The sequence below is a fragment of the Vigna unguiculata genome, chromosome 4 (genome assembly GCF_037176805.1).
Source record: "Vigna unguiculata cultivar grain cowpea cultivar isolate G323 ecotype 2 chromosome 4, ASM3717680v1, whole genome shotgun sequence".
NCBI classification, from domain to species: Eukaryota; Viridiplantae; Streptophyta; class Magnoliopsida; order Fabales; family Fabaceae; genus Vigna; species Vigna unguiculata.
This window is the reverse complement of record NC_140795.1, coordinates 31,405,507-31,477,595: the sequence shown is the minus strand read 5'-3', so window position 1 is coordinate 31,477,595 and position 72,089 is coordinate 31,405,507. Positions and strand designations below refer to the sequence as shown.

Here is a 72,089-nt window from a genome sequence, read left to right as displayed (position 1 = left end):
CTGGTTTTTCCTCATATATAGTGACTTACTTTGCATATTTATTTTAACTTTGCATATTTATGTTATGCTTACTATTGGATTTTTGTTTTTCTATACAGTCACTAGCTAATTGTATAACTTATTTATAGCATGCAGAAAAATACTTTTGTGTCAATAAACAATTAAAACATATTGATATTAATACTACCATAAAGAACTATTTTAAAACTATTTTTTAGTTCATTGATATGGCAACACCTTTTATAAAGCATTTTATATTTGATTCTAAATCATTTATTACTTTTATATTCTACTGCGAAGCATTTTTTTTCCTCTTATTTTTCCTCTAAGATTCCTATTAAAGGGCTCTTTTTATCTAACTAACTTTTAGCTATAAAAGCTACCTTACAATTGTATTATTGTTTTCCTTTTTAAAATCATAATGAAAATAATTAAAGTATCTAGAGAGTGTGATAACTAAGCTATTATAATATGCTTTTATTTGCATGGTTTTGTGATCAGGAGTGGCTTATTACTGTAATTAAAATATCTCATTATAACACTAATAAATTACAATTTCGTTCCACAGTTTGTACATTCTTGGGTTACTCATCTTGTCATAAAGGTTATAAGTGTTTTGACACTAGAGATGGCAAATAAACTCGTTCCCGTGGTACCTTCATTCTTCGTCGAGTGGTAGAGTGTAGAAGCGACTGAGATGCTTGAACTTCTCGGCGTACTCAATCACAGATTTGCCCCCCTGAGTTAACTGGAGGAACTCTACCTCCTTGGCATACCTAACACTGTCGGGGAAATACTCTGAGAGGAACTTCCCCCTGAAAGCTTCCCACATGAGCATGCATATCCATCAATGCTCCACCTCACCTGTGAGCATGTATACAACAAATGATAGACGGTTCTCAGCCGGGCACATCTTCGCATCGAAGATCCTCTCTATATCCTTCAGCCACTGATTTGCTGCATTTGGGCTGAATCTACCGTCGAATTTCACCAGATGATGTTTCAGAAAAATCTCTAGGCTCCATTCCCTAACTGCCGGTCGTGGCTCAGGACCAAACATAGGGGCAACCGCCCTGTTCTCCTCCAGCTGGTGGAGTGCCTCCATATGCTGCCGATGAGCATCCTCAGCAGCAACTCTTGTAGCCTCCATCTGCTACATCACCAACTACTGCTGCTTGAGCGACGCTGCCTGTCGCTTTATAGATGCCTCGTGCTACTACATCGTAGCTGTGCTTTACTGCGTCATAGTAGCTACCATCGCCTCTATTGCTCTGACGATATCGGGTGCGTCTCCTTGAGATGATTGGGAGGTCCTACGATGAGGTGCCATAGCTCACTGGCACAAGGAAATTACTTGGTTAGGCTTGATAAGATATAAATTTAACTAAGAATACTCAGAAAGACACAGAGAAAGCTAGGCGGACATCCAAGTCCACAGACCTAAGGAACGACCGCTCTGATACCATAAATGTAACACCCCATTTAATTTAATATGCGAAATTAAAGGAAGCGTCACAATAAAGATAACATAATAGCGCAGTCCTGGAGTTTAAGACTCAACTCCTTACAACCCAAGGCACACCACGATGCCCAAAAGAAATCTGGATAAAAAGTTTACAAACAGAATATAGATCCAAGGACAAACAAGTACATGGGCCATAGCCCTAAAGAAAAAGCCCATAAAGAAACTAAAGTCTAGTCCACGTGGACTAAGCGGCAGGACCATCACCTCCTTGTTGTTCATGGGTGTTCCTCGCATCTGCTCACACCAACAAGTTGATGATCATCGCAAAAGACAGTACCACACAACAAAAGACACAACAATAAAAGTAGGGTAAGCTAGAGCACAAAAGATTTCATCTATACAATCAAATATATATATATATATATATATATATATATATATATATATATATATATATATATATATATATATATATATATTCACCATCCTACATACACGAATTAACCAAGCATGTTATGACTTTGCAGACAATACACTAAGACACGACTCGACTCATCCAGATATATATAACCTGGTCGGATTCAGCAGATGCTTGCACTTGTGGTGGATACCTCTGCTCACCCCCGAGTTGTGTGTTATAAGTGTTACAATGAATCAATTTCCCTCACCACAAGGTTAGCTCTTAATGAATTTCAGGCCTCCTACTACTCTCACCACAAGAATCAGTCCACTCTTACCTTGAATCCTTACCAAGCGATACAGATGGGGCACCACCATGGACACCCACTAACAGGGGCCATGGAATTACGTCCCGACCACTAGAGCATGACCCGGAAATCCCACCTAGGGATTTCCAAGGAATTACGCACTGACATGGACCAAGCATACCAGATAAATCGATAAAGATTATTGCACATTTATATATACATCACATACCATCTATTAATAATTCACCCTTATTCATCTCTTTCTTAGTGGTTCCATACTCAACCATTTCTCTCCAACCATAGTTATGAATTTTCAGATCATGCCAATACCATGCCACTTTAACACTAACCATCTCATTTAGTTCACATGCCAAGTTTCCACCATATCCATCATTCACTATTCATGAATCATGTCACGCATACATAGCAATTCATTATAGATTTCTCATCATAATCATACCCAAACAAATACCAATCATCCAAGGGCAACAACGCAACCAAACAGCGCACTGCCTCGCCCAGCCCCTCGCTCAGGCTGAAGGGTCTCGCTCAGGCGAGCCCCCTTCGCCTAGGCGAGGGCTCGAAAAGGGGAACAATAGCCTCACGCAGGATCTCGCTTAAGCGCCTGAGCGACCGCTCGCGTGAAACATCTTGGGCGAGCCTCTGTTGATCTCGCCTAAGCGAGACAAGCTCGCTTGGGCAAGAAAACCAGAGCTCACCACTGTTCTCTCGTGCATTAACACTCAACAGATCGCCAATGGCTCAAAATTATCATACCCAAGTTCATATCAGCATACCAAACATATTTAAACAGAAAAACAGAGGCGCAAACAGTATCAGTCAAAAGAAAAGGCGAACCCTAGCTTCTCGTACCTGGAAAACAAGCTAGCGGAATGCTCCGACACGCACACAGTGTGTAAGACCCGGGAAAAAAATTAAATAATTAATTAAGTAATTATTGGATAAATGTGGGTAAAGAGAACCTTAAGGTAATAAATGCGGAGTGTATGACGTGGAAAAGTATTAGCTCAAGTGGTTGAGAGTACTTTGATTGTGTGAGAGGACTTGGGTTCGAGCCCTATGTATGTTATTTTTGTGTGTTATTAAATTAATATTATTAAATTAATATTATTTTTGTGGGTTCCCGCCAGGCGACGCATCAGAGGTGAGGATGTTCTGGTGACGTTGCTGAAAAATGCGTTATGGAGGGTTACGGGGGAAAATTCTTGAGGATTTGGGGTAATAGTCAGTAAATTTCTTTCTTTGGAATTGAGTGAATATTCCCACATGTGGGGGGCTAAGGATTAAGTTGCAGAATGACTTAAGGGTAAATGAAATCTGAGAAGATAAATGTACCATATACCTTGTATTGCGATAAGTGGTGAGCATACTAATTATACCAGAGGGCGTGTTCTTATATTGATTTATGCAATGTATATTGAAATGTGATGATTAAGACTTGGGTTTAGATAATTGTACATATTTCATTTTGGTTTGATGCATGTATTGTAATGCTATGAATGTATGCGTGCTGAAATATTGTGTAAATGGGAGTCTATTAAGACCTGTAAAAAGGACCAATAAGCAGTAGCATTACGTTACTGGTATAGCGCCTGGCGGTGCGGGGTGTACCGCCTGGCGGTAGAGTGAAAACCAGTGGCAGTGGTCACTGTTAGCGCTAGGCGCCTGGCGGCAGGGTGGTCTCCGCCAGGCGGTGACGGAGAATTACGGGTCCTGTCTGGGCCACAGCGCCTGGCGGTGGGAGTGTGACTACCGGGCAGTTTTCGGTCAGTATCCGCTTAGCGGTGTCTAGGCGGTACCAGGTGGTTTGCATGGCTGTATAATTGTCTTCTTTTGCTTGATTAGTGGACTTGAAGGACTAAGTACGCTTCTTTTGTGCTTGGGCTTGATGGACTAAGTTCAATAGGGGTCTAGGATGTGTTTGAGTGGTTGAACGCATGATGGGCATGAAACTAGTTGAGTTCCCGTCGGCTACTATTGGGCGAGGAGTCCTTAGTATGGTGATTGCATGCGTTGGGCGCACGATGGGCAAGGAACTGTGATGTTCCCGTCGGCTACTATTGGGCGAGGAGTCTATAGTATGGTGATTGCGTGCGTACCAGGGTCCAAGTTGAGTGAGCTTGGATGTGTTACTACAGGCGAGGAGTCTGTAGGGTTGGACTATAAGCAGGATTGGCTCGTAGGGTTGGACCACGAAAGATAGTTTCGTGGAGGCATAGTGAAAATCCCAGGACCTAGTTTCATGCATGTGACTCAGGAAGGAATCTGAGATCAGGGGTGGATAATTTGTAATTAACATATACTAGTAAATTTTTATTGGGATGGGTATCCTATTTAATTTGTTTAATATGCATAGCTCACTCTATTTGTGTGTGTGTGGCGATGATCGGATTATTTATTATTCGAGAGCAGATGTTTTGATAGGTGAGCCAGGAGACGCTTGAGATTGGAGAGTGGGATCATGTTATGGGCTTTTGAAGATTTGAATTTTGATGTACTTATGTTTTGGAACATTAGCCATGTTTGGCTTTTATGAGTTGTAATGTTTTTGAATTGCGAACCGGTACAATGTTTTGACTTGGCGACTTTAATTTTCCCGCGTTTTGGGAACATGCATATATAAATGAGGAATAATTTTTATATTATCGTATTAAATTTCATTTAGTTAACTGTTTATGATATTTTCAAGGTAATATTCCTTAGGGATGTTACACAGTGAGCACGATTGTCCTTAGGGTGGTCAACGAGCTGAAACGAACAGTAGAACAGAGAAAAAGGACGAGTCATTACCAAACCCTAACGGTAAATAATGAACATAGGCCATGAAAAGAGGAAACACAAGCTGAGGAGTGACTTACGTGGAGTAGGAGCTGGGTTTGAGTTAGCTCGAAGAAGGCTTAGAGCAAACCCTAGCATAGCGTTCTGTGAGAGACGTAAAGGTGACGGCTGATGTTTTTTCTGAAAGAGTGAAAGTGGAACATTAGGGCAGACTAGGATTCAACTTTATCCTTTGGGGCAGCCCTTTTGTTTAAAGGCAGAAAAAGAATAGCGCCTTACAATACCCGTCCCCGCCATATCTTTGTCATCGTTTAAATTATTAAAATATTCATAATTAATTAAGTAATCCTACACACACACACACACACACACATATATATATATATATATATATATATATATATTCAATTTTTTATTTCTTCTAATTATTTGGTTTGTTAGGAAACTCATTCGCATCTCCAATATATTTTTCATCTTATCATAACATTTATGTAATTATGTTCAAATGATGTATGTCAATTAAAATTTTATGTCTCATATTTGAATATTTCTACTATTTTTTAATATTTTTATTTATTATATATTTTTCTTTCACATGAGTATGTTTAATAGTCTCAATTTAAGTGTTTAATAGCATAAACCTTTCATTTACTACGTAATATAAAAAAATTACTTATTTTTATTAATTTTTGTTTCAGTTGAATAACTCTTTTGTTTCGCTAAAACAATTATTTCTCAACCATTGAGTATATATGTTGATATTTGAAAAGTTTTCTTAGATGTTTAAGGTATTTTCATCTTATCATACCCTTAATTATACATTTGTTTTTCTTTGTGCAATTTCTTTCAATAGTTTCTCAAATTGTTTCTAAGACACATATTTGTTAATTTTTTTATATTTTTTTTTAATGTTTATTTCCATCATGTATAATACTATTTCAATACATTTTATTTAATTATTTTTTATTTTCTAACTCATTATATCAATCATAATGTAATTTTTTCACTATAATTGTATAAATAACTTTTATTTAGTACAATATCAAAATTTAATATAATTGCCATGAATATTTTTTTATCACCATCTAACATATATTAGAGTTCAAAAAATACAATATTTATGTCAAAATTTTATTATTATGTTTATTATTTGTTATTTGCGTCATTTTGATTAAGTGATGTATTATCATTTTTATTAGTGTATAAAAAAGAGATTCATTAGAATTTAAAAAATTGAAGTAAGTAAACATTTAAAATATATTTTAATTTGAATATTTGTTTTCCCTTAAATGTTTTCAAAAATATTTTTAAATTTTATCAACTAGATTTCATAAATGTTTGTAGTTTGCAAATTTAATAAATGTTTTGGTTCTCATGAAATTTTATTTGGTATTCTAATCTAAAATGTAAACAATTATAATTTATTTCAAATATTTGATATCGAAGAAACAATCATCCTCCTAATATTGAATATTTGATAATAATATGTTTCATTTACCGTAATTTTTTATTATTTTATAAAATAATTAAATTTTATATTGAAGTAGTAAGGAAACGAGTACGAGTATGGGTACAAGATTATACCCGTTACCCGGTGGGGATGGGGATGGGGATGGAATAAAAGTTTGATACCCGTTGGGTTTGGGTATGGGGATGGGGATGAATTTTTTTACAGGGATGGATATGGGATAGCAAAACTGGTCCCCGCCCCGTTGCCATCTCTACTTGACAGTCATGGCAAAATCTTTATCTCTAAAGATGTTGTTTTTTATGAACACACTTTTCCATTTTCTACTTAAGCACAATCTCCTATTCTCACTACTTTTCCTTCTCGCATTGTTCCTCTTGACAGACGAGTCTGTCGTTTCAGTTCTACAATAGTGATTACTCCTGCAGTTTGAAAAGGTTCAGTTCCCGATTCTCCCTCTTTGTTTAAACCCATTGATGATAATTTGTTTAAATCCTAGATATTTTGAGCATTGAAATTGAATTTATTGAGGGGAAAGGATTTAGGTATTTTAATGTTCGAATGTTCTGAAAATTTACTCAATGTATGTTTGGTTGAATTGATAAGGTTGCTGATTAGATGAGTACTGATGATTGAGATGCTTTGTATTCACGATTAGTCTCTCTTTAATGCATTGGATTGGTATTCTGGATTTGGTTTGAACCTCAATTTTGAAGGATGTAGTTTCAATGTTTTGGTTTGGGATTGAAAATTGATGTGAGGGGGGTGATGCTATGAAATTAGATCTATTTTGGTCACTGAAATTCAAAATTATTAGTAATTATAGTGGAAATTATGTAATTGTATTTGAATATTCGAGTGTTATTGATTAATTGTTAATCGTTGAGGTCTATTGGAATTGTAACGGAAACTAGATCTATTTGAGGTTGTATATTTAGTTCATAATGATGCATTTGTGGTTTCGGGTTGATGGAATGAAATTTTATTTTTGATTTCCTTTATAAAGTTTTATTTTATCTTTTAATTGAACCTGTTAGATCATACTATGTTCCCATGTTTGGTGCACGTAAAAATTTACTTTAATGTTGGATGTTTGAATCGTTTGGATTCTCCTATTTTTAGGATTATTCATTTGTTTCAATGGTTGCAAATTTGAGGATGAGTGTAACATCCCTACTGGAAATTACTTGATTAAAATAAATCAATATATAAATAAGAATAAATAAATTTAAACGTTGCACTTTATTACTCCCAAAATACGGGAAAATTTAACACAATAATAATATTGCCATAAATTTAAATAAAACTAAATAGTATTTTTATTACAATTTCCAAAATCTAACAAAACAATGAAAACCCTAAGAATTTCCTAGCTCAAAATCCTCAATATAGCCCTCTCTTCGTCTCAGGTGTTAGCAGCATCACTTGTATCATCAACTGCTCTCGTGTAAAGAATTACACGATCATCGCCAAGCACAAACAGAAAGGGTGAGCTCAATAGAATATAAGAAACATATCAATTAAATAATACAAATACACCCAATTATATTCTCATAGTTAGACCCTAATCACATCCTTAATACCCCTAAGGCTTTTAAACCTCCAATTTAATCAACAAAGTTAGCTATGGACTCAGGATTCATGATGCTCACACGAACCTGCCCGCTCGTGGTCTTGCCTCTACGAACCTCCCCGCTCGTAATCCTACTCTACGAACCTGCCCGCCCGTAGTCTAACACCTGTGATCCACCAGCTACGTACCTCTCCGCACGCTGCATCTCTCAACTGTGAGCACGGAACATACGAACCTACCTCGCTCGTATCCCCACAAGAGAGTTATTGAGTATGAACCTTCCCGCTCATGGCCCTAATCACATGTCAATCACCATCCATGAACCTACCCGCTCATGGAATAACATCTCTTGATCCACGTTCGCATCCATGCGTACAACCAATACCCACAAACTGCACTAAACTCGCTTGGGCTAGAAGCCTTAGCTTAAGCGACCAGGCCTGTCTCGCTCAAGCTAAGCTTCCTCGCCTGAGCGAGCGTGCTACCATGGTTTCCGTGCGAAGACTCGCTTAGGCGAGCTCGTCTCGCCTGGGCGAGATCTCCCTTCGCTTAACACAACATCACTCGCCTAGGCAGCAAGACATCAGAACACACACTCCTCAGTTGCGATTTCTCGCTTAGGCGAGTACCTCTCGCCTGAGCGAGGTACTCTATCGCTTAAACCATGGGCTCCTCGCTTGAGTGAGACCCTCGAGCACAACCTCACCACTACGCGATTTCTCGCCTAGGCGAGCTACTCTCGCCTGAGCGAGATGTGCAGACACTATCCAAAATTTTGTTTATGCTATTCTCGCCTAGGCGAGCCTAGTTAGCTTGAGCGAGAATAGAAAATATTCTCCTTGTCATGCGCGTAGAAACCTATCCCCAAAAGGCCAAAACCCCATTCAACTATGCCAAGCAATACATCACAGGATACAACATTATGTGCATGATTTAGACACCAAATTAATCACCCAAAATGCGAAATCAGACCTTAAACACCAACAGTACAAAAAATCCCATAATTTCCATACACTCTCATAAGGGTTTTATCACAATACATCAAAACAATCAAAACCCCAAATCCACACCATAACATGCATGAAATTTCATGGCAGAGATACTTTTATTCATGTATATTTCAGAATTAGGCGAGATTATTAACAATCAGAGATAGTCATGCATATTATTAAAATTAATAATAAATCAAATAACACATAATTGACATACATAAGACTTGAACCCAAGTCCTCTCACACAAGTAAAGTACTCTCACCCACTTGAGCTAGTACTTTTCCACATCACAACAACTAACATTAAATGCCATAAAGGCTTCTACTACCCGCATTTATTAAATAATTAATTTTTCCCGGGTCTTACAATGAAAAGTTATGCTGAGGGGATGCTATTCCACTTTGTGAATACTAAGTATAAAATGAATAGGTTTCAAGTAAAAAATGATTGAATATACTTACAATCTATTAAAGTGTAGTTTATGGATCGTAATTGTTTGAAGAAATCTACATGGGATACTCAATTTTGTTTTGGTTTCGAATATGTTTGATTTTTCCCTTATAAAGATGATGAAGATGTTCTATATGAAGCTTTTTCTGAAGCTTTGTTGATAAGTCCCTACACAATTTGGAGAAGGATAAGTAGTCTCGCGTGAGTGAGAAAGAAGAAAAGGACCATGCATTGCCGAATACACGATGTTGGATTGCGTTTTAGGAATTCTAGAAAAATTTGTTCCAAGTGACCTTACAAGACTCATTTTTTTTTTAATTTCAACATGGTCACTATGTATGGAAGTTGACATGGATTTACAAATTGTTATGATTAGAAGTTTTATACCTCGATGTTAATTAAGCGGTAATTAATGAGTTGATAATCAATAAACTTGCACCTGTTTATTTTATTCATTAGAAGCAAAAGGTAAAATGAGAAAATTAATGTTGGCATTTGTAAATAAAGTCTTTTTAGTGAAAAATTAGAATTATTTAAGTTATTTAAGGAATCTTTAAATTATTTTATATTTTTATAAATTATTTAATTAATTTGTTATCAACATATCAAATACTTTGATCCATTGCGATTTCAATTTTTTTATTTTAAGTACTAATTTTGATAATTTAATTTTAAGTATTAATATTAGTAAAATAAATAAATCATTTATAGGTTGTTTTGTAATTAAAAAATATTTTTAAACAAAATTATATATTTTTAAAATTTTATTATTAATTTTATTTGTGATTTTATTTTGTAATTGTAATTAACAAAACAATATCCGTGAGGGATTAACTACAAATTAGTGACATCAGAATTACAATAAATTAACTACGAATTAGCGACAACAAAATTGTGACAAATTAGCTACCGATTAGCGATAATAAAATTGCGACAAATTAGTTATGGATTAGTGACAACAAAATTGCAATAAATTAGCTACAAATTTATGAGAGCAAAGTTGCGAGAAAATAGCTACGAATTAGTGAGAGCAAAATTGCAACAACTTAGCTACAGATTAACGAGAGAAACTTGCGACAAATTAGCTACGGATTAGCGAGAGAAAAGTTAGGACAAATTAGCTACGAATTAGCTATTGATTAGCTAGAAATTCTAAAACTTTATAACTTCATTTTAGTGAGGGATTAACGAGGAATTTGAGACGAATTAGCTACGGAATAGCGAGAGATTATATCCCTCTCTAATTAGCTACTACATTTAGCCACAGAACATTTCCTAGCAATTTCATAGTTAATCTGTAGCAAAAGTTGGTAGCGAGGGATTAGCTATGGATTAGCTAAGAAATTTTTTGTAGCTACTATATAATTTTTTTGGAAAGAAATTTTGTATTTTGCTAGAGAAATTAGTGAGGGAAATTTTTTGTAGCTAATTCCTCACTAATTTGCCAGGGAATAGCGAAAAAATAAAATTATAGTTAATTCGTAGCAAAATAGCTACAAATTTACCAAAACATATATTTGTAGTTAATCTCTCACTAATTTGCAAAAAAATAGCGAATGGATAAAATTGTAACTGATTCATAGCAAAATAGCTACAAATTTACCATAACATATATTTGTAGCTAATATCTAGCTAATTTGTGAGAAAATAGGAATTTTATTTTTACTTTTTAATTAATAAAATAAAATATTATTAGTTACCTTTGTAACTATCTTTTACACACGGAAATATTATAAATTTAAAAGAAATAATTATTATTTTTAATAATTTTTAATTTAAACATCAATTTTTTTAAATTTAAACATGTTAAAATTATTATTAATTTAAATATTCTAAAATTAATTTTAATTTAAACATTTAAAATTATTATTTTTAAATATAATTGTATACATTGAAATATAAAATTTCAATATCAATATCAATAAATAAATTAAAACATATTATCATATAAAAATGTAAAAAAATTTCATGATATTCAAGCTATAATAAATATATAGCAATATAACAAAGGTTTTAATTAAAATAAACAATAATATATAAACATTACTTTTAATAAAAGAATTATAAGTTTAAGAAAGACAATTTTATAAATTTTTTAAAATTTTGCTATTTTTTTATTTAGATTTGGCTATTTAGGAAAAGTATATTAATTAGTTCACTAAAAAATTGTAGAAAAAAAATTATGCTCGATCATTAAACACTTGGCGAGGGAAAAAAATGTTTCCTTTCATCTTTATGTACGATCTCAACATTTATTTCGTTACTATTCAGTCTTCTTCTAGTCTTTCTCTTTATCAACGGTTTCCTCTTTCTCCATTGTTAAGATTTGCTCTAAATTTGATAGTCTCTTTCATTCTCCATCGTTTATTGCGCTTTTGGAATCTCAACCTCTCACGTTGTGTTGCTTTTGAAATGCTACATTCCTCGGCGTTGGTTTTCTTCTCTTCCCGTCACGGTCGTTCACCGTTTGAGAAGCCCCCACACCACATGCCGCTGCTGTGCGAAGGAGGTGCCGCCCCAACGTAACCACCGATTCCTCGTCCACCGGTATTTCCCCAACTTGGCAGCGCATGAAGGCTTCACACTCCAATTTCTCTCTGTTTTCTTTTTCTTCCTTTTCCCAATTTCCGCGATTTCAAACCAATCCTTATCCTTAGGTCAGTTTCCATTGCATTAGTTTTTTTCGTCATGTTGATTTCTCCGTTTACTTTTTCCGTATTTCTTCTTTAGTGTTTGCATGTTGTAGGGCTTTACTTTCATTTCATCATTACCAAAACTAACCCTAAAAAGAAATAGCTCCTCAACAGAACTTCTTCATGCTTTTCTTCTTCTCTTGAAAGGTTTACTTTGTTGTTATAGGATGTAAACTTGTATTTTTGTAACTTTAATTTCTTTGATGATTGATGGGATGCATATCACTAGCCTGGCTTTGGTTTGTAAGTTTAGCATCAGATGCAAATTATATTTAATCATTGTTTATTTTAATGACATTTTAGGTGTTTCATTAGTGTTTTAGCTTTACAATTTTAAAAATTATTTAGTTGGAGGTTGCAAAGCTTCACAAATCATGGGGTTGGTGGAAGGGAATAAAATGGATAGGTGCTCATCAATTATCAACCTGGTTCTCCAATATATTGGCAAGACACTCAGGCTAACTGGCTTTCTCTAACACTCAAGAACAACCTAGCTTTCTCTAGCTTCCTGGTTACCTACCTAGCTCTTGATACCACTTTGTTAGGAGAAAGAGGCTCTTAGATGAAAAACTTATTCACTGTTTTTGGTTGTTCTTATTCATGTCATCAACAATACAATTTATAGACTCACAATTTTCGTTCGTTGTACTCCCAACGGCTATAAACGACTAGTACATTAACTACCCAACGACTAGTACATTAACTATCCAATGGCTAATACATTAACCACCCAACGACTATAAACGACTAGTATACTAACTACCAACAACGCCTATAACAAACTTTATTCTATTTAAGTTTACCGAACAGGGTCATCTTGTAGCATTATAGAGTTATGCATTAATAATTTTTTTCCTAATGGAAAACGGAAAAAAAAAAGGGAAGAGTAAGGAAACAACATGCACACCTAAACAACTTGTACCATCCATGAAACTCTCATGTTATAGCAACACTCCCTCTCAACTAATTCGGGGAAGTTGAAAATCATTAATCCTACAAATTCTACATCCTCCTCTACTTAATGTAAATATGGGAATGTGGAGTTGTAAAGTTTCAGGGTAATTCTGCTCGTGAAGGGAGATCAGACAAATATTTCAATTGCTTGCAATGCTGTAAGTTTAAATAATATAGTTCGAAAAGAACCTTGAGATCGGGAAGTGTAGTAAAATTGTTTCCCTTCAAAATTAACTTTTCTAAGAAACATAACTTTTCAATGGCATCAAGGATTTGAAATAAGTTACATAAACCTAGATACGCAAACAAGGGAGAGAAGGAGAGGACAAAAACAAAAGACTAACGAGCTCTCTTTGTGCTATGGAATACAACAAATCTAAAGGTAATGAAAAACATTTTCTTTTATGAAAGAGGATATGGACTTGGCATGACTAAGAACTTCATCTAAAGAAAGCCTCTTCTAAAGCTTTGTGTTCCAAGGTGGTTCTTCTAAAATTTCATTATTGTACAATTTTAAACAGTCAACTCAAATATTCAAGAGAACTTAGGCCCAATATGGTATTAGGTAAGCTTATTCAACGATAGCCACCTTAGTAGTACATTGTAAGATGTATGTGGGTATTGATTACCCCTCTAGAAGGTGGTTTGTTGTCTTGTCAATCCTGTCATCTATCGTCTTGTCTTAGTGGTTTCTCTCTTCTTTCATATTTGTCTCTATCCCTTCTTTTGTCTCTCTTGTCGTCATACTTGCGATACTTTACCTTTGATGCTTCTTCATCTTCTCTTTTAACAAAATTCCTAAGATGCGTAACCCTTATCAATTCTTCTACCTTGTCTTTGAGGGTCATGCATTCGTCGGTTGTGTGGTCGTTATTGTGGTGGTACCTACAATACTTGTTCATGTCAGCATTAGGTAGGCTTTGAAATTTTCTTCGCAACGGGATGAGGTCAACTTGTAGAGCTTCCTCCAAGATGTGTGATCTAGGGGTGTTGATGGGTGCATAGTGAGTATCACACAAGTTTACGTTCTCATGGGTGGACATTGCTCTTGGGAACGAGTGCCTGGTCGACCTCCTTCTTCTCAGTTGGTGTAGTATCAACTTTGACGTATCCTTGTACTTCCTCATGTCTTCCACTTGCATGAACTTGGCGGCCCGCTATCTAAAATCATTCAATATTGGCTTGAAGGTTCATGCACAACTCATCAACAAATGGCCCTACTTGTAGGTCATTAATCATGTAGTGCAATATGATTTCAGGGTTCAGACCTTTTCACCATGAGAGCAACCATGCCAAATATTTCAATAAAGGCTTTCAAGGACTCTCTGTGTTCTTGCCTTATGTTGAGGAGAGAGAAGGAGGTGACATCATGTTAGCAACTCAATTTAAAGTGAGTCTGAAGGATGAAGTCTGTGTATCAAAACAATCAATGGTGGAAGGTTGACGATCCAATATAGAGTTGGTATTCGTAAAGTGGAAGAAAATGTCTGACAAATTTCTTCCAAGTTCAAATCCCAAATCTGTCAAACTATTAAATTTATCTTATTCAAAAGTAAATATTTCTAAATGCTTTTCATAAAAACTTATCAAAATCTTTCCTTCGAGCTCCTCTCAACTATGCTTCTCCACTAACATTTGCATCAACATTTGTTCCCGTATAACATACACAGTGGCGGATCTTAACCGCAAGTTTTGGAGGGTCCAAATAGTATAATTCTTTCATCATTAAATTATTGGATCATTAGTATAATGTTTTAAAAATTGGTTCCTCTAACTGAATAATTTGATCTTTAGTTTAATGTTGTGAAAAATATAATATATCTTCTTTTCATCTTCACGAATGATTTCACTTTTATCATTTTTGAATAATGAATATATTCTTTTATTCTTCATCAATATACCTATTTTTAAAATAATATTAAAAATAATTTATCATACCTTACTAAAAAAATTGAGAAGTGTAAATATTAAAGAAAAAATATAGTATAGTTAAGTAACAATTAAAAATCGGTTATGAAAAAACACATAATACATTGTTTTTTCTTTTATATTCATAAAAAATGAATATACCAAAGGCTCATGAGATAAAAAAAAAACAATGTTAGCTATTAAATTAATATTTCATTATCAAGTAAAATAAAAGAGAATTACTTTTCTTTTCTTCAAAAAAGAAATAAGACAAATGAGAAATGAGAGAAAAAATAATTACTTTTTTCTTAAAAAATAAAATATGAGAGTGAGAGATAAGTACAATTTTTGTAAAACTAACAAGACAACAAGAAATGACATAAAACATATCTTAATAAATATTTGGTTTAATTATTCTTTTTTTATTATTTTTTATGTCAAATATTTTAAGTTGGTCTTCCAATTTTGTTTAGTTTCAATTTGGTTCTGAATTTTGAAAAAATGATGCGATTTAGTTATTTTCATTAAATTTCTTGAAACAAATCAATGTTTTTTCATTAAACTTAAAGTTGCAAATAAAGATAGTTTTTTTTGTTGGTGTAATTAACATATTAAGTTGGTCTTCCAATTTTGTTTAGTTTCAATTTGGTTCTGAATTTTGAAAAAATGATGCGATTTAGTTATTTTCATTAAATTTCTTGAAACAAATCAATGTTTTTTCATTAAACTTAAAGTTGCAAATAAAGATAGTTTTTTTTGTTGGTGTAATTAACATACTCTCACTATCAATCTTGATGAAATCCTTGATCCGCTTTAACAAATTTAATGAGAATAACCAAATTACATCAATTTTTCAAAAGTCATAACCAAATTGAGACTAGAAAAAACTTGAGAACCAACTTGATATTTTTAGATGAAAATAGTGACGAAAAGATTAATTAAACCTAAATATTTTTATTCTTTATATATTAAATTTTATGTTTTATTATCTATTAACATTAATTGGTTGTATTTTATAAAAGAAATAAAAAGTTTTCATCCATTTATAAAATATACTACTTATAATTTAAAAAATTTTAAAATATATATATTTAAAAAAAAATTCAAAAATCTTTGGGGGGCCATGGCCCCTCCCAGCTCCTTCTATGCTCCGCCATTGAACATACATGTTATACGATCATCATAAAAAAACAAACAACATACAAAAGCAACGGTGAGTTAACCAAATAAAACATCATAAAATAATATCTTACCCACATATAACTCACCTTGCATTATCACAACATATGCATAAACTCAACCAAGATAACAACCCATCACATGTTCCCAAAACCAAAACATGCAATCATCAACATATTATCACTAAGTAATATCAAACAATATTACATTCTCTTATAACCCACTATTCAACCTCTCATGCGCAATAACGTCTCTTGGAAAAGGACTTCCCCCTGCTTTCCATACATTAACAATCAACAACTCTACCCACTCAACAACTCTTGGAAAAGGCCTTCCCCCTACTTTCCATACATTAACAATCAACAACTGTACACATATACATATTATATCATATCACATAATTAGTTATACATCAACTCATCATGTCGAAACATCCAATATACTGTAACCAAGGACCTATCACAATTTATCACAACAAAAGTATCAACACAATACAACAAGAAAAACAACAACCGTGTGTGGCATATATCTCGAACTACATAACTCCAAACGAAGATCAAAATGGTCAAAATTAATTACAACATGTCACTAATAAACTATCAAAATTTCATCTTAATTCAATGGTTAACAAACCGAGAAACTCAATTTTACAAAGCCTATGCGGACCACAAAAATACACACTCGCCACAACATGAAAAATAGCGTCATGCAATAGTTCATGACAAGTTTCTTAAACTATTAACCTTCAAATGAAGATCACAATTATTAAACTGAAGAAAACCATCTTACTGATCAAGTATCAAAATTTTAGCTCAATCCAACAGTTGACGAATCAAGAAACTCATTTTTCCAAAATAGCATAAACCACAAAAAATACACACTCTCCAGAATATGAAAAACAACATGAAGACTTCACAACTTATGCACAAAGTACCTATTTAACATACCAAGCATCCAAAGCATGCACTAAATGAATTACCAACCACAATTACATTTGTAGTGAATTGCAATATTTGGTTTGATTTGATTAGTTAGCCAATTAAAATCCCATGTCCACGACCTTCCAACAATTAGATCATGCTCTAAGGCGTACCCCAAGACAAGCATTAAGCACAAACCAAATCAATGGAAATCATAAACACCTATAGATCAGCTGCAAAATAGAAAGTACAATAAAATAAAATAAAATACATAACAAAATCTAAAAGAGATATAAACGGTACAAGAGAAATTGAAATTATCGACAGCCATAATTTGTCGAGAAAGGCCAAAATCTGTCGGTAATTGAGTTTTACTGACGATAAAAAATCTGTCAGTAAACACTTCTTGGTAATAATTTACCAACAGATGTTCTAGACCCTCTGTAATTATCGACAAAATGATACTTTGATGAAAATTGATAGTAATTACCGACGAACGTGTCTTTCAGTAATTACCGATGGACAAGTCCGTCGGAAAAGTCATTACTTCATGTCATGACTTTACCAATAATTATATCAATCGGTAATGTCAAGGAACGAAGTTGTGGTATTTTCGACGGATCTATTCATCAATAATCCGTCAATGAGTCAACATTTTTTTGGTCCATTTATTTGTTTTAGAAACCTACTATACCTGCATACAAAAAACTCTAAAACAAACTACAACAACCTTCCATTATGTCAAATATTCTATCATATCAAACTCTACGTCGGTAAACTACACACACACACGAACACCCACACACACACACACACGCATACACACACACATGCACACACACACATACACAGACACACACTCATGCACGCACACACACACACACACACACACACATATATATATATATATATATTGTATGATACCAAAGACATAACATACATACCAAATAATATGATAACATACTAATATCCATCAAATAAGGCATACATAAGCACGATACCGAATAACAACATAATTAAAAACAAGTTTATAAGTACATGCTGGAAGTTTATTAACTACATGATAATTTAATAATCTTCATAAGACGAAACCTCATATCTGACTTGGGCAAGGCTAGTATTAAATTCTTCTTATAAGTAAAAAATGAACAATTATTATTATCTGATGGTATATATTTAAGTTTAAGAGTAAATAATATTAAACACTAAAAGAGGCTTACATGTGTCTTCCTAGACTTCTCATCCACATATTGGCTAGTACCCTTTCGGATATGTGTCTACTGAAAGACTTCATTAAGAAACACATGTTTTCCCAGCTCACGTGCATGAAGCAAAATAAAGGTTGAAAATTTGATTTGAATGCAAATTTAAAAAAAGCAAGGGCAATTATGAATAATAGAAACAGTTAATGTATATACCATACGAATGGCCATTACGATTTGGATCCATCTGTGTGAAGCGTCCCACCTGTTTCAGAAGCCCTATTTTTTTCTTGCAATACATTTACTACGATAGGTTGGAGAATTCTAATGTTTTAGCAGCCTGGTCCACACATCATTAGGAATCCATTATGCTCTTTCTCTAGCAATTCTAACTTTTCTAAAAAACTTAGATAGACGATGAGAAACTTTTGTGTTGAAATTTTTCTTAACATCATTCTCATGCTCTGGTGTCCACTGAACTTTCCTCTACAACAAGAAAAATAAAACATTACAAATATAATAGTTAACATCATAATTTACATGTATAATAAGTTAGAACACATTAGCTTGAAATATTTCCAGAAATGATCCTTGTCCTTTTCAAGTATTGCTCCCTATGATAGCCAAGGATGAAAAAATTGTTGCTTGATTGTCTTTGTGATAACTTGTGAAGCAACTCTAGGTTTACAAAGTATCCACTCTTACACTTTCAAATTATGTAAAAACCACACAAAAGACTCTTGAATCAGACAAGAGTCACACCAGCACAGCAAGAACCCTCTTGCAGACCTAGAAAACCACTAGGCACACACACAAAGCTTGAGAAAGATCAAACCTCAGTGGTAGCACAGCGTAGCCTACCACAAACCACTTTCTCCAAGCTTTAAACCAAGCCAAAAGCTCCAAAAGTTGATCCAAGATCAATCTTCAACTGCTACAAACTGTATGATCACGAAGGAGAGATTTTCCACGAGTTTCCAGAGCAATTTCATGTTCAAAACTGATCAACAAACCTCTCTTTCAAAAATCACAGCTTTTATAGTCAAACTGTTACGAAATTCAACAGGTTGATTTCTAAATCAATCGGTTGATTTCATTTGACTTAAATGGAATCAGTCGATTAAAAAATAAATCAACTGATTGAATTTGTTGCAATTTAAGACTACTGTAATCAACCTTTTAACTTGTTGAAAAACCATTCAACAGACTGAAAGAGACATTTTAACCTGTTGAAAAACCATTCAACAGATTAAAAGACACACCTAAGACCAAATACATCTAATTAATGCTACAAGGTCTACAATATGAATTACAAACTTCGACACTTTCTTAATGATGTAACTATGTGGAAAGCACACGTTCCAGCCTTGATCAACATGAATACCACGAAATCTCCTTTCCTTCACCAATGTAGGCTTCATTCCAATGGTAATGGCTTCAAGATAGTTCCAAAGGGCTTCATTAAATCTTTATCAAATCTTCAAGAAGCATACCACCTTGGCTTCTCATGTTAAGAATTGAAAGAAACCAATGCATGCAAATCAGCCAAATACTCATGTTATTATGCAGAGTTGACTTTTTCAATCAGAGTTGGCCAGACAATTGACAACGATTGACTTTTTGCAATTAAGCTCCAAATGTTATGGCATTTGTGGGAAAAGCTAGGGGACATCTACCTACATTGTTGCTAAACTTAAAAGAGTTGGCAATTGATAAAGGACTACATCCAAACTCTAGTTTTAATTTGTACTTACCTGACTGACTAGTCTAGTTGTACTTTGTAATTAAGTCCTAGCAAAACACAATAGAAAATACCCAAGAGCAATAGAGTTTTTAGCCACTGCCACATATAGATGTTTATGTGGGGTGGTGCAGTGCTTTCATCTATTTGCCATAATTGTTATCCACCATTGTTCTTTTGAGTGGCCATGTATTTAAGGTGCAAGAATCTTGAATAAATTAATGGAAGGGTCATTATCTTAAGGAGGTGGGCCTACGTTAGTTTCTTATATTCTTAGTGCAACCTCCGTTTTTTCTTCTTAACAACTTTTGGAGTGCAACGTTTCTACTTTGTATTATTTATGAAAACTTTTTGCATGGTTTCTCATCTATCAAGTGTAGTCCTTTGAAAGCAATAACATGCATAAACGGGTTTAAGTTGCAGTCACAAACCTTGATATTTTTATGCTTTGGGGTAGAGAATACATGCAACATAGTTTCTATCACATGTATTAGTTTTCTTTATTCATGCTTTTGGGTGCAGTCTTACAACACATTTCTTTAGGTCTTTCTTTGCCCTCATGTGTGGTTATTAAATCTGAATCTTTCACATGTGTAGCTAATGAATTTAGAGTTAAATTTGAGCTTTCAATTGGTTTCCCTTAGGTCAAACTTATTTGTGCAGTGGTTTTTGTGTAATTATTTGAAAGTGTATGTGGATTATAGTTGTAGTTTCAAGGACAGAAGAGAGTTCTACTATAAGTCTAAGAAGGGTGTAAATATTATTTTAGGAAACATATAAAAGGTCAAAGAAGATAGATCATCTTAAAAAATGATTTGAAAATAGAAAGCAAAATGAAATAATGGGCTAACATACAACTTTTTTCTAAACTTTGCTAAACAAAATGGGTTGGACTGAATTAGTAAATTAGATTTATTTGAAGTACATATATTTGACTCCAATATAGTTTAACAATGGTGGAGGAAATTATAAGTGGAACTCAGATTTGATCATGATAGTTGAGTACCAATTATACACTTTCATTCTAAACTGAAATGTTTTGGGGTGGGGAACACTTTAATTGAATTAACATTTGATTTAAGTTTTCTCGTGCATGGAACTAATTGAAAGTGTATGTTATTTGACCAATGGTTTCTTTGGAGGGTGACTTAAGTAGAATAAAAAAACTCATCCTTAGCTGAAGTTAACTCGAAAGGACAAATAAGTGTAGATATATAAAAGGTTAGAGAAGGTAGATTATATATATATATATATATATATATATATATATATATATATATATATATATATATATATATATAAAAGTTGAACAATACAAGGAAGAAAAAAACCCAAAAAATTGTTAAAGTTCTAGGTCAAAAGTAGTGTCATAATATAGTATATGGTTTGACTCAACAAAAAGCGAAGTATTATGCATCATGATATCATGAATAGTAGAAAAATCAAAGTCATTGTGTTAATCAATAGTTGAATAACAAGTATTATCTCAAAATTTTTCAACTAAGCTTCAAGACTTTCTTGCTGTTTTCCCAAGCAACAATAATAGATAACAACTTTTGGGCTCTATTAACATATGACAAAAACTCCTATTAGTTAAGAAAAAACTAAACATAAAAACACAAGCCATAAAAACGATATTGAAATGAACACTTTAAATTTGTAGAAATATTCCCTGTATGACATATTCATAGGTTCTCAATTTTTCTTTTCTTTTTGCATTGTTAATTGGTTTTACTTTTATGCTTGTAATGGTAAAGTGCAAAAATGAAATTAAAATAAAGGCTCACTTATTCTCTGTTTTGGATTTTTCACTTTCTTACCATGACTTCACATTAAACAACCTTTTTCCTTTCTCTATTTTTCCAAGAGCAATATTTGTTCACCATAGAATTTCACCAGCCGTTTGTTAATGAAGATACATGTTATCATCTCTAATTAGCATACTTGAAAAAGAGATTTCTTAATCTGAACCTAGAAATATGTTAAACTATGCTCAAATCTGAAAACTGCACTATACTACCAAAGGAAAAAATATAGGAACATCCTAGACTAGTTAAAAATGATAAAAACAAGATACTTTTTCTTCTACTCCAAATGAAACTACTACAAAGAAGAATACATAGAGGGTTTAAGTTTGACTGCATAGTTGACTTTTTCTTTTGAAGCTCAACTGCAAGTTCTAGATTTTGGAGATCTTAAGAGAGATATCATGGGAAGTGTTGAAGGCAAAAACAATCATTGAAGTGCACTTAATTGCTGCCACTCGTGTCACTAACTAGTTTAGATATAATAGAATAACATACGTAACTTTAGAATTAGAGTTTATTAGAGTTAGCATAGAACTCAAATTTATAAGGTGGTTTTAGTTTATCTTTCTTGGATCGAATAATTACACATTAGTTCTAGTACTTTATAGTATTCATAGCAATTAGGACTTTAGTTTGGTGACTTAGTGTTGGTAGCTTAGTGTTGGTAGCCTAGTTTCATTAGGAGAGTGAGTCTAATAAATAGATTCCTTGCATTGTTAACATCATAATAGTTTAACTACATTGCATTAGAAGTGGTGTTATTCAATTAGAGTGTTAGTTAATTAGAATTTATTTGTTAGAGTTGTTTTGGATTTTTAGTAAAACTAGTCTATTCAAATAGCTTGGTTTAGATGTTTTCATTTAATTAGAGTGACTAATTTGTGTGGCTTTTATTGATTGAGTTAAATTGAATAAAAAGAGGAGTCAAGAAGAGTTGAATGGAGCTTGATCAAGAGCCAACTACAACAGAATAACAACCTTGTGCATAAAAGACCAATCATAACTAAATCTACTAGATATCACTAATTTCTCATTCCATTCATATCATATCAATCATAACAAAATATATGAAACCATTAAATGATACAGATGAAACACTCTAATTAAGATATTGCATAAGCCCAATAACTATACATAAGATCAAAAATATAAATGCAACAATAAATAAGGTTTTCACCATTAGGTCTCCTCGAAACTCTACTTCTTCTACAGCTTCCCTAGTAGCTGCCTCCTCAATAGTTTTGTCAGTCTCCCAAACTTTATTTTAATGGAAAAATGATATCACAATAATAAGAAATTAGAAGTCCATGTAGAGGTTTTTCAAAAAGCAATGCACTAATGATCTCAACCAAATTATATTACACAACACTACAAAACTACGTAGCACAATCATTTTAATCAGACGACTAAGTTGCAATCAATTTATTGTATAAATGGTAAATTATTTCAAAATTGCACTGATAATTAAAAAACATTTATGTGTCTTTGGGAGAGAAGAAGATGGGGAATGTGATTCGAATGAGTGCCACTACAACCGCACCAGTAACAAGGAAAATGGTTTTATCACCAGAGGTATCTCCAATAGCCCAAACAATAACCGTCCAAGATCTACTCTTGATCCTCTAAATCGAATGCCAAGATCATATGTGAGGCCATAAACGAATGGGTAGCTTGAGTGAGGCCACAAACTAATGCAAGGAGTTTCAGACTTCGTTGGAATCAGAACACCCTTTAATAACGACACCGTCACGAAAGCAACACCAAGGAAAGCTCACGACAAAAGGCTGAGTCATGACAGCGTCAACCTGCACTTGTGGCAATAACCTTTCAATCCCCTTTAATAGCACCGTAATGGCAGGGCGAGCAGCATAATGGCGGCATCATCAAAGTTCAACATGGGCGTCAATGGTTTTCTAATTGGAGGAGAAAGAGAAAGAGGGCCACGAGGGAGATTAGAAAAGGGGGTCACGGGGGGAGAAAGTAGGGGTGGAAGGTGCGAAGGGAATCTGAAATTATTTTCAATCACATTCAACTAATTTACTGACAGATTAATCCATCGGGAACATTGGTCTAACATTATCAATGGATAATTCTGTCGGAAACTTTCTTGTGTTTCATTACCGTCAGATATTTCTGTTGGTAAATTTCTCGTACGATATTACTGAGGGATATATGCGTCGATAAATTTAACAAAAAACCCGTCTATAAATTCATCAGTAATTTCAAATTATTGACGTATGTTATTTCGTCGGGACATTTTCGTTAGTAAATTGCGAATTTCTTGTAGTGAAATGGTCAAATTGCCTTGTGTTTTGAACACAAGTCTCAAACAACGATGCCAAAACCTTCTTACTGGATTGACAAGTGTACCAAATCGTACAAGTAATAAACTAGAAAGTCCAAGTATCGTTTCCCAAGAGACTTGTGAAACATTTGGCAACTCTTGCAATTCATAACTCTATTAGACAATAAATTCCACAAAAACAAAAACAAAACTCTTTTCAAACATATGGTGTGCAACAATATATGATAAAGACTTCATTGGATTAGATTTCATGATCCAATTCAAAGCAAAAACACCAAACAATGTTCTTCTAATTCCTACTTTAGCATTCACACCTTATATAACAAGCCCTAATGTCTTAGTGACAAGTCTAAACTTCAAGAATAAAAACCTTAATGCCTTAGCAATTTTTAATATAAATTTGCATTAATGGTCAAAATTCTGATGTTACTAATGACCAATGATGTACTCTATGTCTAGATGCGCAATCCATTAGTTGTCTACTTTAGTCTAAGTTCTAATATTGTGTCCAATAATTAGAGACCCACAACTATGCAATCAATAATTATCATGCAGTTAAAATAAGAATAGAGCACAAGAGTGATGAAATAGAATTATATTAAATAGTGAAATTCACAAAGAGTTAAGAAAGCATTACACCCAACCCCATGAATAAGGGAGTTAGCTACTCCTTAACATTTCAAATACTAGAATAATGGTGAGGATGAATACCTTTGGCCTTTAAAATGTGTCTCTACCTTCTTTCCCTTTACCCTAAAAGGGTTTTTCCCCAAAAGAGGTTTCTTTTCTGTCTGAAGGGTTGTTGTTTTCGACCTCTGCCAAGCCTCTTATTTATAAATTTTTCAAATTTGATTAGGTCTGCAACTTTGTACTTGATTTTGTAATTGAATATCTTGAATATATCTTTTAATATTCGGAGATACCATATCTTTGATATCTTCTTTAAATATTCTAATTTGTAAGTGAAGTAACCAACTTGGTGAATAACTGATTTTTTTATATATTCTTTTAATAATCAATAATCTCCATTTATTTTGTTGATAATCTTCTTAAATCTTTGAGATTTTCAATTATGTACAAAATATAAACCAAATATTTATTTTTCTAAATTTATTAAATAAAATCTAATATATCTGAAAAGATAATAATAAAGTAACAAAAAAAGATAAAAAAACAAACAAAAAATAAAACATGGTAATGCAAATTATCAATGCTCTTGCCCTATACAACACAAGTTAGGTTCGATTAGGTTGAATAAGTTTGATCAAATTAATGTTGATAGATTTATTTGTGTACTTGTGAGAACTTCAAATGTGAGAATAATGGAGTTTGTTACCAATGTAGTTATGGATCCAAGGTGGATGAATGCACGTTGTCTCAGTGAAAACTATAAAAAAAGGTTGATATGTTTTTGCAATATGCTCAAGAACATATGAGACCTATAACGGGACATACTATTGTCCTTGTGTTCGTTGTTGGAATAAAAAACATCAGGATTTCGGCGAAATAGATGATCACTTATTCGTCTACGATATAGTCAAGAGTTATACCATTTGGACTTGGCATGGAGAAGTATTAGACAACCCTGCTACGTCACAAACAACAAAATATGTTGAAGAATGAATGAATGATCCTTTAGAGGATATGGTACGTGATGTTGGTGAAGAAAATTTTGGAAGAGCTCATGTGTATGATCCTTTAAAGGAAGAATTGTACCTAGGACTTGGTTGACATGGGCATCCGTTTTGAGTTACATCCATAATTAGTTAGAAGACGCACGTACATACCACCAACTTGTCATACTCTTTCTAAAAAAGAAAAATAAAGTTTCTATCATTGTTTAAGTGTGAAAGTGCCACAAGGTTACTGATGAAGGTCGTACCTAAAAAAATAAAATAGTTTAAATATAGTACTAAGGAGCTATCCCAAGGTCATCTCTCAATGAAGAATGTTTTCAATCAAATGTCTCTGATGTTACACAGAGGATTGGCAGATTCAGAAATGTAACACAGAGTGAAAAAAATAATTTTCAATTTTTATAAAATAATAGCGAAAATAGCGTTGATTCCTTGATTCAAATGAAAATCCACCAATCACAGGTCTCGAAACTAATTAGTTTTGTCAACTCTCATGAACTGTGAATTTCAGCAACTAAGCGAAGATTAAAAACAAGTTCAATATGCAATTAAGCAAAGCACACTTCAATCAATCTGTAAAAGTGTCATTAAGCATGAACACAACCCCAAAACAAAATGACTCATTCTACAAATTAAGCATAAACAAAATACTTCATCCATTAAAAACAAAAACAAAATCTGAATTAAGAGTAAGACAGAAACCCATCAAACAAAACATTAACCTCAAGGTTTCAATTCATTCTCTGCAAGTAATCAACAAATACAATTAGTTCTCCATGAAATTCGAATTAGATCTCAACCCAAAACGAAATACAATCATTAAAATATAAGAAAATGTTGCACAAATGTAAACCAACAACAAAGCATGAAATGAAAACATGAAGGAAGCAAGAAAGATGAAAACCCAAGGTTGAATGCTTTTTCAATGTGAAAACGAAATTGGTAAAGCTTCAAAGAGTGCAGAAATTAAAAAATCCCCAAGCGGGTGCTGGTTCAAGATGTAGAAAATGTGGAAATGAAGTATCTCCTTAATGTGTTTTCAATGGTGCTCCTAAAACGTGAAAAATAATTGCTGGATATGAATGCCAATGTTTTTGCACCTAAAACCCTACAATTCGTGGTCACATCAATTCTACCACTCATAATTATACAAATTTCACTACAGGCTTAAGAATTATAAAAATGTCACTCTAGGCCTAAAATATTGGCCCAATGACGTGGACAAGTGAATTGACATGACACAGATGTGGCAATGATGTGGGAATGATGTGACAACTCTCTTCATCTTAAGATTAGTGTCCAAGCTCCAAAATTGCTTCACACATAATACTTAAAAATAATTACAAACAAAAATTAAACAAAATAATCCCAAATTAATCAAAATTAAGAACAATGGCCCAATAAAGTCCAATAAAAGAAAATACTTTAAAGATAGACAATTAAGCACTAAACATCCATTAAGATGGGCACAAAAAAGATAGTAGAATAGAGGAAAATAATGACTCATCTGTTACTCTTCAAATATTAAGAGTCTTATGTCTATACAAGATTTGAAGTTAGTTGGTTTAAAGTCCCACGATTGTCATGCGATTATGCAACAATTTTTGCTAGTAGCTATTTGTGCCATCTTGCCTACTTTAGCTAGAAATCTTATAACACGTTTGAGTTTGTTCTTCAATATCATTTCCAAGAAATTTATTAATCCTGAAGTGTTAGATTATTTGGAAAATGAGGCAATCACAATATTGTGTCAATTGGAAATATATTTTATGACGTCTTTTTTTGATATCATGGGGCATTTGATTGTGCATTTGGTTAGAGAAATTCGATTATATGGCCCGATATTTCCCGTTGTCATTCTTTGATATCATGGTGTGCATTTGATTTTGCATTTGGTTAGAGAAGTTTGGTTATGTGGCCTGATTTTTTTCCATGGTTAGAAATAAACAATTGAATCGAGAACAACTTGATGAACTTCCTAAACGAGTTCGAGTAAGCACGAAAGGCTCGTGTTGTTATTGAACATGCCTTTCAGTATGAATTATATGTTGATGGAAATCCCCTACATGTCATTGCAACTAGACAACAAATGGAAGGAGAGTTAACAATCCATGGTGTTCCTATACAGTCGGACTACACATGTGTGGTGGTGGATGAAGTTAGAGATCTAAATGCATACCTATGCCAACTACGTAGGTTCAATTTGTAGGAGAGGCTTTTGGCACATTTGTGGCTAGGCCTAGAAATCTAATCTTGTTATACGTTGGACAACAACAACTAATACATTTTATTATTTAATAAAACTTTTCTGTAATTTATAAATTGATTAACTAAATTTTTGAAAATCCAACAAGAAACCAATTTTAGAAAAAAAAAATTAGTTACTATAGTGACCAATTTATATACTAATTTAGAAAATTAAAAATTATTTTTTACTAAAATTGTCCATGTTATAAATAAAAAATTATAATTGGTCACTAATTAATTAGAGACTAATTTAGAAACTAATTCATTTTGGTAGCCATAATCTAGGTAGCTACATTTTGGTTACTAATTTCCTTTGGTAGCCAAAATCATGTAGCTATTTTTAAAGACCAATTCAATGATCCATTATAATTTTTTTAAATGGTAGCTAATTTTGGTCACTAATTTCCTTTAGCTTACCCACGAGTTGTTTCTTCTGTTTTTTTTTATGTGTGTATTCAAATAATTAATATAATTATAATTATTTAAGTAAATAATTTATTTAAATAATTATATTGAAGAGTTATAAGTACGTATAAAAAATAATATTTAAATAGGGAGTTTGAAAATATGATATTAATTAAAAATATTAATAAAGACTTAAATAACTAATAATTCGTATTTTTTATCAATAAAGTAATTAAAAATAATATTATTATTTTAATATTAATTTTTTATGTTAAAGTAATGAATGATATAAAGTAAAACCAATAATACCAATACAAATAATAGCATTAGATTATACTAAATATAATACTATTAATAATAATACCAAAATTAATCTATAACAATATATAAAAAGAATTCCCTCTTTCGTGTCCATATTTCCAAATACCAATTTTACCATTTAAAATATAATTATTTATTAAACTTTTGAAAATTGATCCTTATTTTTATAAACCTTTTTAAAAAATCGTTTATCTTTGCTTCTTCTCTTTCTTTCTATTTATCAACAATTATTCTCTCATCTTTTCTGATATATTTCATTTTACTTTTAATAAATATAATTTTATTTTATATATTAACTTAAAAACGATACATTATCATCACCTACTAATATAATATCACACATATTTAAAAAATACATACACATAGGTGCGACAGCGCATATGTGTACCCTAGTAATAATAATAATAATAATAATAATAATAATACAAATAATCTATAAAATATAATTATTATATCTATAACAATATATAAAGAGGATTCTCTCTTTTGTGTCCACATTTCTAAATACCAATTTTATCCTTTAAAATATAATTTATTAAATTTTTGAAAATTGACCGTTATTTTTACAAACTTTTTTTATAAAATCGTCTATTTTTGCTTTTCTCTTTTTTTCTATTTATCAACCGCTATTCTATCATCTTTTCTGATATATTTCACTCTATTTTTAATAAATATAATTTTATTTATATATTAACTTAATAACATTACATTATCATCACCTACTACTATAATATCACGTATATTTAAAAAATGCATACACGGTATATTTAAAAAATGCATACACACAAGCGCGACAATGCTTGTTTGTATGCTAGTTGATATATAAAGAGGATTCTCTCTTTTCTATTCACATTTTATAATTTTAATTTTACCCTTTACAATATAATTATTTTTAAATTTTTAAAAATTAAACATTACTTTTACATGTTTTTTATAAAATTGTCTATTTTCTCTCGTTCTTTTTTTCCTTTTCATCAATAATTATGATTTCATCTTTCTTCCATTTATTTCACTTTACTTTTAGTAAATATTTTGTATATTAATTAATAACATTATAATATCATCACCTTCTAATATAATATTATACATATTTAAAAAATGTGTACACACAAAAATGACAACACTTATGTTTACGCTAGTAATAATAATACAAATAACAATAATATTAGAATGTGCTCCTCCATGTTGCAGTGCACATCAAAATAAGATGAAACTCAGGAAATAAAGATAAAATATATGTACACAATAAAAATAAAATGTAGGAATATTGTGAAGTATGATCTCTTACAAAATAAAAGTAACATATGAAGTTGATGTTAAAATTTGTAAATAAAATTACGTGCAAATATGGATAACTTAAATTGAAAGATATTGATATATGAAATCAAATAAAAATGAAATTAAACTTAAAATATTCTAAACAAAAGTAACGTGCAGATAATCAAAATGTAAATATATTGTGAAATATAATATCTATTATAAAAGTTAGAGTAACAAGAAATTAAGATTAAAATCTTTGAACAGAAATACATGTAGTTATTGTTAACAACATAAATACTGAGCTTATTTATTAATGTGTATGTAGAGTTTTTTTTTTTTGTCGTTTAAAATGACAAATATTAAGGTTTAGAAAATACTTTTTTGATAGGAATTTGTTTGTGTTAAATTATTGAATTGACATAATATTTGATTAGTAATACATAATAAAATAATATGGTTATATAATTAAAACTCACAATCAAAGTTTTGAGTTATTTATTATATTAAAATAAAATATGTACATACTAATAATATCATTATTAAAGTAAAATACCGATATATTTGTAATAATAATAATAATAATAGTAATTGTATGGCCCATTAAATTCTTTATGCTTTTCTGCTCTAAATTAAAAGGGCTGCCTCTTGTGAGTTGGGTCTAGGACAGGCCCATTGGGAGCCAAACACCCTAATCTGACCTAATCCCATCATTCCATGTCCTTTCCAGAAAACAAGAGATCACTACTACTTTCTTGAGCAGCCGCGAGCCTCTGCTAGGATTTTTGCTCTCACTATTACGTTGAGCTAGGAGGACCCGTTGTTCCAAGTAAGTTAACCTCCCAACTGTTCTTTCCTTATTCTAGCTTTGTTGTCAGAGTTTCAACCGAAGTGCCCTTATTGATCTCGTTTCCACTATGTTCCTCTAATCTCTAGTTCATTAAGATATACTCGTAGCTGCTGTGCTCGCTAAATCTGGGTTGGAGTCTTGTACTAGCTTATTTCAGGTAAGGGAAGCAAGGATTCATGTTTTAATTTGCTCTTTGCCTGTTTTTGGTTATGTATCATGTTTTGCTGATAGTGTATTGCTTATAATGCTATGAAAATGCGTTGGGTGTTGTGGTGAATGAGTCCTTGGTTGAACACGTGTGGAACAGTGGGAGAGAACTGATATTCTCGCCCAAGCGAGCTCGTCTCGCCTAAGCGAGAATAGTAGGAACTCGCCCAGTTTTTCTGCTTGAGCGCTCGCCCAGGCGAGGAGTTGTGTTTTTGAGCGACGAACTGTCTCGCTCATGCGAGACAGCCTCGCTTAAACAAGAGCTCGCGAAATTCTCCAAGGCCACTGTTGCAGTCTCGCCTAAGCGAGAGTCTGCAGCTTAAGCGAGAGCACTTCTCTCGCTTGAGCGAGGACTCTTAGCTTGAGCAAGACCTCGTTTGGGTTCTTGCTATGTTTCGTTTCATGAATGTTGTTGGTTGTTTGATTGGTTGGTTCATTGAGTTATTATATGAAGGGGGTGGATATGCATGTCCTATGTATGTTATGGGTGGGAACAAATGAATTTTTAATGAGCTTGGCATGAGATATGATTGATGGTTGGTCATTCATACTAAATGACATGTTAATGGTATGCATAGGAACTCCATGATTGGTTTATAATGTTTGAGTAAGGTTTGGGTAGGACGTAATTCCATGACCCTTGTAGCGGGGCTTGTGGTGGTGCCTCATCTTATGGACATAATTTTGTGGGTCCTTCTAGGGAGAGTCCACGGTGGTGCCTCGGCTATTGGACCTAATTCCATGAACCTCAAGGTGAGAGTTCACGATGGTTCCTCGAGATCAGGACGTAATGCCACGAGGGTAACGTGGTGGTGCCTCAAGGCCAGGACGTAACTCCATGAAGGCCACGTGGTGGTGCCTCTTGTAAGGGTGTAATTCCGCAAAGGTCTCGTGGTGACGCCTCACTGCTAGGACATAATTCCACTGTCTCGTGGTGGTGCCTCATTAAGGGTACCCTGATAGTTTATTATTGGAGCTCTAATTGGTTTGGTATATCATGTGTGATTTCCCAGTACTTATGCTTGAATATGTAAATGTTTGTTGAGTGTACGATGTGAATACTTTTTCACTAGCTTACCCTTTGCTTGTTTGTATGATTGTGTGTGGTTTCCTCCTTTGCGATGATCATCAACCTTATTGATGTGAGCAGACGTGAGAACCTTTGACAATGGTAACAATAATAGAGATGCCACAGTTTGATGAAATCTTGGACGTCTATCGGGCTCACTTTGGGGAGCCACAGCTTTTGGAGTTTAGTAGTAATAGTTTCTCTCGCACTTGACGAGACTCTGTACTTCGTGTAGGCCATGTGGGGCCTTTTCCTTTTGTTATGAATATGTTGGGGTACTGTGTACGTCATATTCCAAATTTCTGCACTCTCTGGATATTTTTATATGTGGCGTTTTATTTAAATTGATTTTATCCTTTTAATTGGGACATTATAGTAATAAAATAAATAATTATAATAGAAACAATTGTGAATTTGCATTATTTAGTTATTTTTGGTTTTAATATTTTTCACAGTTTAAAAAGTAAATTAAAAGTAAATTTTTAGAAAATTAAATGTGATCTCAATAAAAAATTGCTATTTAAACATAATTTACGTTACATTCTAAAATTATTTAGTTTGTTACACAGTTTACAAATATTCAAATTAATTATGTATGTATTCCATGTACTCAAATTAATTAACTTTGAAGGGGAAAAAGTTGGCACCATGTACTGAAAAAGTGAAAAAATTGTCACCATTCTCAACTAGACAGGTGCCTTTCAAAACTACTTTTTGCATTTTTTTTGTCTGGGTGAAATTATATTTAAATTGTTTAGTATTTGGTATATAAATATTCAGAGAAATGTTTAGCTAACAAATTGCACAGAGAAAACAGAAAGCTAATTTAAATGAAAATACTGACTCAAAAACTAAGAAAATGACAAATTACGGTCTCAGACAGACAAAGATAATAGTGACAACATTCTAAACAAATTGATCAAGAAACTTCCTCCCTGCACTGCTTGACACGGTAGAGATCGCCACCTCTGTTATTTTGTTGCTAACCTTTTTACTGTTAGAATTAATTAACGAATTAATTCTACTAGTGACTCATTTGAAATATTATGATGGGCCCAATTGTGATTTAATAAAATCTAAAGACTTATTGGTTATTATTATGGGAAGTGATAATAAAATAAAATAAAGATAAAGATAAAATAAAAACCAACTTGATGGACGTTGGTTTATAAAAGGGATTGGGATTTTGTCTTTGGCCATAAGGTTCTTTTCACAGTAACCCATCAAGAACGTGTGAGAAAAGAAAGAAAGGCAAAGAGATAGATTGGGTAACGGTGGTTGAAGAGCACACAAGATTACAAATTTGAAGAATGCATATTCAGAGGATCTCTCATGGATCAAGATTAATGTTCTATTATGTTTATCGTGTAAGAATCCTAAATTCTAAAGATCCTTAATTAGTTTTACATTTACTACATCACATGAAATAATGGATAGTCAATCACAACTGGGTAAAAATGCAGGTTGTTTAAAAAATAAAAAAAGGTCGGATTTTAAGCATAATGAACAATATAGTACAAACAATATCCAGAAAACAATTTTCATATGTTTTAAGTTATAACTTATGCTCCAATGTCTAGAATTTGGAGCATTGTGCTAAAGAAAATATCCACAGAGCAAGAAAGGAAAATCCTTAAACTAACGAAATGTAAAACATCTGCTTCTACAAAAATACCAAAAAATCAATAAACAATAAGTTAGCAAACTTTTCTTGAAGTTAAATATGTGAAGTTCTTGAATTTCATTTTGTTGAAAGGGAGAGCTACTTCAACTCATATGAAGATGGTTTTGATGATGTCCAAGGCTACACTTCATATGCATTACTAGTTTAGAATTAGTCCTATTTTAGTTAGGCTGTGCATTAGGCTGTTTGTATGAAATTATCAGATGTAAATCAAGCCTGCATTAAGTTGTAATTAACCATCACACTCTTGCTTGTGCAATCATAAATTGATTAGTTGTTTAACTAATGGATTAGCTGTGAGTACTGCACTAAGGCAGTGAAAATACACTCACGATAATCGATTAGGTAAATTCCTAATCCATTAATGACAGCAGAGAACTTTGTATAAAAGTTATTTTCTGCAATCTATTTTAGTAAGAGAGAAAATTTATAGATCACTGAAATTCATTCTGAGAAACATCCCTTTGAGAGACAAAAAGTTTTTGATCATTCAAGTGAAGATTCAAGGAGATTGATGGTTGATTGTACCTTGATGGGTCTAGCTTGAATCTAGGAGCAAATTAACAAATCTGCAAAACATAGGTGTATTCGTTTCTTGATTCTTTTTATTGTATTTTTTATTACAGTTGCTTCATTGTGTGAAGTGTAGGCCTAGGTGCAATTGCGTGGATGCATTGCTCCTAGGAGGAGTTCTTGATTGGTAGATCAAGTTATTGGGGTTTAGGTTCTAGAATTATATAGGTGTTCTTGTAATTCTTGGATCCTAATTGTATTAGTGGAATCCTCTTAAGTAGGTTTACTTAGGAGAAGACTGGACATGGATTCTTTTTGAATCGAACCAGTATAAACTATTGTGTCTTGGTTTTTCTCTTCTCTTACAATCTTTCTTAATTGCCTTAAAGAGTCCATTAACACAGAACTGCGAAATTGATTAATTGGGTTATAAAAAAAGACTCTTTCAAGATTCAACTTAAACAAGTGAAAGACTCATTAATCAATTCAGATCCCTTTCTGGGTTAAGCTATTAGAGAAATCTGTTTTTTTAACAATTGGCACTAGAGCTGGTTAATCGCATGATAATCGATTAGAAAGATCCTGATATGTCTAATACATCTCAAACCTTTGCTGAAGGGGCATCCATCAACAGGCCACCTCTGTTTGCTGGTGAAAACTACCCTTTTTGGAAAATTAGAATAAAATTTTTTCTTGAATCAGTGGACAAAGGAGTCTGGGATGCCGTAGTTAATGGACGTTTTAAACCCATTAGAGTTGTGGAAGGCAAAACTGTCCCCAAAGAGTTCTCACAATGGACTCTTGATGAGAATAAAAGGGCACACTATGATGTTAGAGCCAAAAATATTATATCTTCTGCACTAACTTTGGATGAATTTTACAGGGTATCTGTGTGAATCAGCCAAAGAAATGTGGGATGTCTTGGAAGTAACCCATGAGGGCACGAATGAAGTTAAAAGGGCAAGGAAGAACACTCTCATTCAAGAGTATGAGATGTTCAGGATGAAGTCTGGAGAAAGCATTTGTGATGTGCAGAAAAGATTTACACATATAGTAAATCACCTCCTAACTCTTAGCAAGACTTTTGACAAAGAGGAACTCAATATCAAAATTTCGAAGAGCTTAAATAGGACATGGCAGCCCAAAGTCACTGCAATTTCAGAATCTAGAGATCTCACTAGCATGAACATAGCCACACTCTTTGGGAAACTAAGGGAACATGAACTAGAGCTTGGAAGACTCAAGGAAGAAGAGGATGGAGAAAAGAGGCACACAATGGCCTTGAAGAGTGTTGTAAAATCTGCAGCAAAACTGAAGAGAGCAGAATCTGCAGATGACTCTAATGATGATTATAACTCTGACAGTGAAGCTTTGAGACTAATGGTAAAGGGGTTCTCAAAATTTCTAAAGTACAAGAACAAATCTAACAGTAATTTTGCAGAAATTAAAAGATCCTCTAGGAAGCAAGAAAAACATGTTCCAACCTGCTATGAGTGTGGAAAATTGGGACACATCAAACCTGAATGTCTTGTCCTCAAGCTGAAGCAAAAACTAGAAGAGAAAGGTGAGGCAGACAAGCACAAGAAGAAAAGGAAAGCTTACAGTAGTGACTCCAGCTCATCCAGTGAATCTGATGGAAGCATTGAGGAAGAGACCAACCTCTGTCTTATGGCTGGAACAGGCTCTTCTAAGAGTAGTGTGAGTAGTTTCAACTCCAATGATGATGAAAATAACTACTATGAATTACTTGATGCTTTTAATGAATTGCATAAGGAAGCCACAAAATTGCAAAAGTCAAATAATAAGCGTAGAGGAGAAATTAAATGGCTTGAAGGTAGAGTAAAGCAACTAGAAGAGGAAAATGAAAATTTGATAACAAGTCTTGAAAAACTAGAGAAATCTAAGAAACACTCTAGGTCCAAAGATGACACAAGCTCTCCCCAATGTGAAAAATGCCCAGGACAGCTAGAAAAGATAAATTACCTAATGAAAACTCTCTCAAAATTCACTTTGGGAAGATCAAACCTTGATGCAGTGTTAGGATCTCAAAGGAGTGTGCTTAATAAAGAGGGAATAGGTTACAGTGGCAAATCTAATCCATTAGGCACTAGAAATTTTCTAAATATGAGTAAACCAACATCTATCATTTGCTCCTACTGTTCTGAACTTGGGCATGCATCAAATTCCTATTATTTTAAAAATTGTGGGGTTCCTAAAGGAGAGTACAAATAGGTACCTAAAGGAACACCTCAAACCACTAACATGAAAGGACCCAAGTTCAATTGGATACCTGCATCTTCTCTTTAATCTTTGTTTCAGGTGTGTCTTGATGCAAGGAAAATAATGTAGCTTCTATATAATGGATGCTCAAGACACATGAAAGGAGATGTGAAGAACTTCTGCAGGATATCTTACAAAGCCAATTAATGGTCATGTTACAAGAGGTGATAATAACAAAGGTCAAATTTTAGGCATTGCCAAGGTGAAAAGTTCCTCTTCTATTGTGATCAAGTATAATTATTGGTTGAAGTACTCCAATATTTTGATTTTACTGCATGTTTGTTCACTAAAAAGGAAGTAAAATGTGCATTTTTTTCATATTTCTGCATAAATTAATCCATTAGGTAATTCTCTAATGGATTATCGTTTTCCTGCTATGGCTAATTTGTTGCTTCTGAACATTACATAATTCATTAGATTAGTCATCTACTAGTACTGTAATCCTTAACTGCCTGTATGCACTCTGATATTCCTGCTGTTGGATCTGTTTATCCATCCTATTGGTCTTGGTTTCTATTTGCTCTATACTTCCATAAATTTCTACACTACTGATTTAAACTGATATTCCAATACCTAATTGCTGATTTGATTTATGGTTGTCTACACTCTGATGTTAACCTGTGCTACTGATTTCACCTGCTGCGTTGTTAGTATTGTCATACTTTGTATTGTTACTCTGTGATGTACATGGTATGTGCTGGTTTGGTTGTGTTACACCCCTATGCTCTTTTTGCTAATGTCCAAATGGGGAGAAAGCTATTTGTTTTTGTATTGCAAGACACATAATGTTGCTATGTTACATGACATATTTTGGCCATCATCAAAAAGGCGGAGATTGTTGAAAGGGGGAGGTACTTCAACTCATATGAAGATGGTTTTGATGATGTCCAAGGCTACACTTCATATGCATTACTAGTTTAGAATTAGTCCTGTTTTAGTTAGGCTGTGCATTAGCCTGTTTGTATGAAATTATCATATGTAAATCAAGCCTGCATTAAGTTGTAATTAACAATCACACTCTTGCTTGCGCAATCATAAATTGATTAGTTGTTTAACTAATGGATTAGCTGTGAGTACTACACTAAGGCAGTGAAAATACACTCACGATAATAGATTAGGTAAATTCTTAATCCATTAATGACAACAGAGAACTTTGTATAAAAGTTATTTTCTGCAATCTATTTTAGTAAGAGAGAAAATTTACAGATCACTGAAATTCATTCTGAGAAACATCCTTTTGAGAGACACAAAGTTTTTGAGCATTCTGGAAGATCATTCAAGTGAAGATTCAAGGAGATTGATGGTTGATTGTACCTTGATGGGTCTAGCTTGAATCTAGGAGCAAATTAACAAATCTGCAAAACATAGGTGTATTCGTTTCTTGATTCTTTTTATTGTATTTCTGATTACAGTTGCTTCATTGTGTGAAGTGTAGGCCTAGGTGCAATTGCGTGGATGCATTGCTCCTAGGGGGAGTTCTTGATTGGTAGATCAAGTTCTTGGGTTTTAGGTTCTAGAATTATATAGGTGTTCTTGTAATTCTTGGATCCTAATTGTATTAGTGGAATCCTCCTAAGTGGGTTTACTTAGGAGAAGACTGGACGTAGATTCTTTATGAATCGAACCAGTATAAACTGTTGTGTCTTAATTTTTCTCTTCTCTTACAATCTTTCTTAATTGCCTTAAGCAGTCCATTAACACATAACTGCGAAATTGATTAATTGGGTTATAAAACTTAAAGACTCTTTCAAGATTCAACTTAAACAAGTGAAAGACTCATTAATCAATTCAGATCCCTTTCTAAGTTGAGCTATTAGACAAATATGTTTTTTTAACACATTTTATTAGAAGTACCTGTTGGTACTGATACTTTTTTCGAAAATATTTCCTTTAGTCCTCCAGTGAAATTGTTTCCCTAGAAATGTAAGCTATGCAAAATCACCAAACTCTCTCTGCTGGAAGTTTTTCACGTTTCCTTGAATTTTTGAATTCAGAAAAGCGACCAATTATATGTATGAAAAAGTTAAAATAAATATTTACTTTCATCAGGATGTTTCCCATAGTTATGGTTCAAAGCTTCGACAAAAGAAATAATTTTTTGGTCTTGCATCACTTCATGAAACCAAAAACAACTTTATTCATTGAACCTATTAATTAATAAAATCACAATAGAAAATAGAAAGCTTAAATTATTCTTTCAAAAATTAAGTGAATCAAAACTGGATGATTGAATTCAAGGAGAGGAGGAGATTTAAACACCCTGCATAATTGAATTTATCAAATTCAATTTTCATGTAAAATAACGTCAAGAAAATTTAAACAATGAAGTATTCATAATGAAGCTTTTCAATCACATATTACGCATTCAATCCAATTGACATGGAATTATTACTCAAAGATGCAAGAATGCTTAGAGTAGCATACCGGTATGACTTTTGCTGCTACTGATAACACCCAACAGTACGTATCTTAGCTCATGTCAACCTCATTAAATTGCTTGTAAACTATTTGTATATTTATAAATTAGCCCAATATTGCTGCTCAATAACTGTAACTACTATTTTAATTTGGTCATTGTATTTCTAACTTACAAGTCTTGTGCTTCACGTGCAACATGCAGTAGTCATTAAAATTGTTAATCTTCAAGCATAAGAATGGAAAAAGAGAATGATTAAAGTTATGTGTTTCTTTATTTCCTCTTCCAAATTTCAAATGCAACAACCTAATCACTCCATTACTCCACTGAGTTTCTCTTTAGAGAACAAAGACAGCTAAATCCAAACACATTGTGGCATGTACACTTCAATCATAACACATGCATTCTTGTATAGGTTGGGGAGTGGCAATGTCATAGCATATCCATCACTCATATAATTAATCCAACAACAATAATACACATGCTTGTTTCCATCATTAAATAAAACCATTAAAATATAGGTAGAAAGCAAGCATAAAAAAATCAGAAAGAAAAATATAACATTTTCCCTATATCAGTAACCACCAAACCTATATCAAGACCCCAACCATAGTTTCGTTCAAAACTTAGAGAAAAATTTCCATCATTCATTGGGTGGAGATTGTGTTCAATTTGCTGTTGTTTAAAGGTTGAAGTACCTTTTGACTATTCTACCATAGAACTTAAAACCTAAACTAAACAACTTAAAACCAAACTAATAGTGTATAAACACAAAACAATCTAACCTTAAACCCCAAAAAATGAAATAGAACCACATTAGGAAAAACAACATCCACAACACACAACACAATCGAGAACAACTATAAAACAAAAAATCAAACAAAACTACAAACCCTCTAAAAAAATAAACTTCTCTCGAAAACCCACAACCCAAATGCACAACATATAAAAACAACAACCACAACACACAACACAATCGAGAACAACTATAAAACAAAAAATCAAACAAAACTACAAACCCTCTAAAAAAATAAACTTCTCTCGAAAACCCACAACCCAAATGCACAACATATAAAGACACAACACGTAACCGCAACTACAAACGAAAAACAATCAACAAAACCATAAATCCTAAAAGAATCAACTCCTCTCAAAAACCCGCAACCACAATACAATGGAGATGTACAGTCTAGAAACTACTACATGGGCACCACTCAAACACCCAACCATACCCCAAATTTGATAGAGGAAGACCAAAACTTTTACCTCGACCTTAGATAAATGAAGAGGAAGAGGAAGACCGAAACAAGAAAGGTTTTTGTGAACTGAAAAAAGAAAGGTTTTTTGAACTGAAAAAAAAAACAAAGAAAAGAAATTTGTAAGAAGGTTGATGAAAATTGGTAGGGAAGTGGAGAAAATCAAAAATAGGAGAGGAAAGGTAAGGAGAGGAAGATTAGGTTTGAGATGTAGAGAAATGAAACAAATTTGCTAGAGAAAGCTTTTGGACATGACTACAAATGTTTAAATTTGAAAACACAACCACGTCACTTCAGTCTTAGCGTATTTCTACAACAAAATTTTAGACACGTGTTACAATGAGAGGATGTGCAATAAAGAAAAACTAAAAACGAAAAAGACACGTGTCAAAAATTTAGGGATGGTTACTTAAGTAAATTTGCCAATATATGCTATTTTATATTTATAATAGATTGTGACTATTTTAATAATCAATAATTTTTAGTTTGTAAATTAGTATCTAAAGTTGTCCTATAGTTATTTTATTGGTTACTAAAATTGATCATTATTTAGAAGTTTTCTTGAAACGAATAAGTACATAACAATTATCACTAATTTGTCTTCAATTTAACTAAAATTGTGGGTGGCACAAACATTTTATGTCATAGGATTATATAAAAGCCTATTTTACACTAGTGTATTTTCCTCACAAAGTTTGCCTTGAATTCTAGTGAGGGGGTACAATGAAGTTGTTGAACAATTGCACAATGTCAAGTGTGAAAATATATACTATTTCTAGCATCACCAAGACATAGGTGTCTCACATTTAGAAAAAATACGTGTCTTAGAATGTAATTATGTATTTAACTAAACAATTTAAAAGGTACAAAATCAATGGCAATTGCTTCCAATATTTTGTTATAATTGAGTTTTTTTTTCTTTGTACAAATCCTTAGGTTTTTTAGATAGAATATTTAACTTTTTCAATTTTATTAAATTTTCAGTAGGTAAAAATTATTTAACCTATTATTTATCTTGAGTATTATATTAGTCATTCATTTAGTTTTATAATTATATACTTGTTAGAACATTAAAACATTGTGAAAACTTTTGAATTTAAAAAATAATAAAACGCAAGGTGTTGAAAAACGTGTAACAGAATGATTAGCATTTGGACAAAAATCAGAAAAGGGTGAATTGGGTTCTTAATAAAAAATGTGCTTTTAAAATTTTCCTTTTAATATCAAAGTTCAATTAAAAAAATTTCCTTTATTTTAACAAACACAAAAAAATAAAGTGAGTAGCGAAGAGAAAATTGCACAAAGTATTTATACTGGTTCGTATCAAAAGACCCTACATCCAGTTGTTAATCTCTGAAAAACGAGATTAACTCAATCACTACAATAAACTAAACTTACAATCAATGATAAGAAAGATTAGGGTTTAGAAAACACCTCCCTTGAAATCCACAAGGGATGAACACCTCTCTTGAATCACACAAGAGATGAAGAAACACCTTCCTTGAATCACACAAGGAATGAACACCTCCTTTGATTCACACAAAGGATGATCAGCTTCTCCTAGCAACAACAGCAACACTTAATCACTCAAGATCCCACTTGACGAAAGTTATCGCTCTACCCACACTAGGTTTTTCAAAGTCTTCCCACAGAGAGTTCTGAAGTACTCAGACTTCTCTAACTTCTGTTTTTCTTATAATAAAAGCTTACCACTTTATTTATAGAAGCCTATTTAGAAAGTAGGTTAAGAATATGAAAAGTTAAGTCACAACTGCCATAGAAACTTTTATAAAAACATCTTTCTCGTTGTGATAATCTATTATCTGCCATGATAATCTATTATCAGTATGTGATAATCGATTATCATAGAGGGTTTTCTCAAAAATCAGTTTTAATTGCGATAATCGATTATTCTTAGTGATAATCGATTATCACTAAGAATAATCGATTATTTCAATGAGTTTTGCAAATAAATAAAGTTCTCTTGGTGCTCTACTGAATGGGTTTTGCTTTTTGACTCTTGACATACTAATTTAACTATTTTAAATAACATACACAAATTAGAATACCTAAACAACTAAACCCTTAAGTCTTCAATGTATCTCTTGAATCCAAGCATTCTTTTAAGTCTTCAACATTTTTCCATGCATCACCATTAAGTCTTCCATACTTCTTCATAAGTCATCATCATCATCAAAACTCGTTATTGAAGGAAGATGTCTATCTTCTTCTTTTTGTCAACAATCTCCCCCTTTTTTATGATGATAAAAAAAATTGTTGAAGACTTGTGATATGTTTTATTCTTAATAAACAACTTAAGAGAAAAGAGTAGTTAATCCAAATAAAAGATAAATAGTTTTTCTTTCCTTTTTAAAACACAAGGTTTTACAAGACATCAACATATATCTTCCCCAATAAAAGAATTATCATAAGATATTAACACAAATATATATCCCCCTTTTTTTTTATCATAATCAAAAATGAATTCTTTAGACAGCTTCCCCTAAAGTAGATAACTTAAGTAAATTGAATTCCCTCTTTTTATGAAAAATTTAAGAGATAAACTCCCCATACATGTAATATTCTCCCTTTTTGGTACAACTTTTCAAGAACAAATACTCCCCTAAATCAAGACTGATTCTAAAGATTAGAAAAATATATGGGTTTAAAGAAGGAAATGTTATACTAAAAAAATGAGCTCCAACATACTAATTTGCATTTATGAAGTATCCAGTTGTTGCTCATGGTCTAAGTTATCGAAAAGCTCTCTCAAATGATAAAATATTTGAAAATATGTGTCCTACTATACAAGATAATCGATTATCAGCTTAAGATAATCAATTATTGTTTCATACCTAAGTACAAAAATTTCCATATTTGTTGATAATGTATTATCACCTGAGATATTCGATTATCTCAGTGGAGTTTTCCGAAAAACACTGAAATTAATGATTTTTACCACTTTTACACATATCTAATATTCCCAAACCCATTATATAATCATAGAACTTACTAGGATACCAAAATTTTGATGAATATACTAGCTCTTGAACATCCAAAGAGATTTTTTTTTTAATTTTGAAATAACCTGCAAGAAAAAAAAACAATAACATTTTGGTCCCCAATAAACTTAATTAGGTCCTTTGAGGTTAGAGACATGTTACTTTATAATAGGAATCCAAACATATCTTCCATTAGGAACATCAAAATGTTTAATTCTACATTTATTTGTAGTGTGCCCCTTTTGCATACAAAATGTTACACAATTTATATTCTTAGAATAAGGCTTACCTTTCTCTACCTATACCCTACGAGTTCTTTTATTTTTATTCTTGAGAGATTTCTTTGTTGCATCTTCAAGTTGTTTTTCAAAAATATTTAAATCAAACATATAAATTTTGCAAGATGCACATTCAATAATTTCAGTCTCTTTATTTTCTAAAATTGAATTTTTTTTTCAAGACTTTTTCTTCCTCAAGAGACTTTTCAAACTTAGTTTGTAACTCCTTAAAATCATATTTTAATTTCTTGTGAGTAACATTTAATTTACTAGATTTAAAGAGAAACTGTTGAAATGCATCATATATAGCATCATAATCATTTTCAATACAATTAGAGCTTACCTCACTATTGGAGGAGTCACACTCAACAATCAAACACATCTTTGCTTCCTTATCAGATTCACTAGAGCTGGATGAGCTTGAAGAAGAACTTGAATCGTTATCCTCCAATTTCTTTTTCTTAAAATATTTTTTTCTTTTCTTCTCTTTACCTTTTTAGCATTTGGACAGTCCACTTTTACGTGACCTATTTCACCATATTCATAGCAATTGAAATTTGAAACAAAGTTTTGGTTTTCATTTTTATACTTTTGTGATGACTTCTATTTTTGCTCTTAATAAACTTTGCAAATTTCTTTTCAGTTTGATACTTTGGATTTGCTTTCTTGATTTTATATAGTCATCTTTAACATTCTATCTGCAATCACAGTGATAGGTAATGCAATAGTGTATAAGGATTAAAATTATAAATGTTATATGTTGTTTTGTTCTCTTGTATTCTGAATGGAAATGTCTAAGGATTTGGTTTTGGGGCATGCCTGCAACTTCCACAAGACATTGAGTGGGCATTTCATTGGGAACTGAGAAAAATGTAAAAATAGTTTGGGTAATTCTTCTGTTTAATTTTGTTTCTGAATTGATTTTAGTTTATTAATGTAGTATCTGAGTTGGGTACATAGTTTTTTTTACATCTTTTTGGTTGGCTTTGCTAATGTGGAAAATGTTGCTATAATTTCATTATCTAGTCATAGTATACGCTAACTTGGCTTTTAATAATATTTTCATAGACTTTAACTTAATCTTTTGTAGAGTCGAGTTTGGCTTAAAATTCACTTCTTAACACTAATAAACTTTTCTTCACTTTTCGATTCCTAATAATTTATTTTTCCCAATATTATTATCTAAAACATTATGTTTCATTATTTAAAATGCTATATGAAAGTTTTTTTGAAGACCAAAAATAAAATAAATTATTAGAACCAAAAATTTTTTTTTCTTCTGAGTGAACAAAATTTGATAATTAATATAAGACCAAAGCATATTTAAGAAAACAATATTATTTAATGTTGTTCTCCTACTTATCGAGATCAGAGGGATCAGTGAACCTATATGGTAAATTAACGGTTTTCCATCCATGTTTTAAAAAAAATGTGTTGAGCTACATATTTAACCTAGTAGCATTGAGTATATGAGTAATAACAATTTAATACTCTTTTCTTTTTAAAGATTAAATATGTTTAGTCATTCAACTTTAACGTAAAATTGAAATTTATCCCTATTCAAAATTTTGACAAATTTTTATTCTTAAACTTTAAAAATGAAAGAACATAATATTTTTAATCCAATTAAGTTAAATTATATTTACGTGTTAAATGCGTTTTTCAGTTAACATTGAAGCGAGAACATATCGAACGGTGGAAACAACTCAAATATTATCATGAAACATGTTTGACACCTAAAAAAAGTTTAACATAATTGGGTTAAAAAGACTATATCCATTCATTATCAAAGTTTGAGAACCAAAATATATAAAAAAAAATTATATAAACGAATTCCAACTTTATGTCAATGTTCAAGGACTAAAAACATAATCCACTCATCGTTTAAATAGGCATTTTGCAAGATTCCCATAAAAATGTTTAACCTTATGTACTCGTTTTTTCGGTGAATCCATATAATGCGCCGAATAGAAATGGCAATGGGTGTTTAGATATACCTCAGTTCCAACAATGTCATCCATGAGCCTACAAATAACTGAAGCAGCTTCAATAATTTTTGGGTGACTTGTTGGCCATATGAGGACCTCCTCTGTTGTGTCTTCCATGCCCAAGAAAGATACACTTGTCAACAAAGCATAAGTGTTTGTCACAGTTGCAACTTTCACATACTCTTCTACTCTTGGTGTGTGGTTGGAATGAAACCATCTTGATTCACTAAGGTATGCTTGGGCTAGTCTTTTTATCTATAATTAAAGGTAAAAATATATGATAAGAAGTTTATGTTGTTTACAATAATCTTTTGCTACATTATTAGCTAAGGATCAAAATATTGGTTACCCAATTTATACAGTGACAAAAAGTTCACTCTATTATTTTCATGAAAGGTTAAATTAAGTAACATGATATACTACGAGCTTAAGAATCTTTATATACAGAGATAATGCACCATTTTGATCGGTAACGTTGATAATAAAAGAGAAACATATTCTTAAAAACCTTTTAATTTTACAGAATGAAATACTCGTTATCACTACAAAAATTATTTTATTAATGGTCAATTTATTGACTAAAAGTTATTAGTTAGTAAGATCAATTTAGATACCAATTCATAAAATAAAAAATTATAATTGGTCACTAAATTTATTACTAATTAATTAGAAATTAATTTAGAAATCAACTCCCTTGGTAGCAAAAACCTTAGAACTAATGTTTAGTGACTAATTTTTTTTGGTAACTAAATTTTAGAAACTAATTTGGAGACTAATTATAATTTTTCATTTATATTGACTATTTTAGTACTCAATAATTATTTATTTTGTAAATTTGTATCTTAATTGGTCATTATATTGAATAACAACTTTTGATTACTAAAATTAGTTGGTAATGATAAATTTTCTTGTAATATATTAAATAGATAATAAAAAAGTACTTAAGATCTTTCAAATGCAAAATTATTATGTCCAAATATCTAACTAATGTGCAAAACTAATTTTGTATATAAATTTTTAAAAGGAACAATTTAACAAAATAAAAACACTTATCCATACTTCATTTTTAGAATACTTGACGAAGTATTCTTTTCCTTGCTGTTTCAACTCCTGCTTTGTTTCTTCAAAAATATCCAAAAGTGCCTTATAACATAATTTCATATATTCTAGGAGATCAACCAATGAGGAGATATCCCACCTGTACTCATTAGAAAGTTTACTTTAATTTTTATTTAAAAAAGAATAAGAATAAAAAGATATTAAATTGAAGAATACAATTGAGAAGATACTATATAGTATAAAAGCTGTTTTTTGACCTTTCTATTGCATTGGTGAAAATCTCTAGCTCTCATCAATGGTGCCATAGGCATCATACACATCATCAATTATGGATAACATGGCAGTTACTTTTTTCAATATCCTTCATGCAAGGCAGTATTGCGGCTCATAATAGACTCCAATAATCCAAAAGCAAATTTCCACGATCCTATGTCGTACAAATGGAAAGTTTGTCGAGACATTCAAATCTTTAACCCACCACCTGAACAAAAAAAATCCCAATTAATTTCTCAAAGTCTTGCACTTGGATTTATTTATTTATTTATTAACTTTTCATTTAATAATAAAATGTAACTTTTGAAGGAAAATATTACTTTGGTCACATTGCTGACTTCTTTTTTATATGTCTCTTCCAATATTTCTTCTCCATGGAATCTTAATTGGAATGCTTCATACAAGCTCAACATTCCTTGCACATCATTCACAATGCTTTCCTTAAACTTTCCTACTTTGTCCTTGAATTGGAAAAATACATCTGTTTCGCAAGTAAATAACGTATTAAATTTCAAGATATATGTGTATGTTTCAAATCAACTTAATTTTGATGAAGTAATTTTTGTTAAACTTTTTTGCACTACAAATTTCTACATTTAAATTAAATAAAAACTTACAAATTGCTTTGGACTTATTTTTCCTCTAAACTTGACTACCTATATGTAAGGATGACAATGAGTTAGGTCGGGCACGGATAGTGCCTACTCACTACCCAAGCCGCAAAAAAAAATATTCATCAGGTACCCGTGTAAAAAATACATGTGGAAACCTGTAATACTCTTTTACATGCAAATATATAAAAAATATGTATTTTATAAATTTTTAAAATAAAATCTAAATAAAATTATATAAAATATAAAATATAATATAAATTAATTTTTAATTTTAATAAAATTTAACTTAATAAAATATAAATTAAAATTTATTTTAATTAAATTAAATTTTAATAATATATAAATTAAATTTTAAATTTAAATTTAAATTTAAATTTATATTTTTGTGGATAACAGATACCCGTGGATGTGAGTAGTATGGTACTCGCATCCGATCCATTTATAGACGAGTATTTTAATAATTGTTATCCATTACCTACGTGCGGGTAACGGATATTCACGGGTATCAGTAGTATGATTCTCACATCCGATCCGTTTATAAACGGATATTAAAATACCAGCTATCCACTACTCACGAGTACTCACTATCCAGTGCAAATATTTTTATCCACAGATACATGCGAGCAAAAACATTTTTGTCATTTCTAGCTATATGGTTGTTCTGGACAGAAACAAGGTCACAGTATGGTACAAATGAGGAATAGAAGATCGAACGACAATATTAGATTGGTGTAGTAATAGTTGCAAAGTCATACCCGATGAAATAGGATAACCTTGTTGTCTAAGAAACCGGAAGAGTAAAGCGGGATAATGAAGATCATCATTGTAACTTATTCTATTGTTCTCGTTGAAATCTCATCAATTTGATGCAATGCTTCATCAATTTCATGTTCAAAATGATAAGAAACACCCAAACGTTGGACTGAGTTGATGATGTTTAATTTAAAGAAGATATTGTTACCAACAGGAGACACAATCATCTCCCTCACATATTCTTTTAGTACTGGAACTTGGTTCATGTCGCTATCATCTTCCTGCACGTGGTTATGAAAACTCCAGCGTAAGAAAATGTGTTAATTTTGGCAAAAAGTAAATAACTGTTCTTATGAATATATTTCTTCTATTAATTTGATGTGAATATGCTTGGTTGGTTTTCGAGTATACTAAGGAAGATAGGATGAGTTTTGCTTTGATTATTCAAGAACCCAAACTCCATTAATTTATAGGATAAGCAGAGGAGATGGCACAGTCACTACCCAAGCTTTTATGTAGGCCTAGAGAGAATTTGAAAAATATCTTTGAGGGTGAAAAAAATGACTTTGGTTTTATCTACATTTCATATTTTGAATTCGGACTGTAAATATTTTTTATTGATTTTTTTAATTAATCTTATTATGTACTTTGAAACATACTACACTAGTGCATTTTGGAGCATTTACATCGCAGTATATGTTTCGGTTCCTGCGGACCTGCTGCATATAAGCACGCGGTGGCAGTTTCTTAATTAAATTCATCTTTTATGCCTCGGTTATCATACTAACCGAGGCATATGGCTAAAAAAAAATTTGACTCACGCGTTGACCCATAATTTGAATTTTTTTTTACTGAAGCAATATGCCTCGGTTCTCTAATAACCGAGGCAGTAGCGAGACAATAGGCCTCGGTCAAGCGCCCAACCGAGGCAGTAAGGGTACAATATGCCTCAGTTTCAAATAACCAAGGCAGTAAGGGTACAATATGCCTCAGTTTCTCTGCGAGCTTCACCATCTCCAGCCAGCCTTCATCTTCTCCAACGACTAGCGCCACCATCCCGCACAGCTCCCACCGTCCAGCACACCTCCGACGCATAGCTCCCACCATCCCGCACACCTCCGACACTCTAGGCCAGCATTTCGTCGCCTGCACCGCACCGCACCGCCCTTTTCCGACGACCAGCGCAGCTTTGCGCCACCGTCCCGCACAGCTCCCACCGTCCCGCACACCTCTAACGCACAGCTCCCACCATCCCGCACACCTCCGACGCTCCAGGCCATCGTTTCATCGCCTGCACCGCATCGCCGCGACTTCTTCTTCTTCTTCGACCAACCACCACCGTCGCTGCACCATGGAGGGGCTGTGCACTGCCACCGGAGCCGCTGCGTGTTCTTCGAGCAACCATCACCAACTTCCACTGCGATTCTGTTTAGTCTACCTGCACCGCCACTGCACGCACCTCTAGGAGGTTCTTTCGGTGCCGCTGCGTGTTTTTTTTTTAATTTCTTATGCTCATTAGGCCTCGGTTGTGCGAGAACCAAGGCAATAAAGATTAAATATGCCTCGGGTTGTAACTGAGGCATAAAATACTAGCTTTTTACCTCGGTCGTATATGCAGCGGTTGCGAACTCGAAGCCAAAAGCTGTAAATAACCGCTGTCATTTCCCTTCCCTGCACTAGTGCTAGTTTAAAATATATGTTGATATTTTTCTTTCTTACATGTATTAAAGAGATTTTCTTCGCCGATTTTAAAGTTCAAATTACATCGATCACATAAAAGATTGATGTGAATGTGGGAGACGTAGAAAATCAAGATATTTTATGTTGAACTTTTGTTTGAAAAAGAAAAACAATAATTACATTGATTGAAATTAAAAAAAACGTAAAAAATATTGTTATTTGTACGTTGGACAAATGCTACTATGGTCTTTATTTAAGTTTGCATAGATAGTCAATATTTCTGAAATTTGGTAAATTAGAAGTAAAATAGTCACTAGTGAAAAAAATAACATTTTACAAAATTTACTATGTCAGTTATAATCTATTTAACATAATAAATAATGTGGTGACATATTTATAAATATAAGTTTACCTGATCGATACTATTTTAAAATAGTACGAAACCAGACGATCTAAATTGAACCTCCTTTTGCTCCTCTTTGGATTCCTCCTAGATCTCCATGCCGAATGCACTCCAAGGATGGGGTACTTGTAGGCACTCCGACGCTTAAGTCAAACAATGATTCAATATGAGGTGTCTGTGGTTAAGTGAGAAAAGCATACCTTTACGTGTTCACTAGGTCTTAATTTATACTAGTCTCTTGACGGACCTACTATTGTTAATTGTGGGCCGTTTGTATTCGAGGATCCACTCTTTTCTTTTTGACTAAGTTTATACGCATCGGTTCTTTCCTTTTTGACTGAGATTGCATGTTGCTGCCACTAGTGCAGTTTTGGCCTTTTAACTCACGTTATAGGCCTTGGTTGTCGCTTAACCGAAGCATAAAATGGCGCGGTGGCACTTTTGCAATTTTTTCCAACTTTTATGCCTCGGTTCATTAGAAAACCGGTGCCAAAATGTCTTATATGCCTCGGTTTTGAAGACTTGAAGCCTAAAAGTTCGCTAATATTTCAAAAATTCCATTATAGTAGTGATATTTGGCCTCGATTGAAATTGAACCGCTGCCAAAAACTATTTTCTACCTCGGTTAAAAATTGAACCTAGGCCAAAAATTATTTTTTGCCTCGGGTGGAATTGAACTGCTGCCAAAAACTGTTTTTTGCCTCGGTTAAAAATTGAACCGAGGCCAAAAGGTTCATTAGGGTTCAAAAATCGCAAATCACTTTTTTTCTTCTTCTTCCTCGCGTGTGCGTTCTCTCTCTCAGCCACCTACCTCCACTGCTGCTGTAACATCCCTAAGGAATATTACTGATATTAAATAAATAAAATTCGAAAGTACAATAAATGCCGCATTAAATATAAACTATTTCCCAAACATGGTAAATTTAAAATTTAATAAATATAATCATCACACTAGGTGCTCCAATCTATATGCACCCTTTCCCACAACTTCTTTGATTTGGAATGGCCCTTCCCAATTCGGTGAAAATTTCCCCTCATGCTTCTGGGCAGCACTTGCCATGCGCCACACTAGATCTCCCTGGTGAAAAGATCTGGGTTTGACTTTGGTATTGTAGCGGCATTGGGCTTTCTACTTGGATGCCTCCTCTCGAATGCGTACTTGATCTCAAAGTTCCTGAACTAGGTCTAGGCTTGTCAGTATACTTTCTTCATTAAGGTGTGTATTGAATAGATGCTTTCGCAAAGAGGGTTCCCCAATCTCGACTTGGATCATAGCGTCTACTCCATAGGCTAGGCTGTAGGGTGTCTTGTGCATTGTAGACTGCGGGGTGCAGCGATATTCCCACAAGACCTCTAATAATTCGCCAGCCCACGTGCCTTTGGCATCTCATAGCCTCTTCTTAAGCTCTCGCAATATGATTTTGTTTGCCGGTTCAACTTGCCCATTTGTTTACAGATGTTAGACCGAGCTGGTAATATGTTGGATATGGAGTCCATTATAGAACTCGACTAGTCCCTTGCCGATAAATTGTCTACCATTATCTGTTATAATGATGTTTGGTATGCCAAATCGGCACACTACATTCTTCCAGACGAACTTCTGCACCTATTGGGCCGTGATAAGGGCTAGTGGTTCTGCCTCAATCCACTTGGTGAAGTAGTCTATGGCCACCAGCAAAAATTTCACCTGACCCTTCCCTAGGCTAAAGGGCCCTAGGATATCCATGCCCCACTTGGCGAATGGCTAGGGGGATGTAATGCCATGTAATTCCTCCGACTTGAGGTGTATCATGTTACCATGGTGTTGGCATTGGACACACTTCCTAACGTACTTTTCGCAGTCTTCTTTTACAGTCGGCCAATAATATCCTGCTCGTAGTACCCGGGCTACCATGGTTCGAGATCCTGAATGTAAGCCACAAATTCCTTTGTGCAATTCCTCCATAATATACTGAGCTTGACGGTTTGTCACGCATTTTAATAAAGGGTTGGAAAAGCCTCCTGTACAATTCTTGCCCAATCAAGAAGAGAGAAGCCTTTTTACGCATGATAGGGTTGTCTTCTGCACTTCTGTTGCCATGCTGTATAAACTGCATAATGGGAGTCATCCATTCCTCGTCTTCTGGTGCGATTGCCTCAATAGTATTGCAATCCATCAAGGTTACAGTGGGATGGTCAAGTGTGGCATGGATCACTGTATGATTTTGTCCCTTTATTTTGGTAGTTGCCAATTTTGAGAGTAGATTGGCTTTGGAATTCTGAGACCTGCTAACATGCTTTACACTCGTTGTCTTGAACTTGTTCAACATGCCCTGCACTACATGATAATACTGCAATAGGAGAGGATCCTTTACTTGAAAGGTGTTGTCCAAGTGTCCTACTATTAGTTGGGAATCAGTTTTGCATGTCACTGTATCCGCCCCCATGTTCGTTGCGAGGGTCAGTCTTGCCATTAACGCCTCATATTCTTCCTAGTTATTAGAGGGTTTGACGTCAAAAGGCAAGGCTTGTTCGAGTAGCAAGTCATTTGGCCACTACAAAACAATACCAACACCCTCGCCTTTCGTGTTAGAGGAACCATCCACCAATAAGATTCAGCCTTCCTTGCTTACGTCAAGGTCTCCTATTAATTCGTTGACAAAATCCGTGAGGCATTAGGCTTTAATCGGCCCTCGGGCTTCGCATCGAAGATGATACTCGGGCAACTCTATGGACCACCCCATCATTCGGCTCGCGAGATTGGGTCGCTTCAACACTTTGTGTACCGGATAGTCAGATTTGACTATTGCTTTGTACCCCTGAAAATACGGTCGCAGTCGCCTAGGTGTTATTACAAGTGCCAGGATCACTATTTCTACCATTTGGTATTACAATTCTGCATCATGTAGGGCCTTGCTAATAAAATACACAAGTCACTGATCCCCTTCTGATCTTGTACAATGGCTGCACTAATAGCATTGATGGAGATGGTTAGATATACCAAAAGGGGTTTTCTCCTGCTACATTTTTGCAATACTGGGGGAAAAGATAGGTATTCATTCAACGACTGAAAAGATTGCTCGCAAACTTCATTCCATACGAACTTTTGTGCCTTCTTCATGAGCCTAAGCATTGGCTGGATTCTTTCTGCTAACTTAGGCATGAAACATGATAATACAATCATCCTCCCCACCAATCTTTGTACCTCCTTGATGTTGGCCAGACTTTGCATGTCAACAATTGCTTGACACTTGTCAGGATTGGCTTCTTTTCCACTGTGGGTTAACATGAAACCCAGGAACTTCCTGCTTGCGACCCCGAAGACACACTTTTCTAGATTTAGTCTCATATCATACTCCCGTACGACCGTCAAGAGCTTGTCCAAATCCTTTATGTGTTGCTCAAGTGAATCTGACATGACCACCATGTCGTCGATGTAGACCTCTATACACCTTTCTATGAGATGACGAAACACCTTATCCATCAGCCGCTGGTATGTGGTCCCAGCATTTTTTAGGCCAAAAGGCATGACTTAGTAATAGAAGTTAGCTTCTTCCATTATAAACGTCGTTTTCTCTTTATTAGGAGGATACATTGGAATCTCGTTGTACCCAGAGTATGCATCCAAAAAACTGAGTACCTTGTGACCAGCCGCGTCGTTTACCAGTTTGTCAATACTAGGAGAGGATACGTGTCTTTTGGGCATGCTTTGTTAAGGTTGGTGTAGTCTGTACACATGCGTCACTTGCCATTTTTCTTTTTCACCAGCACTACATTGGCTAGCGAGGTCGTATAAGTGGCCTCCTTGATGAATCCTGCCGAAATTAGCTTATGTACTTCTACTTTTGTGGCCTTCCTCTTTTCTCCCCCCATCTTTCTTCTTTTCTGAGTGACGGGCCGAGCTTCTCGAAAAATAGACAGTTTGTGGCTGACTACACTTGAGTCAATGCCTGGCATGTCCGTCGCGCTCCAGGCAAACAAATCAGTGTTCTTTTGCAATACTTCATGCATCTTGGGAGTGTTCACGAGTGTCTTGCTAACATGGGTGTATCAATGCTCGTCACCGAAATGGAAATTTTCTATGGTCTCGATTGGTTCCACTCTTACCTCATCGCTTACTCGAGGATCCAAGTCTACTCCTTCTTCTCCTAGGACTTTCTCGACATTATTCACTATTCGTCGAGGAGGCGACCTAGGTCTTTCTCTCAAGCTGTCTGCATAGCATCTGTGCACAGTCGGCTGGTTTACATGCACAATGATTATGTCCCCTGAAGTTGACAAAAACTTCATGGCCAGGTGATATATGGATACCACCGTACCAAGCGTATTCAATGAGGGTCTCCCTAGCAAAATATTATAAGAGGTGTAAGCGTCAACAATAAGGTATCAAATCTTTACCGTTCGCATCATGCCCCCTAGCCCAAACTTGGTGAAGAAGTCAATGTAGCCTTTCGTATTCACTTGCTCCCCTAAAAAGCCCACGATCGGCTCTTAGTACTGTTGCATTTGTTCTTCTGGAATTCTTAGTTTTCTGAATGTGCCCCAGTATAGGATGTCCACCAAATTGCCCGGGTCTACCAAGGTTTTTCTTGTCGCAAAGTCCTCAATTTCTACTGATATCTCCATTGGGTCATCATGCTCAATTGCTTAAAAATCATCGTCTCAAAACGTGATGGATGGCATGTGCCGCTTGGGACATACGGATATGACATTGACGCTTTGGATTGCTCGTACATACTTCTTTATTGCGAACATAGTGGCTCCACCTCCTGCAAAGCCTCCTGAAATATAATTGATTACCCCTCTTAGCAGTTTTTCTCTCGTATCCCGCTCATCATCTTTCTTGGGTTCGATCCATCTTCGGGTGCCTTCTCCTTCCTCTCCCATTATCTTGATGCTATTTGTAGTTGCTCCTCGTAACACCTCTCTCGCTCTCCCCTGGAAGAGAATCCCCCTCATTCTCGCTTCACAAATCTTCTCAATGTCCTCCCTGTATAAGTTCCTCAATTTTGTCTTTCAAGGTAAAGCAATATTCCATTGTGTGCCCATAATTTCGATGATACCGATAATGTTTAGTGGTGTCTGCATTTGTGGGAGTCGGAACCCTTCAGGGGGCTATTATTAAGTCAGCGTTCAGGGCTTCCTCTAGAATTTTGGCTCTGTTAGACATGAGGGGTGTGTATTTGATGTATTTCGGCTGCCTAGAGTCCTTGAACCTGTTGCCAAGTCGAGGCGCTAACATCCTTTCCCTATCATGGTGCATCTTTTCTTGAGCGTCCGGTTGAGTCGTACTAGGGAAGTCTGTCAGTTCCTCCATCTGCATGAATTTAGTTGCTCTGGTCCGAAGCTCGTCTAGATTGCTCACAGGTTTCTTGCATGACTGTCAACGAAAGGGCCAGGCTTCAATGCTGTTATAAGGTAGTGCATGGCGACTTCAGGATTCAAATTAGTGATATTCAAGGATATCTTCCCAAATCGCTCCATAAATTCCCGTAGAGACTTTCCTTTTTCCTATCATATATTACTCAATGCTAGAGAAGTGAGATGGTGTGGTTTACTGGTGGCAAACTGAATGCCAAAACGAGTGACCAATGTATCGAAACAATCGATAGAGTTGGGTGGTAATCATGTGAAGTATAAAACCCTGCTTGGGTGGTGAAAACGCCGACGTGCTCCTCCGGTCAGTAGTGCCATCGTATTGGCTCATAGTCAACCCCTTCCAACGTGCAAGAAGTTCCACCTCCATGATCCTATCCCCGAAGGGGTGGCGTCTGGCTGTTCTAGGTCTCGCGCCTGTTTGGTTGGTGGTGGTTTGTACCCGGGACTCGGCTCACCTTGTGTCGTCCTCTCCTTCTTCATTACTATGAGATTCTTCCCTTTGTTGGGAATTTTGCTCAATTTGCCTTCGCATCCGCTAGTTCTCCTCTCTTAGGGCATTTAACTCTTCCTCATTCTTGCGTCTCAATTCCTCCAACTGACGATTCATTTCTCGATGCATCTTCGCTTCCATTGTACTTTAATCGGCTGCTGCTCTTATCGACACCATCACTACAAGAAAATTGATAATTACCAACGGGTATTCTCCAACGGATATTTATCCGTCAATAATTGTTCATTAACAACGGAATTACCGAGAATGTAGATGTTAAGTTTACCGATGAGACATCTGTTGGTAATGTGATAGATGAAATTATTGTTTTTGTTTACCGACGGACGTCACTGTTGGTTTTACCGAGGGAATTTATCCATCGGTAATGTCAATGATGATATTATTTAATTAGTTGACCAACGGACTAGCTGACGGATGTAGGCCGTCGGTAAGGTCGTCGATGAAATTAGATATTGGAATTGGTTTCCCCTTTCCATTTTCATTTCCCACTATGTTTTCTTTCTCTATCACTGCCCACCACTCACTACCCTGACCCACTACCCACTGCCACTGCCCAATGTGTCATGTGATGGAGTTTGATAATGATACAATATTTGATATAATGGAATGCTGGAATGTTGGAATGCTAGACTGTCTATGTTGGAAATTTCTATATGCAAGTACTGTGGAATGTTAAACTAACAAATAAACCCAAACAAAATTTAAGCACTCACCGACGGATTACCAACGGCGATATCCGTCGGAAAAACCATTCGTTCATCCACTGCAATTACTGATGGATGGATCCGTCGATAATTACCGACGGATTGATTCGTTAGAAATGGCCGACGGTTTGGTCGACGAATATGTCTGTCAGAAATTATCGGTGGACTTTGGGAATCTATCGGTAAAGTATTACCGACGATGTATTTATAGACAGATTTTTTGCCATCGAAAGTCTGTCGGTAAAACATCATTACCAACATATTTATGGCATTATCGACGAATTTTGACCATCGGTAATAAGTGTTTTTATTGTAGTGCATCTTTCTTGAGAAAAGCCTGGCCCCACGGTGGGCGCCAATTGTACCTGATCGATACTATTTTAGTACAGAACCAGACAATCTCAAGAACCCTCTGTGTCGAACCTCCTTTTGCTCCTCTCTGGACTCCTCCTGGATCTCCCTACCGAATGCACTCTGTGGGTGGGGGTACCTACAAGCACTCCGACGCTGAAGTTAAATAGTGATTCAATATGAGGTGTATGTGGTTAAGTGAGAAAATCATACCTTTACGTGCTCACTAGCTCTTAATTTATACTAGTCTCTTGACAAACCTACTATTCTTATTTGCGGACCGTTTGTATTTGAGGATCCACTCTTTTCTTTCTGACTAAGTTTATACGCATCGATTCTTTCTTTTTTGACTAAGATTGCATGTTGCCGCTTTGTCAAAGATCAGCTCTTTCTTTTTTGGGATTTGCTCGTTTGTACTTCTCCAAATATCAACTCTTTGCTTCCTAGCTGGGATTTGTTTGTCTGCACTCCTCCAAATATCAACTCTTTCCTTTTTGACTGAGATTGCGCGTTGCTCCTCTGCACTTCTTGTGCCATAATCCCATTTTTCATTTGTCACTCCATTGGGTCGGGATATACACGGCCAAAGGGTCAGGATATACCCGGCCATCACACTTATTGGACCCTCTGTGTTGTGTTGGAAAAGTACTCTAGCAACTGGGCCAAAGCGCGAGGGCGCCCCATACTCGGACCAGGGTGATCCCAGTCATTTGTTCCTTATCGGGCCAAGACGTACCAGCCATACACCAACAATAATAAAAAAATTTATGCCATTTATCATTAAAATTGGTACGAAAAATTAACACAATGACAATTTTATAATAAAGGAAAAGATTTTTTTTATGTCAGTTATACACGAGATTAAAAAAAATCTGCAAATAAATGTAGTACTTTTGGTAATGAATTAGGATTAAGAAAACCGAAAAAACCATTTATCATCTAATTTTATATACCAATAATTTAACCATCATATGAGCTATGATACCGTTGAAGTCATTTTAGTTGTAACAAGGAGAAGCAGAGTTATGCTACATACTGAGGATTTATATAAAATTGAATCCAATTAAAAGATCTTTTGTTTAAAATATTATTTGTGGACACTTGAAACTTATTGGACACGACTGAGATAAGGGGAAAATTTATGTACTTTTAATTGTATTTTTTAATCTTTATCAATATCCTTAAATTCTTACATAAACTTAGAAAGTGAAAAAGAAAATAAAGTCTATTCACCATTAAAACAAAAATTAATAAAAAACGTAAAGAAAACACATTTGGCTTTAAGTAGTGGAAAAAAAAAAACATGTTATAGATTGGTAGCCTCTTATAGTGATGTTGATTGAAGCTATTATATCACATATATTTTACTCTTATAGTCATGTCCTTGACATTAGGGACGTGATAGATATCCCACATCAAGTAAACATAAAACTAAACAAAATAAATAATAGACTTTGTGACGACTCATTAATATAATATCTGAACCTTTAAAAGTTTATCTTAATTATTTTCTATTGTTTTGAGGAAGGATGAAAAAGGCTGAGGATGGAAAAAAGCCAGCACAAAGATAATGTTGTACTATGACGGGTACAAGACATCATTGTACGAAGACTCAATTATTGGATAATATTGTAGGATAAAAATGTTCATCCTCTCCACATGCGTGTGCTAGTATACTACGTCTTTTTTCTACCATTTAGCCCAGTGATACGAATCATCATAAGCCATTAATATTGCAAAGCTCAAACCTAATAAAGAAATCAAGTATTAATGATTATTTGTTGTAGAACAATGATTTTGGGAGTTTTGAACTCAGGAAATGCGAAGCATTTTTGTGAGTCGCCACTCAACCAAATAGAAAAACACTTCCCCTTTTGATGTTGTGAAGCTATACAATGTAACCACAAAGATAAAACGCCCGGAACCTTAGCTGGGACATGAAGAACGCGTGTCTGGAGCAACCGTGTGTAAGTCCCTTCTGTTTTCATTGACCGTATATTACGATTGGAAAATCAAAGTATACCCAGAGGTAGTAAAAAAAAATGAGAGTTTATATTCCGATTGTTATATAGATTGAAGTCTAAAATAATTTAAAAATATTTAAAATTAGAAAACAAAGGAATAGCATCGGTTATAGAAGATAACCGAAGCCTATATTTCAATTAAAGACTTTGTTTCTTCAAACATTCGAAGTTCAAAATAATTCAAAAGTATTTAAAATAAAAAAATAAAGGAATAGGCATTGGTCTTGTGGGATAACCGAAATCTATTCGTGATTATATGTTTTGGTTCTTAAAAAGGAAAAATATATGATTGATCATTGTCCAAAATAATTCAAAAATATTTAAAATTAGACAGCAAGATAATAGGTACCAGTTCTTTGAAAACTGAAACTTTTGTGACCATTTATGTTTCTGTTATAGTAATAATCGAAACATGTTATATGCCTCGATTTTTGTTATAATGAAGCATATTATCATTTTTTTAATATATTTTTTTGTTTTGGTTTTTGCCTAATAATGAACCTAGACAAAAACAGAAAATACACTAGCTCGAAACCAAAATAAATATATATAAATTTTGTAGTAGGGAAAGAACTTTAAATAATATACGAAGTATATTTTACATATAATGATTATAAAGTAGACCATATCAAATTATTGTACATGTTCACTATATAATTGACATTTGATTTCCTATATACATTATTGAATTCTGGTGCATGTGGGATTGTCGAATCTCTAGACAAAAAAATAATAATTTCAATTACTATATATAAAAAAATATAAACTTGTAAAGTACTTTAAATAAACTAATTTATTACTTGTTTTCAATTAGTTATGATATGAACATGAGTAATGGTTGTTATTCATTGCATAACATAGTAACCACATACATACATATAAGTGTTATCACTAAATAATAGTAATGTTTAGTTCTTGATCCCCTACTACGAATTCTAATACATCTTGTATGTATAAGTACAGTGAGATCTCACTAATTTCCTATGTTCGGTTGCATGCAACCTTCTTTCATTCAAACAATTGATACAATGTTAAAGGAGCTATTAAGTCTCTCAATTGCATGCAACCTTCTTTCTTCTGATTACATTATCTTTTGTATCCTTTTTTTAATCTATTTTTCACTTTCAATTTTGTGAATCTCCAAATTCTAATACAATTTTGATTATTTTTCAACATAATTTCTATGAATTTGGATCCATCCTAATTTCAGAATTCAATTTTGGGTAGAGGGTTCATTCTATAGAACTTGATTTCTATCTTGGACTTTTCCTTGTTTGTCTTCCCAGGGTGAAATTGAGACACAGTGTCATTCTTCCTTTAAGAACGAGAGAGACGATATTAGGTTCAAAGAACACTCCTTTGAGAGTGGTTAAACCTTATTATGTTGGACACCCTTTGATTGTTATGTAGACTAGAATGTCTCGATAGATTATGCAATGGTTGAATTAGATGAGAAAATCATGTGCACTTTGTAATGTAATTTCAAATCAAGTTGTTCTTTTATCTGTTAATATGTGATAACTGAAATGGTGAAGATAAGATACAGTAAGGGGTTGCAATTGAATAACACTATCACTAGGTTGTCTATCATATTTTAAATTATAGAATGTATTGTTCAATTCATTCTAAATTCATACCTTTTTGGTTTCTATCCATAAACGTAATCTCAGCTAATTCAAATTTGAACTTCGAAGGAATAAAACACATACCTTTTAATCAGAAATTGAAAAACCAGAAATATTATATTATAATGAGATTCAATTTTTACAATTTTACATTGAATAACTCTCACTGTAGAGCGAAAGTTCAAATAGGTTGACAATCATTCATTTAATTAAATATAAAAAATTAATTGTTTTAAAAGTTAATGGCAGAGATGACGTGACAAAACTTTCTCTAATCCAAGAAAAACTTTCCACGTCTAAAAATGATTCACACTAATCTTAAAAACAATAACGGTCAAGTATGTTTCTTTTCACCATATTTCACGACATCATATTCAACGACAGTGTGAGATCCATAGTAGAAAGGTTTGTTTGACCGTTGTTAACAGCCGATTTCTTCGGAGAGTGATAATGTGAAAAGTGAAAATTAATGTTCACAGAAAACACTAAAAAAAAAAAGATATATAGCATGGATCATTTTATGGAGGTTAAAAAGACCTCCAAAAATAAAACTCTTATGTTCATTTTTATGGAGGTCATTTTATGGAGATGGGTCATTTTTAAAAATTGATAACAGAGGAGGTTTTTTTATTTTTTTTAGGAGGTTTATAACCTCCGCAAATTGGAATACATTTTTCTTCGAGCAAACACACATGTTCCTCCCAAATCAGAAAAATTGGAATGAAATTTTCCACGACCTAAGTTTAGTGTCGCAGCCTCAACCAATCGAAATCCTGAGTTCAGTGTCATCTCTGTCGCGCCGTCCGATCTCCGTCGCGCCGTTCGATCTCCGTCGCGCCCTCCGATCTCCGTCGCGCCCTCCCATCTCTGTCGTGCCCTCCCATCTCCGTCGCGCCCTCCCATCTCCGTCGCACCCTCCCATCTTCGTCGTGCCATCACCGTTACGCCGTCGCGCCATCTCCGTCGGCGTTGTCTTCTTCGCTTCATCTCAGTCGTGTTGTCTCTGTTTCCCCTTTCCGTCGTTGCGCCATCTCCTTCTGTGGTAGCCTCTTTCGTTATCTATTTTCTGTTCACTGTGTGAGGTAGAAGTGTTGGATGTTATATTTTGTTTTTTCTTTAACAGGCGATTCGGACATTGCTATCGAAGGGTGCTGCCTCTATTTCCTATCCTGGTAGTTATTCACTTCTCTAGTAGATAAACATTAAGGTTAATTTTGCTCTGTTGGCTATTTTATGTGAATAAAAGAAGATAAAGTGAATTGAACTTCTGCAGTATGTTTAATGATGCTCACAATTTCTTGTTTAAGAAGACAATTGCTCTGTTGGCTATTTTATGTTTAATGAAAACTGATAGGTTGTTGCTCCCACTTGGAGCAGGGGAGAAATGGCTCTAGAAAATCCATTTTGGCTCTAAATTGAGAAGGTAATTTAAATGTACTTTTAAAGAGGGTGGAAAAGCTGTCTGTAAAAGAGAAAAGGATTCTGTGTTTTCTGTCCTTAGTCTTTTTCTTCATAGTTGATTATGTGTTTTTTACTAAGAAATATCACCTTTCCCAATTTGATAGGGATTTGAATTGCTAAAATTCAGAGGCTTCTGTTGTAAATACGCGCAAAACAATTAAATCTTAGGATGAAAGTTATTTAAAATGGATAAGCTATATGCTCTTCTGAGTGGTGTTTATTAGTTAACTAAAAAGATAGCTAGAAACCAGTAAACTAGCATATTTACCTATAAGTGTTTGATTCCATAATTAAAAAAGTAATGTAAAAAATTATAATTATATATTTTTTATATAAACTTTTTTAGACGTTTTTCTTTTTTGCTTATTGATGTTTGAGTTTTATGCAAATCTTGAATTCTCATGATTTTACAATTTTGAGACATTTTTTTTGCATCCTTATATTTCATGATAAAAATAGAAAAGGAACGTCAATGAGTTTATATGCATTATTATTTTAAAAGAGAAGCTATTAACCACTAGTGTGGTAAGCCACACATTTCCATTTTGTTAAAGTCATGCATGAAAATGGATACACTGTTGCTCCTTCCTACTTTGCATACTATTTTTCTGGTTACTTATTTATTTGTCAAAGTTGACATGATAATTTAAATATATTCTCTACTATTTTTTAACTGTAATATCTAATAGTAACTTGGATATGTTTTTCAAAATTTTTAAAAAATTCTAAATACAAAGTACTTAATAACATATATTGATACAGATACACATATCCCTATATATGTACGACTTGACCTTTTTAAGAGTGCCCTAATTTGTAGGTCATTGTTCACTGCCATAGAACCCCAGCTATAATAATCCTTGCTTTATTGTTTATTTCATAAACAGACAAAAGAAAACTATATAAAGATGAATAGTTATGGATTTGAGATGGTATAAACTTCAAAACTGGAATGAAATATGAAGAAATCAATGGAATGGAATATGCTGACACCCTGTTGTTCTGGTTGGGAAATTGGAACCACAAAAACTGAATAATAATAATAGGTTATTGCATAGAAATAGGAACTCATGATAGTGAAGATATATGTGAAGGTGTGCGTTGAGTTTTCCATTCAAAGAGCAACAATCCCGCATGACCTTTTTAGACCAAAAGTTGTGTGCATAGGAAATAGACAGCTTCATCATCTTTCCATGTTGTGCCTTATCTATCTTAGATTTGACTATTGTAAGAGAGAAAAAGTACATTTCCTAATGAATTAATCGAATATAATTTACTTTTTTAATAGTCTTTTTTATAATACATTATATGTATCATTATTAGTATCTTTATTAGTATCTCCTTTCAATTTTAGAGCACATTAATTTACCATATTTCTTATTTAGTTATTGGTGAACCATATTTCTTATATTCTTCTATGTTTTATAAGTGTTTGTGTATTTTATAAAATACTCATTGTCATTTTGTTTAGGTATCTATTTCAATGGATAAATCTTGGATTGTTAAACCTCGGAATACAATTGAATACTCAATTGGTTTAAAAAAATTCTTAGATTTTGCTTTTGAAAATGGGGCTGTTGAAAATGGGGTTATCAAATAGTACACTTTCTGTTATTTACTATGTTTTCTTTCAATTATGGCTAACATAACTTCTTTATTTAGATTATGAATCCAGAAACAACAAATACAATGTCTAATGACTTAAAGTTTCTAGCACGAGGTCCATTGGAAAATGCTAACAGATTTACTGCGTACAACATCAATGGGTTTAAATTTCGAACATTGACTCGAGATGAGGGATTGAGAACACAAAATAGTGGTGTGTTTTTAACATCTAATACGGCTTGTGTATCAAGCAGTGTTGACAGGAACTTAAGGCAAGTAGACTTATCCTATTATGGAAAGTTGGAGGATATCATTGAGCTTAATTATTATGGTCTATTCAAAGTTGTTCTTTTCAAGTGTAAGTGGGCAGATACTACACGAGAAAGAGGATATAAAAAGGATCAATGGAATTTTAGTTGTGTTAACTTTGATAGACTAATTCATATTGGAGATCGTGAAGAACATGAACCTTATATTTTGGCATCTCAAGCACAAATGGTATATTATGTAGATGATGTGGTCAATAAAGGATGGAGTGTTGTTGTGCATTTAAAGCCAAGAGATTTGTATGAAATGGGAGAAATAGTAGAAGAGGTATATGAAAATGAGCCATACCAAGATCAAGAGCTAGAGAAATTTTATAGTAATGACAATGAATATGTGAAATTGGCTACAAACCATTTAGATGGTGATATCCCTGACTCAAATGTATGAGTTGAAAAAATAATTAGTAATAAATTTTTTCTTAAAGGTAATGATTTTTTATATTCAAAGTTATTTTCAATGCATGTATACTTGACTCATGTTTGATTTCTTAATGTTGCTTCCTCTTGTCAATTTCAGGTTAGGAAGGACATATATATAAAGAACCTATAATAAAAAGTGTACTCTTTATTCTCTGATTCTCTTTCTTCTCTAGTTCTCTTTCTTCTCTAGTTCTCTTCACAGGTTATAACTTATATACTATGAATCTCTTATTTTTTTTCTCTGCTACAAATTCTCTTCTATACTTTTTGTCCTTGTAGAGTTTATAAACCTCATTTTGTCAGAATCAATTCTGCAACAGAGAGCATATATTGAAGGCTCCACAGGTGGTTTCTGTTGTTTTCAGTCCTTCTTCTCTTGCTCTCACCCTGGATGGTTAGAACTATGAATCTCTTATTTTTTTCTCTGCTACAAATTCTCTTCTATACTTTTTGTTTAGTTTCAGTCTCTTCTATATTTTTTTCATCTGTTAGGTCTGACCTTGTTGTGAACTTACCAATTGTTCTGATCTAAGAGCACTGTAAGTGAAATGGTTCACTCCTAAAGAAGTATTTATTAATTTCCTATAAATTGCAGTGCTTTTATGTTATCCATCATGATTTTTTCTGTAAATGACGTTGAAACTGAAACTAAAAATAGACATGCTGTAAATGATTTTTTCTGTTACAGTCACTTGGTACTTTCATCAAGTGAATCATCAAATTCTATAAGCTGTGACAGTGTTCCCTTCAAGTGAGGTAGGTCTATACTGTTTGTCATATTTAGTGTAGGTAGTTAATGTGTGATATAGCTGCAATTGTATTGGGTGCTAATCTGTTATTAGTGTGGGTAGATTTAATGGCAACAGTGCTTGTTTTGTCCTCAATTCCTTTTCTCTCACTGAAATCTGTGAATGTTTCATTTTTAACTGTGAACTGTTTAAATTGAAAAATATAATAAAATAATCATGACCACTTCTTCAGTTTCTCTCAAAAGACTCTGCTATCATCTTTACAAACAAGTATGTGCAGAAATTATAACTGCCTACTTTTCTCTCTATTTCTTTATGATTCTTTGAGCTTGCTTCTACACTTTATGATTCATTTTTTCCTCCCTGTCTTAGGAACTTGACTATCAATTTCTTTTCTGGTGAAATTCCTAACTATGGAGTACTGAGCAACTTTGGCATATACTTGTATGTACACCTTCCTTTGCATGAACTTCTTCATGTTTTATGCTTTTGTGATTCCATTTTACATACATGGAAAACTGAATTTTTATATCAGGATACTTTTGTAAATAAATATGAAATGGCTTGTGCTTTCTTTTCCTTATAAATAAATATATTCCATAGGGTTGGTGTGTCTCTCTGCCTTTCTCCGGAAACCAAAACACTTTGTGTAAGTAATTCATTGAACTAGAACCATATTGTTTATAGATAACAATTAACTTTTAGTTCAGATGAACAACTAAGTCAGTTGCTTACTATATATCAGTCTTTAACTATGTAGCTTAGCATTGTTTCTTAACAAAGTCGAAAATCATGCAATATAGTGAATGCAAGTTATTTGAGTTTCTTTTGGCAAAGGACTTACTAAATATATTTTATGCGTGCATCAGTAGAAATCAGTTAATCATTTGATTCTACTTGTTGAAAGTACTCAATGGTAAGCTTTTTGGTCTGGCAGATTGGCATCTTTTTGGTTATTTACCTGAACTGTAGTTGTCTTTGAATCATCTAGACTTAGAAATCATTTTCTCCATAACACTTTGACTTTAGCCTTGAGGTCACTCTCAAATCAATTTCCCTAGCCCCAACTGGTATGTAATAGTCTGGCTAGTTTTTATCCTGCTCAAAATCTGAAAAATACATTCCTTTTTTGCGGCTGTACAAAAACAACTTGACAAATGAAAGCCTGTTCATTAATTAGATCTTCCAAAAGATGGCTTGTTGATCTGGCTGCCTCAATTCGATACACTTTCAGCTGAAATGTGCATCATTCTGATGCTGTTATCCAAGTGCATCCTTGGTTCTATTATATATGTACTTTTGTAATGACAAATTCATTGCATGTAAATAGGTTTGAAGGTACTCACCCTTGGATTTCACTTGGTTTTCCTGTTGTACTCCCCCATGCTGAAAGTGATCAAGCTGCAGGTAAGTCTCACCCTTGGATTTGATTTTCCTAAATAGTATCTAATTTCCTTGATTTAGAACTACCATACATATTATAGAATTATGGTCACTATTTTGTATGATAATCCCTATGCATTCTTTATATCTAGTTTTCATTGTTGTGATTCACTTTTGGTTTTTCATAAATATATGTAGCCATGCCAAAGGTGAAGCGTTTCCGAAATCCACAGAAATCATCACTTCAGCCTCCAGCTAATTCTTTACCATCAACAGATCCTGCACCAACAAATGAAACCTCATCACACACTTCATTGAGCACAACACCACCAATAGATCCCTCATTGCCCACCGAGAACTCACAACAACCTGAAACATCTACAAAACATGTTCGACGTGAATCTTCATCATATTGGACTGTTCATGCAATAGGTATATGTCATATTTATTTTTACATGACCATAATTTTTAAAATTTTACTTATGGTTAAGTAAGTTGTTTTATGGTTAAAGACTTAGAAGGAGTTATCAAGAAAATTAAGGTGAAGGTCAGAGAAGTAAATAACTTACCTCGTGGGGAACGCATCATTGTGGACTTTGATGAGTTAGGCATGGCAATTGGTGAAGGACAAGACGTGCTTGCAGGATATTGTGGTACATTGGCAATTGATTGTAATTTGTTTCCAATTAATTTTGAAAGATGGTCTGGGAAAACAGGCATGCCTGACACTTACTTCTTGGAATGCTTTAAGGAAATATTACAGGTATATCTTTATGCATGTTTGACCTTATATCTTTTGTAAATGTTACATTTACTCAAATGTTTACACACTAACTATGTCTTCTTTTTTCAAAAGCCTCGATTTTGTTTTAAGACTGGTGAAGCTAGTGCACAACGGTATTGCAAACTAACTCTTGGTAGGAAGTGGGCTGCACATAGGAAGAATTTATGGAATGAGTTCTATGATCCAACGAAAAGCAAAAATGAAATCATAAGTAATGTGCCAAATGGTATAGACAGAACTCAATGGGCTCATTTTGTTACTTATCGTCTAAAACCGGAAACATTGGTACAAGTTACATTATTTTGAATGTTGTGAATTGTTTGTGTAGATATTTTTGCATTGTTGTGAACTTACAATTTTTTTGTTCATAGGAGATTTGTAAAAAAAATAGAGAAAATCGCAAAAAGCAAGTAATTCCTCATACCGGTGGTTCCAAACCTATGTCAAGAAGAAGACATGAGATGGTAATGATATTAGTTAACATGACACTTTACTATTTTTTAATTTTTACTATTTAACTTAACTTCTCTTTTTATTTAGTTTTTGGAAACTGGACAGCTGCCTAGTCGGGGAAAGTTATACATTGATACTCATAAAAGAAAGGATGGATCATTTGTAAATGATGCGGCAAAGGCTATATCGGTTAGTTGTACCATAATATGATATTTTCATGCGTTTTCCTTCAATGTTTAGCGTTTTCACTACATATTGTTGTATGCCTATAGGAACAAATTGAAGTGGGTTTGACTCAAAGCACTAATGATGAATCAGAGGTTTCCCCTAATGATGTTGTTGGTAAAGTGTTAGGCCCAGAGCATTCTGGGAGGGTGCGATGCATGGGTTTAGGAGCAGCTCCTACTAACTCATTTAGAAATACAAGATTTCGACTTTCGGATTTAAGCATTGCTTCATCTAGTGCTGCCACATCATCAACATCTTCTGATCAGTGGCAACAAAAGTACACTAATTTAGAATCCCAAATTCAAACCACCTTGGGTGCACTAAAAGCCTACATGATAATGAAGGAAGGAAAGATCCCTGATGAATTAACTGCCTTTTTTGATCCTCAACCACAAGTAAGTTATGTCCAGCCTTTGGAAACTAATTATCTTGGTACTTATTTGTGATTTATTTGTGATGTGATTTTTGATACAAGAATTATACTGTATCTGTGTGAGTTAATCATCGATACCAAATAATCATGATTTTTGTGTAGGTCAATGATCTAGTAATAAACTATTTTAGTATATGCATGTTGATTTCATGATTTGAGGTTGACGTCCTTCTTGCAGTTAATATTTATCTTTTATAATTTCAGCAAACCGGTGATGCAAATGAGCCTGAGTCTTCTATGGGTACAAGAGGATCATCTGGTGGTAGCAACATTTAGGGTGTTGATGATGTTTTTTAGGATGAAACTATTTTAGTGTATTATGAACTTTGAGTAAGTATGGATTAAGTTGTAATTGTTTCAATTTAAATTGCTTTTATGTTAATATGTTGATTTTGAGAATCAAAAGTTCTAAAGATATATATTTGAGAACTTTGGTTGAAGTATTTGATTGAAGTTTACAAAAAATATTGTTGATGTAAAAATATAAGTACCTCAAATGATGACATACATTGTCAAGTATAATAGGAAATTCTAATTACAAACAAAATATTATTTTTTTTATGAGATTTGAATAATGCAAGAAAAATACAGGATTAAATCTACAAATTAAATAATACAAATGAAACAGGTTAAAATTTTTACAATATAATCCTCAAATTGAGGAGGGTATTAACCCCCACAAAAAAAATGAAAAATAGGAATTTTGGAATCAAATAAGTTTATGGAAATAAAGGAGGTTTTAAACCTCTACAAAATAATAGTCATGAATAGGAGAGGTTATAACCCTCCATTAAAAAACTTCCACAATATAAACATGATACCAGGGGTTATAGAAAATCTCCACAAATAACTTGTGGGGAACCTAACTGTGGAGGTTTGAAAAACCCCTGCAAATTATTTTGTGGAGGGTAAAAACCTCCACTAAACGAAATTAAAACCTCCACAATTTAGCTTTTTTTTGTAGTGAAAAAAGATACAAAATAAAAAATATGTTTATTAAGTTTAGAAATAATATATTTATTTTTATTAATTACTTTTTTTATCCTTTTTTTAATTTATTTTACTTTGTTTTATTATATTATATTATATTATAATCTTTTGTTTTATTTATCATTTTATCTTATTTTATTTTTACTTTTATTTGATTTAAAACAAATGAAAAAAATGGAAAATGGATGATTGAAGTGAGACAAAGAGAAAAGCAATGTTCTTGCACACACTATCAGGTTTTTTCTGTTAGCAGGTTCTATCATTTCCTCAATGGGTAACTGTCTCCAGGCACTAATGTCACCACCTATTGATTATACACCAAAAGGGAAAGCCAGTAACGTGTTGCGCTCTCTATTAGGTAAACTTAAATGTGGGTAGTTGGAAGTTGCTATATTAATTGTCTAGGACATTGCAAAAGGTTGAGAGTGAGTCTAACTATGATTAAGCATGCAATAAAGTTCATTAATTGTGAGTTAGGTAGTAGTTATATTTAATGAATGTAATTGAAGGGTCATGTCCAAAGGCCTATAAAAGGACCATGTAGTGCTTCATTTCAACACACAACAAATCTGAATACAAAGAGTGTTTATCTAGAGAGACTTGTTTGTCAACAAATTGGCATCAGAGCTTGAGAGCCTGAGTGTTTGAGTGAGTTAGAGAGTTTGATCGAGATGGCCAGCTTAGCTAACAGCATGCCCCTGCCGAATTTATCAAAAGGCGTCAGCTATGATAATTGGAGCCTGCAGATGAAGGCTCTCCTTGGTTCCCAAGAAGTATGGGAGGTGGTCGAAAATGGGCACCAAGAACCAGAGGACGTTGGAGAAATGACGATAGCCCAGCTTGTTACGTTAAAAGCAACACGGGCAAAGGACAAAACGGCTTTGTACATGCTGTACCGAGCTGTTGATGAGTCCGGCTTTAAGAAGATAGCAAATTCTATGTCTTCAAAAGAAGCGTGGGAAATTCTGGAGAAGGCATACAAAGTGGATAACCGTGTGAAGCAAGTTCGACTTCAAACTCTCAGAGGCGAGCTTGAAAGGATGAAGATGAAGGAAGATGAAGGGGTTGCCGAGTACGTCTCCCGAGTTGAGACCTTAGTGAATCAGCTCTGTAGAAATGGAGAGATGCTGCCCGCTTGCCGAGTGGTGGAGAAAATCTTGAGGTCGTTGACCGACGACTTCGAGAATATAGTTTGCGCAATAGAGGAATCAAAAGACTTTATAGCGCTCTCGATGGAAGAGCTCGCTGGGTCGCTTGAAGCGCATGAGTAGCGGAGAAGGAAGAAGGAGGAGGAGTCCCTTGATCAAGCACTCCAAGCAAAGGCAACCATTAGGGAGACGAAGGTTCCTTATACTTAGAACACTCGCAACCGAGGTGGTAGAGGCAGGGGAGGATATGGAGAAGTCAAGAATAGGTCAGCCAAGAAAACTGGCGTGGTCGAGGATAAGGTGGAGGTCGTGGTGGTAGAGGCCGAGGAGGTCAGTCAAACAACTCAGGAGTTGAGTGCTTCAAATGTGGTAAGTACGGTCATTTTGCTAAAGACTGCTACTCAGGAGTCAAATGTTATAATTGTGGGAAGGTTGGACATTTCGCGAAGGATTGCCGATCTGAAAGTAAGAAGGAAACGAACTTCCTTTCTAAGGATGTTGAGGAAGAAGGAATATTGATGATGTCTAGGTGATCAGGTGCCAAGCTAAGTCCAAGTTGTTTCGACAACTCAGTTTGGTACCTTGATACAAGAGCAAGCAACCACATGTGCGGGGACGAGAATCTTTTTAAAGAGCTCACGAAAGTTGACGCTGGACACGTATCATTTGGAGATGCATCAAAGGTGGCAGTAAAAGGCCGGGTACAATCTGGTACCTGTAGAAGAACAACCGAGTTGGAGAAATCAGAGATGTGTACTATGTACCCGATCTCAAGAGCAACATACTAAGCATGAGCCAGCTAATGGAGAAAGGCTACTCGATTCTGATGAAAGACCGAATACTATACTTGAAAGATAAGTCAGATCGATTGATTACTCGATTCTGATGAAAGACCGACTACTATACTTGAAAGATAAGTCAGATTGATTCTGATGAAAGATTGAGTACTATACTTGAAAGAACAGGATGTACAAGCTGGACCTAAAAATAGTCCAAGAAAGGTGCTTGAAACTTGACGTGAAGGATGAAGCTATGATGTGGCACTTCCGGTTTGACAACTTGCATTTTGGTGGGTTAGCCGAATTGGTGAAAAAGGAGATGGTGCGAGGACTCCCGACAGTGGAGTTTGAAATGAAATTCTGTGAAGAGTGCTTGATCGGGAAGCATCCAAGGACCTTA

The 72,089-nt window shown here is 33.8% G+C and overlaps 2 protein-coding genes and 1 pseudogene across 2 annotated transcripts; 2 read left to right on the top strand and 1 right to left on the bottom strand.

Moving 5' to 3' along the window:
• Positions 1–43,201: 43,201 nt before the first annotated feature.
• On the bottom strand, positions 43,202–49,381 carry LOC114180625 (putative terpene synthase 2; annotated as a pseudogene).
• A 12,146-nt stretch (positions 49,382–61,527) lies between these two features.
• On the top strand, positions 61,528–69,048 carry LOC114180376 (uncharacterized). Its single transcript, XM_085671988.1, has 12 exons — positions 61,528–61,972; positions 62,054–62,102; positions 65,063–65,136; positions 65,864–65,935; positions 66,822–66,898; positions 67,073–67,306; positions 67,387–67,637; positions 67,731–67,943; positions 68,030–68,122; positions 68,199–68,307; positions 68,397–68,734; positions 68,977–69,048. The coding sequence occupies exons 1-12, from the start codon at positions 61,623–61,625 to the stop codon at positions 69,046–69,048; spliced, it is 1,932 nt and encodes a 643-aa protein (XP_085528114.1). The 5' UTR covers positions 61,528–61,622.
• A 1,385-nt stretch (positions 69,049–70,433) lies between these two features.
• Positions 70,434–71,033, top strand: LOC146887027 (uncharacterized). Its single transcript, XM_085671987.1, has one exon. It carries the CDS (start codon positions 70,434–70,436, stop codon positions 71,031–71,033), a length of 600 nt encoding a protein of 199 aa, XP_085528113.1.
• Positions 71,034–72,089: the final 1,056 nt, after the last annotated feature.

Bases quoted from the DNA above. Each gene is read 5' to 3' on its own strand.
- LOC114180376 (XM_085671988.1), top strand. From the start codon at position 61,623: ATGTTCCTCCCAAATCAGAAAAATTGGAATGAAATTTTCCACGACCTA. The intron at 62,103-65,062 runs GTAGTTATTCAC...ATTCTGCAACAG, and splicing joins TGCCTCTATTTCCTATCCTG to AGAGCATATATTGAAGGCTC. The intron at 67,638-67,730 runs GTATATCTTTAT...TTTTTTCAAAAG, and splicing joins GCTTTAAGGAAATATTACAG to CCTCGATTTTGTTTTAAGAC.
- LOC146887027 (XM_085671987.1), top strand. From the start codon at position 70,434: ATGGCCAGCTTAGCTAACAGCATGCCCCTGCCGAATTTATCAAAAGGC.